The sequence below is a fragment of the Gossypium hirsutum genome, chromosome D09 (assembly GCF_007990345.1).
Source record: "Gossypium hirsutum isolate 1008001.06 chromosome D09, Gossypium_hirsutum_v2.1, whole genome shotgun sequence".
NCBI lineage: Eukaryota > Viridiplantae > Streptophyta > Magnoliopsida > Malvales > Malvaceae > Gossypium > Gossypium hirsutum.
This window is the reverse complement of record NC_053445.1, coordinates 45531142-45589770: the sequence shown is the minus strand read 5'-3', so window position 1 is coordinate 45589770 and position 58629 is coordinate 45531142. Positions and strand designations below refer to the sequence as shown.

The 58629-nt window shown below is 33.3% G+C and overlaps 8 protein-coding genes and 1 pseudogene across 10 annotated transcripts; 6 read left to right on the top strand and 3 right to left on the bottom strand.

The window, feature by feature from the left end:
- Positions 1 to 7659: 7659 nt before the first annotated feature.
- Positions 7660 to 10577, top strand: LOC107891076 (wall-associated receptor kinase-like 20). The gene is made up of 3 exons (XM_041100921.1): positions 7660 to 8788; positions 8932 to 8994; positions 9077 to 10577. The coding sequence occupies exons 1-3, from the start codon at positions 8014 to 8016 to the stop codon at positions 10150 to 10152; spliced, it is 1914 nt and encodes a 637-aa protein (XP_040956855.1). The 5' UTR covers positions 7660 to 8013; the 3' UTR covers positions 10153 to 10577.
- A 167-nt stretch (positions 10578 to 10744) lies between these two features.
- On the bottom strand, positions 10745 to 14528 carry LOC107891075 (CASP-like protein 5B2). The gene is made up of 3 exons (XM_016815729.2): positions 13128 to 14528; positions 11718 to 11850; positions 10745 to 11136 (listed from the first exon to the last, which is right to left on the bottom strand). The coding sequence occupies exons 1-3, from the start codon at positions 13256 to 13258 to the stop codon at positions 10936 to 10938; spliced, it is 465 nt and encodes a 154-aa protein (XP_016671218.2). The 5' UTR covers positions 13259 to 14528; the 3' UTR covers positions 10745 to 10935.
- Positions 14529 to 16262: 1734 nt separating this feature from the next.
- LOC107891074 (aldo-keto reductase family 4 member C8) lies at positions 16263 to 18336 on the top strand. Of its 2 annotated transcripts, none has more exons than XM_016815728.2 (7): positions 16263 to 16587; positions 16682 to 16732; positions 16833 to 16909; positions 17044 to 17131; positions 17324 to 17599; positions 17701 to 17949; positions 18145 to 18336. In XM_016815728.2, the coding sequence occupies exons 1-7, from the start codon at positions 16480 to 16482 to the stop codon at positions 18229 to 18231; spliced, it is 936 nt and encodes a 311-aa protein (XP_016671217.1). In that variant the 5' UTR covers positions 16263 to 16479; the 3' UTR covers positions 18232 to 18336. The 2 variants fall into 2 exon arrangements, with proteins under 2 accessions (XP_016671217.1, XP_040956856.1); XM_041100922.1 differs by having other exon boundaries at positions 16303 to 16587; positions 17701 to 18045.
- Positions 18337 to 21076: 2740 nt separating this feature from the next.
- On the top strand, positions 21077 to 23215 carry LOC107892865 (NADPH-dependent aldo-keto reductase, chloroplastic). Its single transcript, XM_016817900.2, has 7 exons — positions 21077 to 21332; positions 21417 to 21467; positions 21553 to 21629; positions 21708 to 21795; positions 21925 to 22200; positions 22294 to 22539; positions 22662 to 23215. The coding sequence occupies exons 1-7, from the start codon at positions 21201 to 21203 to the stop codon at positions 22746 to 22748; spliced, it is 957 nt and encodes a 318-aa protein (XP_016673389.2). The 5' UTR covers positions 21077 to 21200; the 3' UTR covers positions 22749 to 23215.
- A 1179-nt stretch (positions 23216 to 24394) lies between these two features.
- On the top strand, positions 24395 to 27419 carry LOC107891077 (uracil phosphoribosyltransferase). Its single transcript, XM_016815730.2, has 12 exons — positions 24395 to 24741; positions 24845 to 24952; positions 25050 to 25128; positions 25217 to 25275; positions 25398 to 25475; positions 25583 to 25664; positions 25804 to 25852; positions 26063 to 26124; positions 26320 to 26387; positions 26741 to 26796; positions 26892 to 26939; positions 27025 to 27419. Exons 1-12 carry the CDS (start codon positions 24607 to 24609, stop codon positions 27074 to 27076), a joined length of 876 nt encoding a protein of 291 aa, XP_016671219.2. The 5' UTR covers positions 24395 to 24606; the 3' UTR covers positions 27077 to 27419.
- Positions 27420 to 32055: 4636 nt separating this feature from the next.
- Positions 32056 to 35562, bottom strand: LOC107891079 (PRA1 family protein A1). 2 transcript variants are annotated; one of them, XM_041100920.1, is made up of 9 exons: positions 35262 to 35559; positions 34841 to 35166; positions 34599 to 34639; positions 34447 to 34525; positions 34186 to 34272; positions 34024 to 34112; positions 33858 to 33929; positions 33646 to 33768; positions 32056 to 32591 (listed from the first exon to the last, which is right to left on the bottom strand). In XM_041100920.1, exons 2-8 carry the CDS (start codon positions 34996 to 34998, stop codon positions 33665 to 33667), a joined length of 630 nt encoding a protein of 209 aa, XP_040956854.1. In that variant the 5' UTR covers positions 34999 to 35166; positions 35262 to 35559; the 3' UTR covers positions 32056 to 32591; positions 33646 to 33664. The 2 variants fall into 2 exon arrangements, with proteins under 2 accessions (XP_040956854.1, XP_016671220.1); XM_016815731.2 differs by having other exon boundaries at positions 34841 to 35562.
- Positions 35563 to 37255: 1693 nt separating this feature from the next.
- Positions 37256 to 37786, bottom strand: LOC107892499 (uncharacterized). The gene has a single exon (XM_016817575.1). It carries the CDS (start codon positions 37784 to 37786, stop codon positions 37256 to 37258), a length of 531 nt encoding a protein of 176 aa, XP_016673064.1.
- Positions 37787 to 48226: 10440 nt separating this feature from the next.
- On the top strand, positions 48227 to 50952 carry LOC107891080 (putative receptor protein kinase ZmPK1; annotated as a pseudogene).
- A 3358-nt stretch (positions 50953 to 54310) lies between these two features.
- Positions 54311 to 55174, top strand: LOC121220944 (putative receptor protein kinase ZmPK1). The gene has a single exon (XM_041100919.1). The coding sequence runs from the start codon at positions 54600 to 54602 to the stop codon at positions 55131 to 55133; it is 534 nt and encodes a 177-aa protein (XP_040956853.1). The 5' UTR covers positions 54311 to 54599; the 3' UTR covers positions 55134 to 55174.
- Positions 55175 to 58629: the final 3455 nt, after the last annotated feature.

Below are 58629 nucleotides of genomic sequence, written 5' to 3'. Positions count from 1 at the left end.
TCGACAATAAAACCAATCAATCAAAGACCGATGACAATGCATATCAATAGAAATCTTGTCATTCTTGGTGTTCGTTGATGCTTCCTTGTTAGCCTCATCATCACTTTTTATTTTGCTACTTTGGGTAGATAAAGTCACTGCAAATTGCAGAATCCAATCCCTTTCTTACACCAAAGTTAAATTAGGAATGATAAAAATATACATGAATTCAATTTGATTTTTTAGGATTGATGGGTTTTGTTTGTGATGTTAATTTTCTGGATTTTTTTTAATGGATTTATGGGTGTTTGAATGGGTTTGTGAAGATAATGTTTTGAGTTTTGTTGAAGAAGACATTTTCGATTGTTTTTTTCGTTGAATATATGTGTTATGAACAAATAACACAAAGAGATAGAAAATGAAACAACTGGTGAAAGTAAAAAAAACGAAACAAATAGAAGAGAGGTAGAAGACAAAGAAGTCAAGTAGAGATGGTGAAAGGAAAAAATGGAAAAAAAAAAGAGTTGCAACAGCCAAAGAGGTAGAAAAGAGTATGGGGAAGGGAAATTTTAAAGGAAAAAATAAATGAAAAATAATTAAAAGGGGACAACTTTTCAAGCCAAATAGAGTGATACGTGCACGAGTGACTAACACTGTAATGTCAGCAAAAATTTAACATCCTTAGGCTTAGGTATTAAATTAGTTGAGGGAAAAAAAGTTCGAGTACTAATTTAGAATAAAAAAAATTGTAAGTACTAATTTGAGAGAAGTAGACAAATTCAGATATTAATTTTATATTTAACCTAAAAATTAAAGATATATATATTTTAAATACTTACTAAACATATATTTTATATTTTCTAATTATATTTATTCAATGAAATTTATTTGTCAATGGAGAATAAGTCTAGTTTTTTTTTTTAAATGACTTTCCTTTTTTAACAACACAAGTCATATTCGATCACGACTGATTTGGTTTGTATATAAAAATTAATTTAATAAAATTTTAATTTTAATTTTTAAAATAATTAAAAATACTAAAATATTAATTTCAAATATTATAAACATACATGTTTATATTTAGTTATATAATAAATTATTAATGTAATTAATATAATCTATTGTTTTAAAAAAATTAATATATTACAATAAGTAAAATTCTTAATATTCTATTGAAAAGTGTTACATCAATATTTAATAAAAATATATATGATAATTTATAAATACGTAGTAATGATTTTTTTGTCGGAACCAGAGGGTATTTACCGTCAACCGTAGTGACTGATTTTCTCACCATTAATTTTTATAGTATAAAATAAATGAATATTTTAATAATATAAATATGAGTATTTGTTTAAATACTACTTAATTTAATTTGTCCCTTTTAATTTCAATGTGTTATTATCCACTTTCATATCATATATGTAACTTCAATTTAAGTTTTAATTATATATTGATTGTTATTATGTATATATAATATATTATTTTATTATAAAATAAATTTCTATAGTTAAAGGAAAATAATTAATGATATTTTGTAACAAATATAAGTTATGATGGGTTTGTTTTATTGCGAAATAAATTTTAAAAAATGATTTTTTTTAAATTAAATAATGGAAAGTAATTTCGAGAATAATCCAAACATAGAAAAGATTTTTTATTATTATAAAATTTAACATTTTTAGAAATATTTTTTAAAAACTGTATTATACGTAAAAAAAACACGACAATTAAAAAAATTACTGTTAAATTAATTCAAAAGTACTTGCAATTCAAAAGATAAGCATAGCCTCATCAGTATGATTCATCATGCTTTGCTAAATCAAGGAAAGTAGAGAAAATGATGGGAATATTGAATTGGACCGACAAAGTTGACTATCTAAGCTAATCCAATATTATTTGTTCAAATCTATTCTATTAACTTCTAATTAAATTGGTATCATGAGTTGAACAAGTATCGTTTTAATTGGATAATAATTAAAATACTATTATTTTACAAAGTAAATTATATTATTTTGAGAATGTTTTTATCTTTTTTTATCATAAGCACTAAAAATTGAATTGCATTTTGCTCCTTGTACTAAAAATAAAATTAATTAGTCCCTCTATGTTAAATCAAAAGAACAAACTGATTTTTTTTTGTTAAAAATTCCATTAATTTCTAATGCTAAAAGTTGATTCTTCCATTAACGGTGTGATTGAAGATTAAAAACTTTTACCTGATTTCGGTCTAAGAAAAGTAAACTTAACATATACTTAGTTTCCGAATTTTTCATAATTTTGATGATTTGGTTATTAACTATTTTTAAAGGCTTGTCTTAAACCATGCTTCTATCATGTTGGCTGTTAATTATGTTGAATGGTTATCAACTATCTTAAAAGGTTCGTCTTAAACTGTTTTTCTAATATTAAAATAATATTTAATATATTATTAATTTACAAATAGTTTTAGAATTATGTTATTGGAAAAAAAAACTTTATAGAAATAAAATAAAATGTTTACTAAAAGTGATTATGTAAAATAGAAAACGTTTTTAAAAACAATTTTGATTTATAAAAAATAATTAAAAATATTTATTAAAAGTGGTGATCTAAAATAAATAATCTTTTTATAAAAAGTGCTTTTTAAACTGATTTTGTAAAATAATTAATGGTGGATTCCATTTATTTTTTAATATTAAAAGCAATGATGTGTGAAGTATTGAAAAGAGTAAAATAAAAAATCTTTTAATATTAAAAGTATGGAAAGGTCAATGGTCAAAATTTAGTTAAAAAATAAAAATAAAAATAAAAATGATAAAATATGTAAATATTAATGACTAAATCTATCATTATGCTTTTACAATAATATAAGATTCAAAATTACATTCTTAGGCCGGTTGAGTCATAGTTTGAATGGTATGGATATTATTGTCAATACAGGAGAATATGGGTTCGAGTGTGTTGAAGCTCGTTATCCTCTTATTTACATCGATATTAATTTGTAGAAGAATTAAATTTTAAATATTTTTTGAGTGGGACATGCTATTTTACTAATTTTATTGTAAAATTTAAAATCGAAAGAAATAATGGTTAGCAATCTTAGTTTTACAACCAAATGCTGACCCAAATATTTTTTAATGAGAGGCATATTTAAATTAATTTTTGGGTTATATGAGCAAGATAAGGAAATATAATTGTAGGTTTAGTTGACTTTCTAAAAAATAATAAAGTAACGCCGACATACAAATTAAATTATAAAACTTAAAAAAAAAGTAAAACGTGATAGTGACGTTAATAATAATCAATAAGAAGTCATTATAATAATTTTAGTTGAAAGAAAAGTAACAACCGCTTCAATTTATGCTTTTCTTTTCTTTTTCTTAATATCGAAACAGTTTATAAAAACATATTTTAATAGTCTAAAAATCATGTTTCTATATATTCCAACTTTTTCGGAAATGTTGACAACAAATAATTAAACGAATGCACCACCAAACTCCAACCCAACTCTCTATGTTTGGCTATACATATACTAAACCCAAGCAGTCCACTATTCTAATGCTTCTTCTCAATAAAGGTTTGATCGCTGAAGACTAGGTAGCCTAACAACAGTGATTTACATGTGCAAACCATGTGGCTAGGGGGCAACACCCTTTTAAGGCCCTCTTTCTTGTGAAAGACCATGAACCACACCGATAAGCTTATGAAGCTGGCCATGGGTAATATTGTTCTTAGTCATAGTAATATTGCTTTTCATCATATTGCTCGAGCTGGTTATAGTGCTGATCCAACTCATTGACTCGTGCTTTTGGGATGTTCTCAACTAGTTCAACCCTAACTTTCTGCTTAATTATCATAGATAATATCAGTTTGATACAAAAAAGAAAAAAGTGACTTGTAATGGTAGTTCACGTTATTAAGATTACGAAGAGCTATTAATATTAATAGACGACCACTCTTCAAAGATTATGTAAATAGAGTTTTTACATAAAGTAGAGGGTTTTTACAAATAAATCCAAGCTTAAAGTAGGCCCCACCTTCGTGATGATCTTTGTGTTGGGTTTAATTGTAAATTTGGTTTAGGATGTGGGTTAAATTTGATCTTAGAACTGATTAGTGAAATATAATTTTAAATATCAACTTGTGAAAAAACTAGTAAACTAAAAAGTATATAATTCAATCCTCGAATTGTGCGTTTAAGACAATAGAAAAAGATAACAGTCGGGCCGACAAAATAAAGGGCAGCGAATGGTGTTGGGATGGCGGCAGGCAACAGATCAGTGCCAAGTAACACGTGTTTGGTTTTAATTGAATAACTAGTTTACGAGGTTGAAGTTAAAAAGAAAAAGAATTCCTACTTAAATTGCTCCTGTATTCTATGTTCTTTTCGGGTTCCGGTCCTGTATTCTATTTTAATTATATTTATATATGGAGTGATAAATAAATTTTAATTTGGTGTAATTATATATGTGAAGTTTAAATTATGATTTTGAAATTTTAATTTTGATTTAATTGTAACATTTAAATAAATAAGTATAAATATTTATGTTTCACATCAGACTAATATAATTATTTGTATATGTAATATATCGATGTAAAAAATAATGCTAATTTGATAATGTTGTTAGTAATTTATGAAAATTAAATCAAATTAAAATTTTAGGTATAAAATCGCACAAAATTAATATTCATGTGAACCAAAGTTCATATATAATTTTGATATTTATTCCTTATATTTAGATTCATTATCTTAAATTTTATTATTTCCAAAATTTTATCGAGTGAATATATTATCAAACTTGTTAGGTTAGCTTGCTACTTTTATATGACACTCATAAAAAAATCATATATTTACAATCCGATTCGAGCTCCGATCCTATATAATAAAAGGCGACAGACATTCTAGAGGGGGACTTTTTTCTTCTCTACTTACTAGAATTATCTCCCCTTTATCTCTACATTCATTGATCTAATGTATCAACAATTTTATTTAATGAGTTTAATTATTACTATTCGATTCAGAAAAAAATCCTAAAAATGGAAAAGGATTCTGTCTATCACTGTGCCTTGGCATTTAAGAAACCTGCAATACTTATTGAAGTGAGGAGCATTGGTAGAGAATGAACAAGAGAAGAACAAAATAGATGTTTATGTCCGAGCGTCGGCAATGATTATAAAGAAAACCGAAGTTAGTGCAAATTTTAGCACAAGGTTTTTGTTTTGTTTTGTTTTGTTTTGTACTTGTAACCAATTATTAACAATGATGACTTGAAGCAAAAGATCTAGGCATCACACTCATTGCTGGCAGCAACCCATCATTTCGATATGCATGAAACTTAATCGAAGCCCCCTTTTGTAAAACCAAGCCGATCATTGCCGGGAAGAATTGAATCCTCCAAAGAGGGGAAAATAAAAGCAAAAAAGTGAAGAATCAAGGTCTCTGTTTGGGAAAAACCAGGGACCAGTTGTGATAAGGAGGGGCCCTAAAAGTAAGATTAGGAAAAAGGATGTTGTGGAGTGAAAATTAAGGCAAATAGAGCAAAGAAAAAAAAAGGCATTGAACTGGGACTAAAAGCAAATTCACTATGCTTCCTCATGGATTTTTGAGGCCCACTTTCACTTTCCCGAGTGGACACGACGAGCTTTGGCCATACACGGCTCCCTCGAAACCTGCAATGGAAAATGAAGTTCTCTGCTGAAATGCTGATTTCATATTGGTTCAAGTAGCACTCAGAGACTGCCCATTGGAAACCGTGCTCTCTGTTGAGAGAACATTATATCAGCTTCAAATTAAATCTTGATCAAACATATTATAAAATCCATATATTGTAGCCATTGGTAAGCAAATGAGGGGTAGCTACCAGCCAGCCCTAGCCCTTGGCTTGGGGCTTTATGTTAAGTAGTAGTACTGCCAACATAATAATTCACAACTGTTATAACTTGCATCTTGTCACTTTTTTACCATATTTCTCCACCGTTGAGCTTTTGCAGCAAAACATCTTTATTCTTTACATAAAGGTACCCTGTATGCTGCATATTCCTTTTGGGACCATGCGGGCAACACCACCCCTGCTTTGGCATTGAAATCCATGAAATCCTTCACTTTAAGTTAAACAGAAGATTGCTCTGCATCATCTATGCAATTTCCATTAATACAGGACACTTTGAGCACGCGTGCTTAATATTTCCAGGGAAAAGGAAAAAGGGTCGCCATCTCTATTACCAGATTGTTGGATGAACGAAAATGAGCCATTAATTCATAGAAGTTTGGTGTCTACTTCATTTGGGTCTTTCTTTTTCCATGGAAACCATCTGAATTTTTCATCAGAGTAGAGTTTTCTTTCATCAGCCTTATGGGAGTTCACCTCACCAGTTTTCCAGTCAAGATGCTGTCTGCCTAGTTCATTGAAGCTGGCAAACACGGCTTTGAAAAGATTAGTTTTCATGTATAGTAAAACGAACATGAATGATACCTTGATCATAGAAAACAACAATTTAGAATCAAACTAAGTTAAAAACAAAACTATCCCTTCTCTAATCAAATTATACTAGTAACATAACATCCTTTAGTAACTGTAGAAAAAAAATTGCATTTGAATGTCATGTTCCGAGATGGAAGAACGTTATCGCTCTTAAAAATTGCAATCATTAGACCTAAAAGGAATTTTGATAATATACTTGAAAGACAAGGAAAGGAAGGGAAGTCCTTTACCCAACGTCAATGTCAATAATGAACAAGTATCTTTTTCCTGTTGTTCTGAATGTTGGTTTCTACTGTTGATGCAAGATTGTTATAGGCCACGTTTGCCATGAAATAATTGTCCGTATTCGGGACCCAAAGCTCTGTTTGTCACGAGTTGTCATTTGAAAAATAGTTGATTCTTACAAAATCGCAGTCTCTATTGTGGTATTAATCTAAATATGGATTTTGATACTGGAAGCCCCTCTCAAATAATATAAAAAAGATGCATCTACCGGTTGTTTTATCAACCATTCAATTTTGTGCCATGGGGGGTTATGGCAAAAAAGTTATTAATGGCTTGTTTCCAATGGAAACGAAAATCGGAGGGATCTTCGCGCTTTTCGATGTGATAGGAAGCTTATTCGTATTGTAAACACATTAGCTTCCAATACAAAGGAGACAAATGTAAGTTGAAACAACGAAAATTGTCTGGGAAAACACACTTGCAATGGTGGATTAGGGAACACTGTGTTATGGGATACTAAATGGAAATTCTGCTTCTCTTGGATCTTGAGATTCCCACAGGTCATTGGAACAAATTCATGCGTGGTACAAATGATGCATATCAGCATGCCATATTCTTTTTGTTTCACCCGAGGGAATGGGGAACTCAATATCATGGACAATGAATGATATAATTTCTAGCTATCTAATATTTGTTTCTTCGGTATAGGATTAGTTAAAATCTCGTAAAAAATGAAATAAGATTCATATTTGGCCTGCCAATAGATGTGCCATCGGTTCTGAACCTATTCGTGTTATGCTGATTAGGAAATGGTTGAGAAAAACCAAATTTGGGATTTAGCCCAGTTGGTTCATATAATGAAGCTTAGGATTCGAATGCACTTCTTCATTATCCTCGAGAGAAACTATGTTCACCTTGAGCAGTGTGGAATTTGTATATTTTAGTTACTTGTAAACTGCCTTAAATTACCATTTCGAAGGTAAGTAATTTCATAGAGATATGGGGAGCCCGAGATCTAAGGAAAGTATAATCATCACCACGGGGTGGAACTTGGAAGCATTAACATATGATTTCTATACAGTGAACCCACATATCTTCCCAAGAAAATCTGATCTGTATTTAAGAAACCTAACCTAGTTTTCTACATCAAACTACACTAAGCCTAGGTAAATTGCCAACATATCCTTTGAACCACGTTAACTAGAATTTCTTCATTTACTATCACACAGTTTCGCATTGGTATGTACAAGTAATCTGGCCAATATTGTCCTCCTAGAATCCTGAGTAACCAAATACTTGAAATAGATCCTTTCCTCAGCTGCAAGTTCCACCAACCTTTCCTACAATGGAGAAATATGTATTCTCAATGTTGATCTTTATGATAGTACTGCTTTCAGTTGCAGGGTGTACAACTGCCTTAGTGCGTTGTGGTAATTGTGGCCGCATTCCAGTACCTTACCCTCTCAGCACGGGACCTAATTGTGGAGATCAAGCCTACAAGATTCGGTGCACTGCAGGGGCACTATGGTTTGATGCTCTAAAGGGATCCTACACGATCATATCCATCAACCCCATGACTCAGCGGATGGTTCTCCAGCCCCCAAGTCTTTTGGGTAATAGTTGCATTTCGAGTGATATCAGCACACAAGGAATCCAGCTTGATGATAATCTCCCTTTCAACATCACTAGCAGTAACACCATTTTGTTGCTGAACTGTACCGACGCAATGTTTCACTTGCAAGCACCCATAAATTGTACATCAACAAGCATATGTCATTACTATATAAAGGATAATGCAGCGGCATGCATGAGGAGTCCTATCTGTTGTGTGTTCAAGACTGGCGGTTCACAAACCGCATATGTGGTGAGAATTCATGATAGAGGTTGTCTAGCCTATCAGAGCTTCGTGAATTTTGACACTGCAAATCCTCCAAAGAAATGGCCTCAACCTGGTTTAGAGATCGAGTGGGCATTGCCACTAGAACCGGCTTGCAAGGCACCTATGGATTGCAAGAACTTGTTTCATTCCAAGTGCTTAGCCGATCGAGCAAATGTTGGAACAACCAGGTGCTTGTGCAACAAAGGATTTACCTGGGATCCTGTCAACGGATTATGTCGAAGTAAGTAACCGTTTTCCTTTGATTGTGAAAAAACCATGTTGATTATAGAAAATTATAGCAAAACAGCAAAAGTTTCACCTCTTGAAACCGGCAAAAATTCCATGCGGCCATAAGCATTAAGATACTGTCTTCTATTCATTTAGGTACGAAATGCCGACCAGGGAAACGCTGCAAAAAACAAAAGAAGCAGATAGTGCTCACTGGTGGTATGTGCCGACCTCTTATTTGATGTATGCCTGCCAAGTAGTGATTGTGATGGTGACTGTATGTTTTTTTATTTCTTTTCAGGTATAACGGCTGTACTGGGAGGACTTTCGCTTGGTATAATGATCGGAATTATAGTTTACAAGCAACACCGGCGCATAAAGAAAGAAACGCAGAAGAATATGATCAAGGAAAGGGAAGAGATGTTAAATGCCAGAAACAATGGCAAATCAGCCAGGGTTTTCACTGGCAAAGAAATAAAGAAAGCCACCAATAACTTCTCTGTGTCGAACCTTGTAGGATCTGGAGGTTTTGGTGAGGTCTTCAGGGGCATTCTTGATGACGGAACTGTAACAGCAATCAAACGTGCAAAGGTTGGGAACACCAAAGGAACTGATCAAGTCCTCAATGAGGTCCGAATACTTTGCCAGGTGAACCATAGGTGCCTGGTAAGACTCCTAGGCTGTTGTGTTGAGCTTGAACTGCCTCTCATGGTTTACGAGTTCATCCCCAATGGGACCTTGTTTGATCACCTCCATTGTCATATTTCCGGCAAATATGCTCCCCTCACATGGCGACATCGGCTTCGCATTGCTCACCAGACTGCAGAAGGCCTTGCTTATCTCCACTCAGCAGCAGTTCCACCCATTTACCATCGTGATGTGAAATCAAGCAACATTTTACTTGATGAAAAGCTTGATGCTAAAATTTCCGATTTCGGTTTGTCCCGGCTGGTTGAAAGAACAGAAGGCGGTGATAGTCACATTTATACCTCGGCTCAAGGAACTGTCGGATATCTTGACCCAGAATATTACCGTAGTTTTCAGCTTACTGATAAAAGTGATGTTTATAGCTTCGGGGTTGTTCTTCTTGAGCTCTTGACTTCAAAGAAGGCCATAGATTTTAACAGGGAAGATGAGAACGTGAGTTTGGTGGTTTACATGAAAAATATAATGAATGAAGAGAAACTGATGGATGTTGTAGATCCAGTGATCAAAGAAGGAGCTAAAAAGTTAGAACTTGAAACCATTAAAGCATTGGGGCTATTAGCAGCATCATGTTTGGATGACAAGAGACAACACCGACCTTCCATGAAGGAAGTCGCCGATGAGATTGAATACATTATCAGCCTTGTTGCTGGTGAGGTTTCAGAGAAGTAAATGCCATAATAGCTAGCACCCGCAATCAATTGTTAAAGTAACCCAGAGTTGATTTTCTAACTTATCCTTAAAAGTAAAACATGCAGTTTCAATCATATTTTGCACAACATGAAGATTCTGGTTGAATCCCCACACTTACACTGCATTAAGGACTACAGCAGCAAGACACCATACATTTTTAAGCAGTAAACCACATGCAGTCATTAAACCGAAAGATTTCAAAGAGCATGTTAAAGATTTCAAATCCATAGGTATTCAAGAAATCAAGCTTGATCCAGGATTTCTTTAGGATGATCAACGGGCCCTGGAAGATAGTAAGATTTCTTAGATGAAATCTGAATTTTATACAGACCACCAACTTCATATTTTTCAAGCATACATAGACGAATCTCACTGCATATATCTTGATCAGACATGACAGTATAAAACACCAGGCAAAATGTGATGTCTGTTGGAAGATGTAAGAAAGAGCAAGTTCACATGCCTTTCAATTCAAGACCTTATTTAATATCGCAAAAGACGCAACCGACAATGACAGGGGATCCATCCACAGGAGTTTGACAAGATTGTTTGTTAATGATTGGAAGTTAAGTTGAGAACAAATTTAATTGAAATTGAATACTAAAACAAAAATCCTTAATTTGCAGAGGCAAAACTACTCCAATGCTCCAAAATTGTCAAAAACCAAGGAATGGGAAGCAAAAGAAAAAGAAGCATTTACATGTCAAATACGAGATGCTATTATGTGGGCATATGTTACGAGCATGGGAACCCTCGAATCCTTTAGAAAGAGGCTAAGATCCAGAACATGACATGAGATGACATTGCGACCAAAACCCATGTGATGAACGCCAAAATTATCGATATTTCAAATTGATTGCATGGGAGACGAGTTTGAACCCTGCAGAAGTCCAAGTCTCTAGCATACAGGACTATAACCCCTGCCGACGAACATGCAGCTGCCAGTGATAACATAGCTGTAACCTGCATATTCAAGAAGGGTTAGACAAGTGATATACAATTTTGGCCGAAAGAGTATCAAGAAAAAAAAATGATCGCAAAAATTAAGGTGCATGTAGGAAATACCAATAGAAAACTGAGAAGATTGAATTTTGAAGACTGAAATAACAATTGCTAGCACCATTCTTAAAAAATTAAAGCAAAATGCATTAGAGTTCATAAACAGATTAGGAAGACGCTGGTCCTCCATCCATGTAAGATGTCACTTTATTGTCAATCACAAATGGAGACAGGTCGCCATAGAAACAAGCAATACAGGAAACAGAAAGGCTGTATTTGATAGAATAAGAAGAGGTCTAAAGAGTTATGTAAACCATTTATGGAATCATAAACAGCCTGAACATGAAATAATAATAATAACAATAATAATAATAATAATAATAATAATATGGGGAAAATAAGGGATAACTAATTTGAAAAATGGCAAATACCAAATAGCACTATAGCAGGCAATTTTTGTAAAAAACCTAATTCACATCAATGTTCATACATCCATTTATGGACTAAAGGAGCTTAGAGGGGGTTCTTAGAGAAAAGCTGCATACCCAATCACCTACAACAAATAGGCTCACTAGAACTGGATTCTGAAGATCTCTCTTTCTCCTCAAAGCATAAACATCGAGACATGCAAGACCAAAGCTCCATAGTAGTTGAAGCCCCATAGATGCAATCAAATAGCTGAAACAGAGAACATAAAGAATATCAAAGCTGCACAAAATAACAATTATTGCAGTGCATTTCTTCTCTACTTTAACCATCCTTTCCACCCCATCAAACCTAAACATTTCTCCCTTTCCCAGGAATATATAGAACTATAAGATTCCACACAAGATACGCTTAAATGCTATTTTACATGTCAAAACAGCTGTTTTCAACATTTTCACAACAGAAACCCACACTTCGTGAGACTTCAAAAATGAACAAGAACAAGTTCCAACAGAGTTGCATATTTGAAGGATCAGACATGAAAAACAGAAGACTCATAAAGAGATTATATACTTTTAGTCAACTATTCACTCAAGTTCATTCAAACCTATATTATATTTCTGTCTCAAATGTCATTAACACAAATGAAGGCTGTGTTAAAGGCTGTCACAATATTGTAAACCATCATCACTGCATTATGTATAGTAGAAGAAAAGTTCCATAGAGATCAGTTCATTTTTCCTGCTGTACTGTTAACCCCAACATAATCACTCAGTTTGAAACAAAATTTGCTATTAAGAACAAAAGTACACTTGAAACAACCAACTTTCTATTATTTCCCCAGACACCATTGTTACATCTTCTTATTCAGCTTAAAATAAAATTTCAGAAGAATAGGTAGGCTAAACATTCATGCAAGCAAACTGTAAAATTGAAGGTAGCAAATTCTCATTCATCTCCATTTTTAAGAAAATCACAAAACTGGAATTTGGAATGATACCCTCCAAGGTCAATACTCAAAGCTTCTCAGCCGACATAAGAAACAGAAAGCATAAATACTAGGGTCCAAAATTGATCTAAACTTAAAAACTGAACATACCCAGATTTCAAATCTAGAAACTAAACAACATCCAATAAATTGAAACCAGAACACCCAGAGTAGCAAAAACAGCTGCAGGATTCTTTTAAATATTAGCACTAGAAACAAATTTGCACCAACATTCAAAGAGGTAATAATCCACAAGTCTACAAATCAGCTAAGGTAATTATCTTTCGCCCATAGTTTTTGCCTAATAAAATTATGCTCCCAAGCTGATAAGTAATCCGATTCAAACACATAATTTCACCTAAAATTATGTTGATCATCAAACCTCGGAATACTGATATAACGGCAAAAAATAAAAAGAAGATTAAATTTTCCACATAAACCGAAACAAGGAAAAACAAAAGGAAAAAAGCCCCGTCGAACCTAAAAACGTAAAATTTGAGAGCAGAATCGAAAGTAAGAAAAAGGTAAAAACAGAAAGTACCAGAAAGCGGTGTAGGAAGAGAAATCAGAGGCAGAGACCATGACTGCAATGGAAGCAGCAGCAAATGCACATTGATATATCCTTAGCATTAACCCACTCACCGTTCCTGGACTTCCTATAAACACCTTCATCTTGTTCCTTCAAGCTAAGAGCAGGGCACCCACTATCCCCGAAAATCAAAGGGCCCTCCTTTCACAGGAAAAAGAAGAGAAGAGAAACCCTAGAATCTTAAACCGTTTCTTCCATTAATGACAACCCCAAATCCAGTTCCAAATCAGCTTCTTTTTGGTTCCATATTTTAAGGCAAAAAAATAATAATAACAAATATGGAAATGGGGATTTGAAGACTTGGAGTTTGGACCTTCCCAACTAAAAACTAAAAGCATAGGATTTAAGAAATAGCCAGAAAATTAAGATGAGCTTAGCAGATCATAATTGATGGTTTTGGAAGGAAAAGAAAGAGAGAGAATGCTTTAATTTTTCAGTTGGGTTGAGTTGATGAGAGTGAGTCCAAGTATATATACTCCGTGGATGCCTCCTTTTTTTTTTTCATTTATTTTATAGACAAATGGTTAAGAGACTCTGTTCTAATGCAAAGAAAAATTGGTAAATTTCTTGTTCGATTTAAACACCATTTTATTCCTACAACCTCGACTCGACCACCATGCAAAAGAAAATATTAATTACCAAATCTCAAATTGCTTGCCAGAAAGTTGAAGAAACCAAAAACTAATTAATGCCTTGAGCAGTTTGTGAAATAAATCGTCTGCGCTTTTATGTTTAAAAAACCGATGCAGAGATTTTAATCAACTGTAAGATGCTTTTGGATCAAAACTATTATGATGTCAAAAGCTTCTTCTACAAATCTAAAAGAAGCCACCATAAACTTATAATTGATCGGATGCTCTGTGAGAAACAAACGATGAGAATCAATACCGAGGATCTTATCAGATTGAATAAGATCCGCAAAAATCATAGTTGAAATCCAGAGAATGAAATCTGTAGTTTAGACTTAAGTTCTATTTGATTAAAGAATACAAAAACACAAATTGTAAAGCTAAGATATTACAAGAATATATGTATAAAACATCTAGAACATAATAATTTATCATTTCTTAAAAATAATTGAAATTGAGCTAATAATGATTTTGATCAAGGTGCATACATCCATAATCAATGTTAAATTTTGAAATTTCTGACAAACAAGTAAAGAAAATCATCTGAAGCTTGACATAAATGGTCCTAATAACCCAATACTAAATGGGATGCAATTAAGAAAAGAAGAAAAGTTCAACCCCATAACTTATATTTTCCCGCCCATCAGACACTATTCTTGAGAAAATGGAGGTTGATGAATCAAATTATTGTCTACGCCTTCTTTACTCATTTTTATTACATTTCTTTTACTCTGCAACAAGAATTGAACTACTGAAGGGATGTTACTAGTGTCAACTCAACATGAAACTATGTTAAGTGTCACCTTCATTTTGGAGGGGCACAAAGATGAGGCAGAGGACCACATTGGATTATTTGATAAAGTGCAAGACCCAAATATATCGTTATCCCTTTATAAAATTAAAATCAAAACTGAAATCTAAGCTTGTTTCATACCTATTTCAAAAATTAAATCCCACATTTTATAATTTATAAAAGAAACAAATAATGAACTTTTTTCGAAAAATAGATAATCAACTATTTATGGAAAATGATAATTTTTCTCGGAATTTAATTCAAATTCTTGGTATGTCAAATTTTTTTTTTTGGAATCGAGGTTATTTTGGGAATTACTTTCCCATAAATATGGCAATATGATTCTCATGATAAGATATGAGGTTAGAAAGTTAAAAATATAATAAAAGATAAAATTAATATTATTTTATTTTAGTCCAAATAATTAATCTATTAAATGTAAAAAAATAAAAGTTATTACCTCATTTCCACCCTTATTATTTCAATTGATTCTTACAAAGTAGATTTTTATTTATTTAATAATAAAATTATTTGATATATAAATAAATTTAGTAGATTCTAAATTTCGAATCTCTTTTAATAATTGGAGGAAGAGGAATAAAAGTTTATTGGAATCAAATATAAATTTTTATGTCTATAATACAATGTTTTTTTCACTCGATTAAGAGATTGTTGACTTCAAATTCCAAATCTACATTTCTGTTCGGAATGAACACTTCAAGTGCAAACCATATAGATTACGAGTTAGGACCTATTCAGGTGGGCGGTCGATAATGACGAGTACCATAACAACTTGTCCCCACCTAGTTCAAAAAATAGTTACAAAATGACTCTTTTAGAACTCGACCTCTCGAGGTGAGAGATCACCAAGAGAGAAGCTTATCACGTACGATTTTTACTTTAGATTGTCACATACACTTCACCATGTGTTAAGGAGTGGTACAGTTGTATACAACTGATTGTACCTTCATTCTCGAATACACGAAGCGAACTCACCTCCAAGAAACATGTGTTAACCCTAAAATAGGGTATGTGTTGACATGCATGGGAACCTACTTACGACATCCCATCCATAAACAGTAACCGTGTCATATAAATATAGAATTTAATCTATTTGAAGGACACACTCAAAAACACTCAACAATGTCATAACCAAAATATTTAAATGAAGAACAAAATTAATTATGGTAAATTGATTTTTTACTTTTACATTCAATTCTTAACAATAATATTTATAAATATTAAATTTACAAACATACTTTCGAAGTATATCTGTTTATGTGTTGTTGATCATGCTTTGTAAAAGAATTAATAGTTAAAAATTAACTACTAAATTCCCTAATTCAACTTCTTATTTAGCATAATTGTACTGAATTATGTGTAAAAAATTATAATAATTAATATTAAGCTAATTATAATAACTATAAAATTCCCAAACTCAACTTCTTATTTTGCATAATTGTATTGGATTTAATAATTAATAGTTAAAAATTTATATTGATATTGTTTATTCAATTTTAACTGTTATATTTTAACTCAACAGTTTATCCTTATATAAAAAAAATAAAATGTTTTATATATATATTTACATTTACTTTAAACTAAATTTTATAAAATATCCCATTTTTGAAACCTACATTCTTCCTCATCGGACGGGTGAGAAAACTCCAATATTTGATACCAAAACAGGAATAATACGTGGAGCAAGTGCAACCATTAATAACCTTCCTCGATAATTGATTCTGAGGACAGGCGACTAATCCAGAAATAAATTCGCCAGCTTCCAGTTCCAAGTTCAAACTGTTGAAACGTACATATCTTGTATTAAGTGCTGGTTTTTTTATGTTCTCTTCTTTGTGTTCTCTGCAATAGTTGCAAGAAAATGGCGGATGAAATCAGATTCTTTGAACTAAACACGGGAGCTAAGATCCCCTCTGTTGGGCTCGGCACTTATGCTGTTACTAGAAATACTGTCGCTACTGCCGTCAAAGTATCTTCTTCTTCTTGTTTTCTTTTTTGGGTGGTTTTTGTTTGTGATTTTCAGTTGAATATCTGGGTTTTACTAATATATTTGTTGGATTCAGGTTGGGTATAGACACCTAGATTGCGCTTCTATCTATGGGAATGAGAAGGAGGTGATTATTTTCCACTTCTGCCTTTAAGTTCTCAGTCTTGATTTAATAGATTCACGAACCAGTTAATATAATTGTTTGTTTTTCTGGTACATGCGTGCAGATTGGTTTTGCTTTAAAGGAGTTATTTGATGATGGTGTAGTAAAGCGTGAGGACTTATTTATCACCTCCAAGCTCTGGTTTTTGGCTTTTCCCCCCTTTATTTAGTCTCAGTTAATAATCTGAAGGGTTTAGTAATTAAGCCGTACTTAAAAATTGATATTTTCAAGTAGTTGGACCCTATTATCTAAGCTACATATAAAATGATGATCAGGTGCACCCATCACTTGCCTGAGGATGTACCGGAGGCTTTAAATAAAACTTTGGAAGACTTGCAGCTCGACTATGTTGATCTCTACCTGGTGTGTAGTACACAAGTTCTGTTTCCTTTTGAAAATTGAGATATGGACCAGAAATTTCTTTTGTTGATTTGTTAAAGTTGATGATGTTATTTGTTCCTCTTTGTAGCTAAATGTCAAATAGCTGAAGCTTTGCATATTATGGCACATTGAAAATAAAGCTAAATTTGTTGATATTTGTGATGACTTGTGAAGATACACTGGCCAGCCAGTTTGAAAAAGGGTTCGGTTGAAGTTCTGCCCGAAAACTTAACTCAACCTGACATATCCGGTACATGGAGAGCAATGGAAGCACTGTATGATTCTGGTAAGGCTCGGGCTGTTGGTGTGAGTAATTTCTCTGCGAAGAAGCTCGGAGATCTGTTGGAAGTAGCACACGTAGTTCCTGCCGTCAATCAAGTGGAACTTCACCCTGTATGGCAGCAGCCTAAGCTGCATGAATATTGTCATTCCAAGGGAATTCACTTGTCTGTGAGTTTGCAGATTTAAAGCAGCATATTTTTTTTAACCATCTTGAATCAGCTAAGAAGGCTGATTGTATTGGTAATGGATGTTAATTTCTTTGATCACAGGGATATTCACCATTGGGTAGCCAAGCTGGAGAAAATATCAGGAGAAGAGTTCAGGAAAACCCGGTTCTTAAAATGGTCGCAGAGCGATTGGGGAAATCTCCGGCACAAGTGGCTCTCCGTTGGGGACTTCAAAGGGGCCACAGTGTACTGCCTAAGAGCAATAGTGAGGCAAGGCTGAAGGAAAACCTTGATGTTTTTAACTGGTCTATCCCAGACGATCTGTTTGCCAAGTTTTCTGAAATCGAGCAGGCAAGTGTTAACTTCATTTCGTCGTTATCACTGCTTCCTTCCCTTCAGTTGTCTCTCTTACCTATGCATGCATGTTTGCTCCAGACTAGCTTACTGGTTTGCTTTTGTGCACCCTGTATAACTTTATTTCTGAGACTTAACATAAGGTCTTCAATTTATGAGATAAGTATTGAATATGTGAACATTCCATTGCAGGAGAAGCTAATTAGAGGCAGTAATTTTGTACACCCGACTTGTGGTGCATACAGGACCACTGAAGAACTCTGGGATGGTGAAATCTGAGTCGACATGCTACTAACTTTAAGTGATTATGTCTACCTGCATGTAACTGAATCTAAGACATTAGTATCATTAATGCATATATTGTATGGGGGTGTTTAGAGTTCATCACTTCATGGTGAGTTTGCTTTGCTAATTGCAACTTTGGGTCATTGAAAGTGAGATTCAGCTAAAAATTGGCTTAGAAAATACAGGTTCAAGAGTCAAAGATGAGGTCGGGAAGGGAGCCTACATTTGCCCGGCTCTGAATTCCTGCCAATTTTTCCACGGGCATAAATTAACCACGAAAGCTATCATCCATCAAAAGTATCAATTAAAAATTGTGACCGACATTTACAGAATCTTATTATACATTTCTTTTAGAGTATTAGAAAATAGTCAACGGTGATTAAAGTTTTTATCAAGACATGATTGACATAAATTTAAATTTTGTTACTTGATCCAAAATAGGAGATTGGAAAATAATATGCGAACTCAAAATCATGTTTTTATCGTTGTTATCACTTATCATAGTAATACGGGGCTAACTTAGCTAAAGTTCTACTGGCATCTTTTTGTACATTTGATATTATAAATTTATGAGACTAATTTTAAAATTACACATTAATTTTGATTTAATGTGCAATTATATATATGGGTTTTAATTTCATACAATTGTATACATTAGGATGGAAAATGCTTATTCTATCTCATTTTCTTTCCTTTCAATTTTCTTTTTAATAAAGTACACTCAAAATTTATTTTCTTTCCACTTTTTTATTCTATCTTTCCATCCCTTCACTTTTTTTCACCTTTAAATACACCCTTAATGAATTTAATAGCTGGACTAAAATTAAAATTTTAAAATTTTAAAAAGTACATAGACTAAAAGTGACTATATTAAGAATACAAGAATTAAATCTACAATTTACACATGCCACTTGTGAAATGAACGAAGAAAGAGATTTTAGTTGTCACTCTAAGCTGTGTATGTCCATGTCTAATGATCAATCAAAGACTACTACTAAAATAAGAAAGCTCTAGCATTAGCAAAGCAGATGCAGATTCCATGCCACAAGGGCTGCTGCATAAATAAGTGAAGGACCTACCCAAACCATACATATATTTATCAATTTAACCCCATATTTATTATACAAGCAATATGTATGGTCTTTTAACTCGTAACTGTTTATCACAAGAGAAGTGTGTTGACATATATGTAAGTTAAAACTAGGTAGTATATTGAAAAATGATAAAGTTAATTATTTGGTGCAAGCTATCGTTGATGAACCTTAGAAAGACGTGTGTCAAACAAGGTCTTCTGATTGTAGTTGTGGGAGTTTCCAACTTTGTTACGTGTAATAGGCTAATTTAGCCCGAGCTCACAAAAAATAATAATAAACCCAAAATAATAAAGTAGAGTCCAAATCCAGTCTAAAATTATATCATTTGGCCCTATCGGAATGACCCATTACTTGAAAATGTTGAAGGTCTATCTACAAGCTTGACACATATTGAAACATAATTTTCAATGATATGCAATCTTAGATATGATATGCAATCTTAGAAGATATGATTTTATAATTCTAGAGATTTAATTTGTAGATATCCTTTAATCTTAGCCGTTTACGTAATTAATCGATACCGTTGGATTTGAGGAGGCTCAACTATAAATAGATGCCTCTTCCTTCATTGTAAAACACTTTTTGGGACTAATAAGGCTGTTTTACCAAACTAACCCAAAAATAAATTATATTTGCAAAAATAATCCAAGTTAAAAAACAATCACCAAAATAACCTAAAATGAACAGTACACACTCTTTTTTTGCACCAATGATTGGCTAATCATTGTGTCAAACTTAAAAAAATTATTTTTTTGGGTTCCGGCCAGAACCCATGTATTTTTTTTAATTGTATAATAGTAATATACGAAAAAGAAAAAAAAAAGAAAAAAAATTTTTTTGGGTGCTGGCCTGTCAATGGCCGGCACCCAATAGTAAAAAAAAATTTCTTTTTTTTTGTGTCAGAGTCAGATATAAATGTACGAAAAAAATTAAAAAAATTTAAAAAATAAAGGCAATACTCGGTATTTGGAATCTTCGAGAGTATTGAGGTCTAACGTATTGGGTTCCAACTCTTTCGTTGAATCTGAATAATCGAGAATGCTCTTTAATCAAAACATAAATAAAAAGCTCATTATCGAGAATTCAATATGTTGTGTCCTAACGCATTGGATATGACATGTTGTTTTCTCAAGATGAGGATTTTTTTTCTAAATATAATAAATGTAATATTCAATGTTTAGAATTTTGAGAAATTGTGCCCTAACGTATTGAGCTGCGGTTTCTTAATCTGACTTAAACAATTGAATATCCTTTTAAATTTTATTGCACGAATTTTTTTGGACAAGCTTATTTTTGAGAAAGTGAAATATCATGCCCTAACTCATTGGGTGTGACATTTTCTCTTTTCAAAATGAGAGGGTCTTATCGAGTAACTTGTTTTATATAAGTTTTTAAAAAAATAAAAATAAAAGATCGTATTTTAAATCTCTTCAAAGTTTTTAATTTTCGACATTAAGACATTAATTAATTAACTAGGTACCAATTTTTGGGCGTTACGAGGGTGCTAATCATTCCTCGTATGAAACCGACTTTCGAACCCGTTTTTTTGAATTTCGTGGACCAAAATTGTTGTTTTAATAAGGTCAAATTGCTTATTAAAAATAATCACTTTATGAGGTGACCCGATCAGACCTAAATAAAAAGGATCGGTGGAGACCCCATTTTCTTTTTTTTTTAAAATCCAAGTAGAACCCGTTTTTCAAAATAAGAATGAACATGATAGGTTACATACGGAACTAAACCACCGGATTCCAGGACCAAAGCTGAAGAATCGTTATTCTCTCTTTTCTGCCAGCAAAATCATTGATATCATCGTCTCACATTTGCAATACCAATATCATAGTACCAGTTAATCAGTGTAGGGGAAAAATGGACAAGGGAACTGGACATGGACCTTTTTATTTTGAGCTCAACACTGGAGCTAAAATGCCATCTGTTGGTTTGGGAACCTGGAAAGCTTCTCCAGGTGTTGTTGGTGAAGCTGTCGTGACTGCAGTCAAGGTGCCTTTTGATTTCTACTTTCTCTTTCTGCTTTCCCTACAAACGATATGCATTATAAAAGAAATGGAGACATTTTTTTTGTAGGCTGGTTATCGACACATCGACTGTGCCCATGTTTATGATAATGAAAAAGAGGTAAAATTTTCCACTTTCTTTTTTGGATTTTTTTTTATATAATTTGATTTACCAATTTGTTCACAACTGTGACTTGAAAATGTAGATTGGGCTTGCATTGAAGGGACTGTTTTCTTCAGGAGTGGTGAAGCGCAAAGAATTGTTCATCACATCAAAACTATGGTAAAGTAAAACCCCAGATTTTATATTCAGGTTAAAGATGAATTCAATTCCATTTTTATTTTCCTTTTTTTTTGAAAGGTGTTGTGATCATGCACCTGAAGACGTCCCAAAGGCAATGATCAGAACTCTAGAAGACCTTCAACTTGACTATGTTGATCTCTATCTTGTATGTTTACCACTGAAACCATCAATGACAATATGCTATTTTAATATTTAAAAAAAAGAAGAAGAAGAAGAAGAAAATATGCTATTTTAGTTCATTTTTTCCCCATTACCTTGACTTTCACAAATGTAGATACATTGGCCATTTCGTACAAAGCCTGGCATGAGAGGATGGGACCCTGAAATGATGGCTCCCCTTTGTCTTCCAGAGACATGGGCTGCAATGGAGAGCTTGTATAAATCTGGTAAGGCTCGAGCCATTGGAGTCAGCAACTTCTCGACTAAGAAGTTGCAGGATCTGCTCAAGTATGCCAAAGTTCCTCCTGCTGTCAATCAGGTTGAATGCCATCCTGTTTGGCAGCAGCCAGGGTTACACAACTTGTGCATGTCTACTGGTGTTCATCTATCGGTATAACAACGCATAATCAATTTCGTTTCAATCATGTTATATAGTACAGAGACTCTTTACATTTGAAGCATATGAATTTGAATATTGTTGCAGGCATATTCCCCTCTAGGATCTCCAGGGTCTTGGATTAAAGGAGAAGTACTGAAGGAACCAATTTTGGTTGAAATTGCTGAAAAACTTAACAAGTCTCCAGCACAAGTTGCTCTGCGGTGGGGTATTCAGAGTGGTCACAGTGTCCTTCCGAAAAGTGTGAACGAGTCTAGGATCGAGCAAAACTTGAGCCTTTATGATTGGTCCATACCTCCGGAGATCTTCACCAAATTCTCAAGCATCCATCAGGTAAAACATGTCTTTGTCTCATATTTGTGTTTTGCTGGAAAAAGAAAAAAAATGACTCATCATGTAAGGACGTACATGAATGCATACTATTATACTAAAGAATTCTCGATTCTCTGTCGCAGCAAAGACTCCTCCGCGGGGAATTCGCATTACATCCAACTTGTAGTCCTTACAAGAGCCTTGAAGAACTGTGGGATGGTGAAATATGAGATGATGCTGATTCTATTATGTTTTCGTTTTACTTTCTCTACACAAAAGACAAGGCAGGGGCAAAGTTTTGTCTTAGGAACAATGAATTGTTGGCCTTTTGATTGCTTATCGTCTAAAGAAATGAATTATTCCTTCAGATTTTAACTTTAAATGTCCAATTCCATGTTGGAATTATACACTCCAGGAATTTTACATTGTTCTTAACAGCTTTAAATTACAATGTTTGGAGAGAGAAAATTAGATAAAAGGGAAGCAGCTGAAAATTGACCACTATTATCATGCTGATAATGGAAGTTATTCTGGAACGAGCTAGATGGGATTCCATGGCCATTAGCCTAAGGACTGAAATAGGGCGGTGCAAGAGGGACTCCGTAAGCATAAGTAAAATTTTGTCTTAGGAACAATGAATTGTTGGCCTTTTGATTGCTTATCGTCTAAAGAAATGAATTATTCCTTCAGATTTTAACTTTAAATGTCCAATTCCATGTTGGAATTATACACTCCAGGAATTTTACATTGTTCTTAACAGCTTTAAATTACAATGTTTGGAGAGAGAAAATTAGATAAAAGGGAAGCAGCTGAAAATTGACCACTATTATCATGCTGATAATGGAAGTTATTCTGGAACGAGCTAGATGGGATTCCATGGCCATTAGCCTAAGGACTGAAATAGGGCGGTGCAAGAGGGACTCCGTAAGCATAAGTAAAATTTGGAGGTGGTGGAAATGCCCCATAGCGATAACCATAACCATACCAAGCACCAAAAGCAGGCGGGGCTGATGATGGTGGTTGAGTTGATGTTTTCAAAGATTGAGCTGTGGGTGTCGTTGATGCTTCCTCACAAGATGCTAAAACACACTTGAGGTGAAGATCGAAGCAGCAAAGGGCGCATCTATAATGCCAAGACGTGCATGTATCATTGCAGACCATGCACTTGCCAGGCACCGATGGCTGCAGCCTCAAAGGATGATCCTTATGCATCACATGCCGCACTAAAAGAAATTATAGGGTGAGGTCCACTAAAGAAACAATAGGAAAAACTTTTACTAAAATATCTAAGAATTTACTAACATTTTTAAAAATTTATCAATATTTTAAGACTTTATCTAAATATATAAAGATTTTAAAAAATTAATAAATTCTTAAATAAAACATATTTGTAAGTTGAAGCTGATAGTACAAGTGCCCGGCAAAATGGGCCCCGACTTTAAGCTACTATTTGGTTATGAAAGCCATATCTAATTGTTCTGCTTAAAGGTTATTACACTTTGCCTATGTTGGGGTTGTTTTATTTGTATGTTTGTTTGATCTCCTTTGGGTTGTTTCTTTGTCTTCTTTTTTGTTGTTTGTGTGCTCATAAGTCAATTATTAGGTTGTGGTCTTATAGACCTGATTTAATTTTTTTTGGTTTGAATGAAATAATATTTCATGTTTATCAAATAAATTAGATTAAAAAAATCAATATTTGCTACTCCCTGTGTCCCATTAAATCATGTTTTAATTTTTAGCTATCAAAATCTTACCACTTGAATTTTTTATTCTTTAAATTTTATTATAAATAAGAATTTAAAAAAGATTTAATCATAAAAATATTACCTAAAAAATATTGAATTAAGAAACCCAAAGTGAAGTCTGCCTTAAAATTAAAGAAGAAAGTGTAGGAACGGCCCAAAGTGGCCTAAAATCTGATCCAAAGGAGGGAAGAGAACAAAATCCCCTCTATTTGGGACCCAAAAAAAGGAAAGAGAGGGTCTTATCTTGCAAAAGGCAAAACGAAAAAGGCAGTTCCAACTACTACACTTAAACGTAAATTTGGGCGATTTGGGTTTGGCCAGAGATTTCGAAATCATCGGATGCATGGCTTGCCGTATTAATTTTAATCTCCGGTGTCCTTCCTCCCATACGCCGCGTTTCGTGCCCCTCAAAAACCCTACGCTCCTTATTCCTCCTTTTAAACCCCACTCCCATACCCACCCCAGCCATCCCTTTAAGGTGAAACTTCAATCCCCACCCTTATTTTATTGTATTCTTATTCTCTTAGCGCCATTTCATTCACCAAAATCTCCACTAATCTTCTCTTTTTCTTCTTTAAAAGCTTTCTATATCCACTTCTCGGTGGCTGCGGAGGCGACGGATGGGCTTTGTGACAGTCAATTCTCATATGGCCACCGAGGAAAAGCCTATTTCCGATGATAGAATGCTGGTCGGTTTTCTTCTTTACCTTTGGTTTCTGTTTTCCTAAATACGACGTAGTTTCTTGTTTTTGAGTTTGGATTTTTTTTAATAATGTTTCTTTTAAGGTGTTTGTGCCTCCACATCCGTTAATTAAGCACTGGATTTCGGTTTTGAGAAATGAGCAAACTCCTTGCCCCATTTTCAGTGAGTTCTCTTGGAATTTAGATTATAATAAGCTTGTCTTGGATAGGATAAGATCTCAATATCAATTTTTGTTCTTTCTTTTTATCAGAAAATGCCATGGCTGAGTTGGGGAGGCTACTTATGTATGAAGCTTCAAGGGATTGGCTGGTAAGTTATTATGTTGTGAATGCCTTTCCTTTTTATGCTTTGGGAAAAATCATCTATGTTCATTCTAAATTGTAGTGGCATTTCTTGGAACTTATATGTATCTTTGGGTTTACTGCTGCCAGCCTACTGTAACAGGAGAGATTCAATCGCCAATGGCTATTGCTTCAGTTGAATTTGTCGATCCAAGGGAACCTTTGGCGGTTAGTTTTTGCTCCAGCTTTTTTATTCCTGATGTCTCTCTGAGTTGGTTGAGCAGAAAATTTTATGTTAAGTCAGTATCTAATACCTTTTTGTTTTAGTTTATCAGATTGTTCCAATCCTAAGAGCTGGTCTTGCTTTGGCTGAACACGCATCATCCATATTGCCAGCTACAAAAACATACCATTTAGGTAAGCTTGGTGTAAAAGCTACCAAGTTCTCCCCGTCCACCTCCCAGCCCAGCTTTTGATTCCTACTTGTTAGTTAAGACTGTAGCTTTTATCCCCTCACCTTCTTTATGGTTGATTGCTTGTGGGTTCATGTATGAAGGGTTAAGCAGAGATGAAGAGACACTCTTGCCAAGTGTTTATCTTAATAAGTAAGAATTCACTTCACTTTTCTTGGTATTGTGATCAATTGGAACTTTACCTTCTAGTTGAAGTAAACTGTAGCATTTTAGTTTGATTAGCTTGATTTCATCTTTTTGCCTTGCTTCAGTGCCGACTTAATTTCTTGTTAAGTCTCATTAGTGGCTGTTTACCGTTACTTATGTTATAGTGTGTGTAACTTATATTAATTTCCTCTGTAGGTTGCCTGACAAATTTCCTGAAGGATCTCGAATATTTGTGGTAGATCCTATGCTAGCAACAGGTTCTAATCTTCATCCAACATATTGATATCTTATATTATATCCATCCTGTATAACTATTAAACTTTCTGGCATTTTCCCTCAATGTCAATAAATATACCTATTTTCCTTGTACTTGTGTATCTCAAATTATTACAGATGTGTGCTTTGCGTTTTAATTGTTCTACTTTAGCTAATTTTTGTGTTAAAAATTTTAGGTGGCACAATTGTGGCTGCACTCAACCTCATAAAGGAACGTGGAGTTGACAACAAGCAAATTAAAGTGGTAAATAATTTGGAAGAATCCTTTTTAGTTTCAGTTGTATTTACATTTCGGAAGTTCTTAGGTATACATGTTCGTTGTTAAATATTTCAGTTAATCACTAATGCATTTAGTTTATGATATCAAATTCTCATTGCCTCGTGCTAAAATGCATATAAATAGTATCTTATATTGCTCGCTTGTTCAACTAATACATAGTTATATTAGAAGACCATGACCTCTTTTAGAAGTTTCTAGACAAAACTCTTAGATTGAGCCCCTATTAGCGTCAAGCTTCAGCCATTAAATCTCCCACATACCAAGTATATGCAGACTACGGAAACACTTTACTAATGAAGTGTGCTGCTCTATAACAGATATCTGCTCTGGCGGCTCCTCCAGCCCTTCAAAAGCTGAGCGAGAAATTCCCTGGGTAATTAAATTCCGAATGTAGTTTCCATGTAGAGAAAACTTGGACAGTTTTATAGCATTTAAATGTTTTTTTTCTACTGGTTTTCTGATTTTCAGGCTTCATGTATATACTGGAATTATCGATCCTACTGTTAATGAGAAAGGGTAAGGTTGCTCTTTCCACCGGACTTGGCTTATGGTTGTTGTGAGAAGATTTTATATTTGACAACTGTGGTTTCGTTGGTGTCAGGTTTATAATTCCTGGACTTGGAGATGCAGGAGACCGGAGCTACGGTACATGATTGAAAAGCAAAGTCAAGGAAAAAATTATCTATATGCAATTTTGATTTGTTGAGCCTATCACCAAGTTGAAAGGGGTTGCTGAGCATTTTTTTAGCTTAGTTTATTAGTGAATATGCTTTGCAGATTTGTTTACATTATGGTCAATGACTTTAGATTGTCTATTCTTAATTGTGTTAAATAAACTGTGTTCCACCGGTAAACAAGAACAAGCATTGGCATAGACATTTATATAAGCTTAAAGCCTTGAATCTACTCCTATTAAGTGGATTTAAGCAGTTGGAAATTTATTCTGCATAGAAACATATGGATGTATATAATGAAGATATATAGTTTGCATTTGTATTCGTATATGACTTATATGATTGATAAGTTGAAGATGGATTATAAAGATAATATGTAAAGCACAATTAACTTTAAAATGGATTATGTATTTAATGTTTGAAAAAATAATGATGATCATGTTAGGCATGTCAATTGGGCAAGTTGGATTGTTTGTGCGACTTATGTACTTGGATCGGGTTGATTCGGATTTTGGATTACTTTGGTTCGAAATATTTTTGGGTGTCGGTTTTCAGTTTTGGACTGTTTAGCTTTGATGATTGGTTTTTCAAAATGTGTTAGTTTTGGGTTTTGGGTAATTCGACTTGGGTTTGGAATAATTTTGTGATAGATTTAAACAATTAATCTGCTAGAAAGGTCAAGTTTTCTACTTGGACATATCTTAATAAAATTCCAGAAAACGACTTCAGATAGTTAAGTTAAAGAAAAAAAAAACGGCATTAGTTAATGTTACGGATCATCCTGCCATGACAGGCCATCACCACACTAACCTTTGAGCTATTATTAGCTTTTTTTCTCATCTGATTGCTAAGCATCCAACATACAGCTACCCCAAAACCCAGGCTGAAACCCCATCACCATTTTTGTGAAGAAACATACAACTTGTTTTAACAGTTGAAATGAAAAAGGAATTTAACAGCTTAGCAAAGCGAACAAAAGAAATAAAATTCTAAAGCAGAAGACAGTTCTGTACAAAAAATTCATGACAGTACAAAAGAGGAAACCGTAAATTCTAGGCAAACTATATAACATGCCATTAAAACAATCACCCAAAATCAAGTCATGTTCTATGCCTAAACTAATGAAGGTATAAATAGAGAGGGAAAAAAAAAACAGAAAAAGAAAATCAAACACCAGTATATCCGCCGTCACAAGAGCAGCTGGCGTTGGTGCTGTTAGCGTCACCGTGTTGGGTTGGGTGTGTGCTGAGGCAACAGCAAACGAGGCCTACCAATAACATGAAAGCCCAAGCGGATGCAAAAGCTTGAACCCAATTCAAATAATGCTCCATACGTCTTGTTTCTTCTGCTGCTGCTGCTCATCATCTCACAACTTGAGGGTGCCAAGTTTTATGTCTCATTTAGGATTCGTTGGCTGTTTTTGTGTCCAAACTTGAAAATAAAGGATCTGTTGGGTGCTTAGACAGGTAAGAGTGAATCACATGGGTTAAGAATTGAAAGAAGGGGAATATAACATGGGGCCAGCCTGTGATTTAACCCCCCACTCTTCTTTCTTTTTAAACCCACACGCAGGTTGATGGTTTTATTGGTTGTCAAATTGGAAACGCCATGTTCATACTGCATTCCATATATAAATGAGATCCTAATTCGACATTTAAAGATGTCTTTCTTTTTTATACTAAAGAAAATGTTTTCTTTTTTATTAAAATGATTGATTTAAGCATTAGATTCCACTTTTGTTGCTGTATTTGATCATTCTCTCCAAAGGAGAATATATAGTTTATTATAATGGGTAAAAGAGTCAGTCACGTCATACTGATTAATTGACAGTATCATCATGGTTATAGGCAAAGGGCAAAAGAAAGATTAAAAAAAAAAATCATTGGTTGCCTCAGGGGAACTCATTGTTGACAGATGCCAAAACAGGATGATGAGTAGCACAAATTACAAAATCATTAGGCAAAGCTTCCAGGCAATGAATTAAAGCAAGTGGTGTATCCCATTCTCACCATCACATTTTCATTGATTGATATTGGTTTTTTAGCTGAGAATATGAGATAATTAATAGTATAAATACCAATGTAGACAAAAAAATTTTAAAAACCAATAGGCATTTAATAAAACCTTATAAATAAATTATAGAAACGGTCACTCAACTATGTTTGTATTTTTATTTTGGTCATCTAATTTTAAAAATTTTCAATTTAGGTACTAAAATTTGTATCATTCTTGTTTTGATTACACGCCGTTAAATTAATAATGAAAAGTCTTTTTCTAATTGGTATAATAATACAGTTAGTCATTAGCACTTACATATTCTATCAATTTTATCTTAATTTTAAACAATTTAATAAATTTAACCCTTCGTATTTAAAAATTCTATCAAATTGATCTTCTAACTTCTTAATTATAGCTTTCAACTTTTAAATCATAAATATCCCACTTCTATAAATTTGTGAAACTAAAAAAAACCAATTGGCTAATCCATCGCTCTTTGTTTCTTGAATCAAAAGCATGTCACATCTATAAAATAATTGTTTCTGACTAGCTTTTTGAGCATCGCAGACATTCCAAGAAATAACCTTGCTCCCAATTTTCTTCAAGCCCCAGACTTCAGCACTCAAATTGTAGCACCACAAATTTTCATAATTTTCGACACAATCAACAATGTAGAATTCATGAAAGTTCAAGGTATCACCACCTCCAATCCCCCATAGCTCTGATATCTTCTTCTTAAGTGTTGGTGTAATTCCACACATGCAAAGGAAATCCATACATTTCCACCCAAGTTGCTTTGTATTTCGACGAGAGTGATAGAGTACAATCTTCAATTTCCATGAAACACTCCTTCACCCATAGCTACATTAACTCTTTGCTACATTTTGAGACTATAAATTTTACCACCAGTACCACTCTTTATTTATATTACAACTATGTTATATTTGCACAATTAGAAATTTTTTTTCTTTTTTGAGTTTTACAAATTTATAAATGTGAAATGTCTCTTAAAAGTTAAAAACTTTAATTAGAAATTTTGAAGATCAAATTAATAAAATTTATAAATGTGAAGAGTTCAATTTATTAAATTATTTAAAATTAGAATCAAATTAATAGAATATATAAGTATTAAAGACTAAATATGTTACTGTACCAATTAAGAAAACTCAGTTATCAATTTAACTGTGAAGCGAATACAAATTTTAATAACTAAATTAAATTTTTTTTAATTTAAATAACTAAAACAATAATATGAATATAATTGAATATAGGTTACTAAAAAAACGGTGTTTGTCTGTCTATCTGTAACTTTTAGCTGTACCCTTCAAAAATGACTAAAAGTTCAGACACGTGGCAAATATTCCCATACGGAAGTCAAAGAAACGGAGTTCCAAACAGGAGGTCTTAAAAGGCCCAGAATTGATAGCAATTTTGGCCCTTTTTTTTAGAAGTTTTGGGATATCCAGAGACTTCTTACCGCAGAAGTTACATTAGGCTTATTGAATTCAGGTCAACTCTCATAAGAAATGAAAATTACAATTATCGCCCTTATTTCTAAGAGAGATTTTCCGATTAAAGTTTCTAATTTTCGTTCGATTAGTCTTTTTAATGTGATATATAAAATCAGCTCAAAAGTACTTATCAGTCAGTAAAAAGAGATCATGAACAAAATCTTCTAAAACGCTTTCATTCAATGAAGGTTTATTTCATTCAATCAAGGGTCTTTGCACGTTTATTTTTCATTCAAATAAGTATGGAGAATATTAACAAATACAAACCGACAAAATTGTTGAAAACGAAATATTCTAAACACATTGATTTTCATTCAATTGTAAAGAAATCATATTAATCATGGCTATGAAAAGGAATTCTTATTGGCCAAGATGTCTGTAACTAGAGAGAATATTTAGATTTGGTGACGCCGGAATTTTGACCTTGTCAACCTTTAATGCACCGTGAAATCTAATCAAATTCCTGATGAAATTTGATGGTAGGTCTTGGAATGATAGGCTTACATGAGAATCTCTGAGAGAACTCAGTTGGCATGCTCATTTTCTTCCTTCAGTAAGGATGATAAAGTGGTGCGGAAATTTGACTATTATGGGGAGTTCTCAATCAAATCAGCTTACAACACTCTATGGAGCCAAAGATTCAACAAGAGTGATTGGTTAAATATTGGGGACAAGAAACCAAAAAACCTTTGGAGCCTGAAATTGCCTCTCAAACTTGTCATATTCTTATGGAAAACCTGAGAGAGAACTCGGGAGGAGGTCCATTAATGTGGAGACGCTTTGTCCTTTATGCAAGGAGAGGAGACTCTGAACACCTGTTTGTGCAATGTGACTTTCCTAACTCAGACGACCTGATCAGATTTTTCGATAACTACAACTCAGATGACCTGAAGAATATAAAGTCATAGCACTTCACCTCGATTTTATGAGGCATCTGAAAAGCTCATAATAAAGTGATTTTTAATAAAAGCATCCCCGAACCTCTCTCCACTCTTCACCGGATCAGGCAATTATGGTTCTAAATATTCCACACCCTTGGATCAGATGACCCCTCCCTCGTTAAGAGAACACACTTTTTGTGCCACGAAGATCCCCAAAGAAGAAGATGCAATTGATAGGTGGAATCTGGTACTTAAAATGGTGAATGAAAGGGAGAATGGCTACTTTAGAGCCGCAATCGATTTCAACAACAATACCATTTTGGTTTGTAGAAACAATGGAGAAACGTTATAGAAAGTAGATCAAAAGTCAATTGGAAACTCTACCCAGCATTCACTGACATCCAAAGTCTTTTACAGAGAATGGATTTAGTAATATACAAAAGGAAGCCAGGATTGAGATTCAATAGCGTCTACGGTTGATCTATCGTTTAGCTGCCCGTGATATCTACTGGTTGCATTTTTGTACCCAAAAGAAAAAAAAAGTTAATGTTGCAAAGCAAAATCTCCCTTCACTCTAACCAAGAAACTACTTCAATTAGCTGGAAATTAACGAGCATGTTTAACATCATTCACAACAAACATTCTTTCTAAAGGCACGATGTTTAAGACACTGCCTTAGCTTTGAACTCACACTATCAAGTACAGCTAAAAGAAACACTAACAGCCAGCTTTAGCCCACGAACCATGAGAACGTATTTGACCTAACTCCTTGTATAAATTCTAGACTTCTTTTCTCTTCTTTTCTGTTTTTTTTTTTTTTTTTTGGGGGGAGGGGGTGGGGGGTTTCCTTCCTTATGAGAGGGGTGTCAATAAAGATGTCCTCCATCGTCTCCAATATGGACTAAAAACAGAAATGATCTACTTTAGAGAAACAAAGAGGTTCTGAGAGTTTAGACCTTGTCCGTTACTGGTAAAGATTAGCAGCCTTCACTTCAATGCAGCCCCTCAGATTATTTTGTAGAAACATCAACTGATCAACAGCAGCTAGATGCAACCTTACAGTAATAGGGTGCAAGAGTTTCAGATCATCAGAACCATCCCTACCTGAAATCAATGACAGCAGTAACAATCAGAATAGCAAAAATGGAACACCATGTACTCTTCCTTATGTTTAAGCCACACAACCCATATGCAAGAAACAGACTACAAATCAAATGTTAGAAGGATTTATTTATACTATGAAGATAAAGGATTTATTTACTACATCGATATTTCAAGGAGAGTTGCTCTTTGACCCCTTTACATCAAAACTCAAGTATTTTGACAAGAGCTGGCACAAACTAGAGCAATAAATTAAAATCTAATCCATAAGAAATTTTTTTACCACATCCAAAGCCACTGTAGTGATTTTAGAGAATTAAACCCTTTCTGGTTGTATAACACATACAGTAAATTTCCTTTTGACCACTATGCTAAGTATCATCATGTAGAACCCCAATGGCTGTGACCCAAAGCATTTACTGACAGCTAAAGAGGACTCAGTTGCAGATCTCTACTCAATTTAATGCTGTTAAGCCTTTTAGCTAATAGCAATGAGATTTTTCAAGAGAATTTCTCTCCAAGGAAGTGACTCAAAGCCTTCAGCAACAGCTAAAGGGAACTCGTTTGAATCTCCCTATATTATTCCATTTGACAGCAGAAGAAATTGTTTTAACAAACTAGACTTTAACTCTTAGAGTAAAAAAGCATCATTTCAATTGCAAAGTTGCCCTACTTGGATAGAATTAAAGCACTAAAAGATACTTATAGTTATAGACACTTAGCAACCAGTAACCTATACAGAGAAGGTTTTGTAACATCATGGACAAGTTAAACAGATGAAAGAATTTAGAATAGAGACCAATGCACTACTGTGCATATCATGATTGTAACTAAAAGGTCTACAATCTTGGAATATATAAGAGTAACATGTGAACATATAAAATATTTGATAATCAAATAAATTAAGAAGGTGAACTTAATCAGCAGACTAACAGCCGAAAACTAGAGAAGTAAAACAAGAACAATGGTACTAAACTTTTAATCAAGTAAAAAACACTAATAGAAATAGGATAAAGAAACCAAAATCCAAAATAACATTTGATGTAGATATACTCACACACTATAGACTATGTAAGCTACAGCTCACTGTAATTACGCCAAACTGCACGAAATTCCTCTCGGAAAGTGTTAAGACGAGCCTTCAGGTTAGGTGTTCTAAAACTTGCATGGAGGACAGTAGCTGTAAAAGAGAGAGTGTGTGTTATATAAATAGGATAACATGCTTCAAGGAAGAGAGGATGAGAAAAAAGACAAAAGGAGGCAACTTACCAAGAAGTGCAATAGCCAGTGCCCATAATACAGTCAAGAGACCACATGATACATACCAAAGGGTGAAGCTCACTGTAAATAGATGTGTAAAATTAGTTTCTCACAATGGAAAATGGATAAGTTCTGCTTTACATAGAAAGAAACCATTTCTGAAGCAAATTGATACCAGAAGAAAATATGAAGACAAACATCCAACGAGGTCGACCACATATGTAAATCGCTCTTTTTGCTGAAGGACGCCCACGAATAACAGGTCTGGCAGTAAAGAAATATTTAATAACCAAATCAAGAACATACATTCTAAAGACACAAATATATATAAACTTACGTAAAGGGAGGCCTCATCTTAGCTGCTAAATGTGGAGAGAACTGCCTCACAGTTCTTGTCACCTTCTCACTAAAAGTACTAGCAAAGCTGCACTAAAAAAAACAATTGTTAGCAGCCACGGATGAGAAAACTAAATCTAACCATACAGCAACAACATTCAATACTAGGGTTCATCCTTCCATTTCAAAGATAACACTCAAACAACAACCTCAGGGACTTAACATCAGAACACTAGCAAAGAGGAGGTCTAACACAGCTTACCTATCATTCAGAAAAGCAATGCTAAGTGCTGTCAAAATAGCAGCTAAAATAGCAAGCGGTCTCCTCAAGAATCCCAAACCTACAAAATCACAATTTTTTTTTAAAATATAGTGCAAATAAAATTGAGCTCACTGCTGGTTTCTTCTACTTACCGAGAATGAGAACAATCAGAATGAAATAATTAGTGCGATAGCTGCCAGGGAAAAAAAGCATAAAATTCAAGTGAGAAACTAAAAGAAATGCTACAATTTGCAAAAAGCACATGCACGGCCAATATTCAAGATTTCCCTCTATTTCGAACATTTTCTTTTCGTTTCTTTTTCTTTTTCTCGGAAACCAAACAGTACCAGTCAAGATTCAAACTAATCCGAAGAAGAAGAAGAAGATAATTTACTAGTAGAGATTGCATTTAATGCGGCTGTTCCATTTGACGTATGACCGAGGGATGGTGAAGCGGGAGAAGAATTCGGAGAGAGGTCGCGGCGGTGATGACCAGTCAACTTCACGAAGAGCGTCGATCAGATCCTCGGCGGTAACGTTTCCCCAATCCATTACTCAACGTAACCCTAGAAATTAACAATATTAGAGGCGACAAAAAGAGAGGAATTTCTTAAGAGGAAGTGAAGCTGAGGGAAACAAAATCGAGAAACGAGTGAAGGAGGGAAGAGGAGGGCCGCTGGCTGAAGCGTGTTTTGTTTGACAAGAGTGTTTTGGAGACACCTGGGAAAAAATTGAAAAAAGGTTCAGCGTCAAAGAATTAAGTCAGGCTTGAATGAAATAAGAAAAATGTCTGAGCCCGGGTTCGGACCGGGTACCTCTACCGTGCGAGACTAGCGCGATAACCAACTGCACCTCTAGAGGCGGGAATTAATTTTTTATAATTCTTTTTTGCGAATTAAATATTTAAATATATATACAAATAAAAATACGGTCAATGAGTCAAAATACGGGTAAAAACGGGTCAAGCCTGTCAGTCGCGTCTGTCAAATAGGCACGACTAATCGAGCCTATCAAATAGGCGCGACTAATCGAGCCTGATAGGTAGGCACGAATGGTGCTATTGCAGCCCCCTCCCCCCTCCATCTGCTAGCAGCTATTGCTGTTGCTGTTGTCCCTTCAATGGGAAAAAGTTGCAAATGGGGGACCTTATAAGCATGGTCCCCCAAACCACATTCGGAAGAGAGAAAGGAGAAGAAAAAAAAAAGAAGAAAGAAAAAAAAAGGTAAGGTATCATTTTAGTAAATAATTTTATTTATAATTTAAAGTTTATAATTTTGTATGAATGTAATTTTTTTTGCTTTTTATAATTATTTTAAAATTAATTTGTTAGTAATTTAGGATTATGTTATAAATTTTTGTGTTTGTAATTATTTTAAAATTTATTTATTAGTAATTTAGGGTTAAGTTATAAATTGTTGTGTTAATTTAGTATTTGGTGAGTTTAACATATAAGTTTATAAAAAAATTAAAAATTATTTCATTTTGAAAATGAATTTGGACAAATTATGTTTAAGCTCATTTAATTTTTTTTAAGTTACTGTTAAGTATTGGTATGTTAATAGTTGCTGTTAACTCATTTAATTTTTTTTATATCAACTTGGATATCAATTTGTCCATGTTTAATCATAACACCCACAAATATCAATGTTCAAAGTTAAATGCATGTACATGAATTTATTTTATACATGAACATATTGTTGGCATAAGTATTTTAAGGGAGAAAATTAACCTTGATAGATTATGTAAACATTTTTTCAATCTATATTAGTTATGTGTTTTGTGATTTTTTAGTAATGTATTTTTTTTAAAATAATTTTATAGTTATTTTACTAATAATTTATGATTAGGTTATATAAATTGTTAGTGTTTAGTTTACTATTTTGTGATTTTTTAATGTAATTTTTATATAATGTAATTTTATTTAATTTTATTTATTTATTTAACAATTTTTATTGATTTATTAAAATGTTGATTAAATTTGTTGTTATATAATTTTATAGGTTGCTTGAAATAAACTACTCGGGTATGTATCTGTTTCTATTTTTATTTTTTTAATTCGTATGTTTTTATGTTTAGATAGTTTATATTAATTTTAATTATATTATTATTGTAATCTAACATAAGTTTTTTTATTGTAGGTAAATTATGGGAAATTATTAGATATTTATCGTGTTTTGTTTTTGAAATTTGAAATAATTTATTGTATTTTTGAAAACAAATTAAATGAATTCATTTTTTTAATTGCAAATTTGCAGCAAATGAGTTCTTTGATTAATAATAATCACATATCAAGTACTATTACTAAGATGGTAATAAAATTTTTATTTGATACTCATGTTATTTGCTGAATTAAATTATATTGTATTAATTATTTTGCTAATTTAATAATGTCAGGGTCCGTACTGCGTATTGAGGGGTCGTGTTAATAGTGTAGGGTTTCTGCCAGATGAACGCCTAATACCATACTTAGAGTTAGCCGGGTTCAGATCAGCAGCATTGATCTGGACTTTTGATCTGCGATACAACTTGATTTTTGCTTTAGTCGAGCGATGGTGTCCGGAGACCCACACATTTCATTTTTTTGGCATTTTATTTATCAATTTAATTTTTTTTGCAATTTAAATAGTCAACTTTGTATTTATATAATGACTTTTTTGCCATCTTATTTATCAATTTTATGGTTTTTTTTATTATTTTGCAATTTCAATAAATAAACTTTATACTAACTATGTAAGTCAAATTAGATTAACTGCAACAAATTGTAGACAAATTTGTGATTCAATCCTCTCAACATGTAATGAACTACATCTCAATTTCCACCCGAATGAGATGATTGTCCAACATGGTAGTTTCGGAGCGGGCATTTACTCCGATTATGACCGGCTAATCTACATACGTCACACAGCTTCCCGTCGGATTTCTCCCTAATGTCCATTTCATTATGGATTCTGGATGATTGCGGACGACCTTTTGGGTTCCTATGCAACCCTTTGTCTAGGACAAGCTCGAAGGTCGTCGAAGGTACCTCCCAAGATAAGTTAGGAAGCACGGGGAACTCGTTCTCCCATACACGCAACGTGTGTTTGACGGTGTACACTTCATCGATAAACTGTTCTACATTGAGCAAAACTTTAGCACAAACTGCCACGACATGTGCACATGGATAATGAAGTGTTTGAAGCCTCCTACAGTCGCACTGTCTGTTTCGGAGATCAACTCTGTAGGACCTAGGTGGTATATAGGGTCGACGACTGATGGTCTCTAGAACTCGAAACGTTTCATTACGTTGTGAATATACTTCTATTGCCATCGACCTCGCCATCCGACAGTTTGCAACCATTGCATCCCTAACATCTTCGACAAACACGTGTCCCACCTCTATCTGGTTGACTTGTTGCTGACCCATTCTTGGTATCAAGGTAGCCAACCTGTAAAACGTAGCTGAGAAGACAGATGAAATCGAAAGATGTCGTGTTTTTAACAACACAGCGTTGATCCCCTCCACCAAGTTTGTAGTCATTTGACCATAACAAAAGCCCTCATCAAAACTTTGAACCCATTCTACGGCTCCATGGTACCCAACCACTGCCGGAACGATGTGTTCATTTGACCCTCCATGTCACTCTCAAGTCGGGCCATTCTTTGACGAAAAATGTGTGGCTCTAGCTCGTGCGCTGCATATGTATTAAGAAAATATAAGTTACAGTATTGCTCTAAAACATTAAAACTTATATTGAAAAGATAAGGTAATTCTTTACTCATTCTCACAACTTGTCTCTTCCAGTCTGCATTCTTATAATCTCGCTGGAAGTTAGCCGCGATGTGTCAGATGCAGTAAACGGATATCCATGGTACATTGGAACGCCTAATGGCTGCAATTAATAATTTCCCTCTATCGAAGATGATACAAATATTATCGTTGCTAATAACATACATCCGCAGGTTTGTAAGGAAGAATTCCCACGATTCCATGTTCTCCTTATTGACGATGGCAAATACTATCGGGAGCACGTTCTTGTTGCCGTCTTGAGCAACCGCAAGAAGTAGGATCTGTATGTATTTTCCATATAGCCAAGTTCCATCTACTTGCACAAATGGTTTGCAGTGGGGAAATGTGAGCACACATAGATCAAACGTCTAGAACATCCGATGGAAAATTCTTTTTCTCAATTGTAGTTGGTCATCCGGCCCGTAATAAGGTCGTGTCTACAACTCAATGACAATCTCTGGCACGTGTTCCTTCATAGCGACTATCCATCCCTGTAACTCATTGTACGATGCATCGAAATCTCCGTACAATTGCTCCATTGCCATCTGTTTAGCTATCTATGCCTTCCGGTATGATACTCGATACTGGAATCATGCTTGCATTTCGGTAATTAGTACCGAAATTTTAATGGTCGGCATGTCTTTCACCATTGGCATGATGCATGTACAGATAGTTTTGGAGTCAAGTTTTCGATGATCTTCTGTCATACATGTTGAAGTGCATATGTGAGGCCCAATAAATTTTCATATCTCCCACATCTACGACTTCTTAATAAATGCAGCTTGTATCCGCCAATTGCAGCCTTCTGCCGACCTCAAACACTCTCTAATATATAATGTTGGTTTAAACACGGTGACTTTGTAGTCTACTGATATATTCATCCTATACCGCTTAATGGCAAATACGCATTCTTCCTTACTTTCGAATCTTTGGCCCACGAGCAACTCCTCAAGATCAAAATATACGGCCATCCGGTAAGCAGGTAGTATTTCAGGGTACTCCGAAAACTCGGCTACCCGCGCCGCATCGGGGTCTATCCGAGACATGTGTACCTCAGGATTATTGTGTATCACACTACGACAAATCTAATTTCTGACTGAAGATACGTTAACGTTTCCATCCTCATTCATGCCTTCGTCGTCAATATCATCCGGGGCCTCGTCCACATCGGGATCACTCTCACTATCGACTTCGTGATCAACAAGATCACTACTATAGTATACATCATCACCAACCACATCAGTCTCGGGTGCAGCATTAAGATCAATATCGATCCCGTGTATAGTTGATTGACTATCAATATACGATATCGGAACCACCATACACAGCTCTTGAACTCTATCTTCTTCACCTCATGGTGTGGGATCTTTAGTTGCCTCCACACCAGCTAACTCAGCAAATAACTGAATCGGTGCATTTTGGTTGCTCCGAGTCCCACAATAAAGAACAACCATTGTCTCCACGTCTTCATTATCTACAAGTTTCATTTCGGTAAATTTTATTGGATCCATCGAAACTGGAAACTTGTAGAAAAGTTTTGATATCCTTCTCCCACAACGTTTATAAATTTTTTCACTAATTTTTTTCCTTCATATCATCAAACGAGATACTTCTATTAAATCTCATTGCTACTTGTTTACGACATTCAAATATACATCCCACGGTTGTCAAAAATTTTCCATCGAAATAAACACATACAAAAAACTGATTCTCCATATTCAATACTAGATCTATTAAAAAAATTTTAAAATTCTTAAAACAGTTTTGAAATGTAAAAAAATATATATAAAATTTTTAATGCAAAATTTTTAATGCAAAATTTTTCATTCAGAAGCTAAAAAAATTAATAACCTAACAAAATAACTTTCAAATAATAAAATTACTAACAAGACTCTACATTTTATTTAAAAAGAAATAAACCAAAATACCTTATCCTTCTTCTTGTTTTCCTTTCTTTTTTTCTTCTCCCTATCTTCTTATTTCCGTTCTGCTAAATTTTGTGTTTGTTCCTCTGCTAAATTTTTTGTCTGTGCTCATTTGATTTTCGGGGTATATATAGGGGAAAAATAAGCAACAGTAGGCCCCACCATTCGCGCCTCTGAGTTAGGCACAACTAGTCACTCCTGTTAGATAGGCTCAACTAGTCACGCCTGCCAGATAAGCTCAACTAGTCACGCCTCTGAGATAGGCTTAACTAGTCGCGCCTATCAAATACCCGCAACCTGTATTTTGCATCTATACCCGGGTTATTACTGATCCGGGAAAAAAATTAATAATATTTTATTAAATAAAAAAATAATTTTAATATAAAAAATTAATTTGCGCCTGTCAGATAGGCGCTATTAAAAAAATATAATTTCGGTAATTAATCTAACTGACAACCTATTTAGGTATTTAATTTTTTTTAAAAATATATTTGGGTAAAAAACCCACACCACGCATAAACCACACTCTAGTGATCCAATTATAATTATTATTAAACTTATAGATATAGCTCCAAGTACCAATTCGCACCCCCTCTCATGGTTGGAAAAGCTTTATATTTCCAAGCGTTAGAGATTTCATGTTAATGTAATCATCATAGATGAGTAGTTGAGTCTTTATTTCACTCATAAATTTCCTGGTATTTAAAATTGGTAGGAAGGTTGGCTCTTATAACCTCATGTGTTACGAGATTATTAGAGCAAAAGATCTAATCTATATCTTTAATATCAAGTCTCAATGATTGATTATTGCGCCTCAAAGCTTCCATTCCTCTTGCCATGCCTGATGTTGCTAGTGATGAACTTGTCTCGATTTATATTTCAAGCGTGGGTTACGCCCTTAAACTTTGGCATGTAGGGAAGAAGAAGCTTCATCTTATTGGCTTTAAAATTGAGGTGGGGGACATCGGCTTGTTATTAGTTGTGACACATTATGCTTGATTGAGTTGTTGGATTCGAATATAAAATGATATATTCCATTGTCGAATTAACTTATTTTTTTGTATATTATTTTTTCTTTTGAAAAGGAAACGTAGTGATAAAATTATTTTATAAAACTTTCGATAGCATTTTTGCCTATTTTACGTAAAAATCCTCTACAAAAATTTAGATTTCACAATATATTCACATTCATATAATCTCACAAGTCAATTCCCAACACTTCGATTTCTCAAAACATACCAATAAACTAGATTTCTACGCTTTACTATTTCCTCAAAACGTTAGTTATAAAGTACTAGTAAAGAAAACATAATGAAAATATTTAATTCAGTTTACGACACAATATTATATATATACAAGCCTAGGTACATGAAATTTATATCAACTATAAAGTAAATTTTCACCAACATTATTTGAGCTGATATTCGATTCTTCGGATGCTACTAGAATGACCTACCGAACCTAATCACCTGGGCACGGAAAAATAGACAAACTGCATATTGAGAAATTTTTATGATCAGTAGTGCTGATATCATATAAATCATTACATAAGTATTGGACATAAATTCATTGATAGAAATAAATTAAAACATGATGATAAATATCATTAATAATATCACAATAAAAGAAAAATCTAATACTAATAAACTTTAATATTACGATATTGACAAACCGAGTAAAAAAAGTTTTTTTATCAAATTCAAAATCATGTTATTAATTTAATTTGCACAATATGAAAATTTAAATAAATTCAACTTTTTTTTTGCTTTTCTTTTAATTTAGACCCCGTACTAAAATTTAGACTCATAACCAGATACATGAATCCACCACCAGGAGTTGTTCGGCAATGATGGCTATCAGAGTAGTCCACGACCCTCTGGGAATTGGGGCTGCCCACAACCCTTTGAGAATTGGAGCTAACAATAATAAAAATTGACCAATTTGATCTTTCCTCCCTCGACCCTCTGGGAATTAGGGAGATCTAAATACTCTTATATAAAGACTCTGTGGCATGCCAACATATCTGATTTAGACTAACTTAATATAGCGGAGTAAAAATCAAGTTTCATGATCTGTTTCAGTTCAATTCTATTTTCATATTATTCTCATTTTAATTTCATTTCATTTTCAAATCATATGTCACAATACAAAATATACTACACATTTGTTTGTCCAACCATTTTAAATCTTAATATTCAAATTCAACTCGAAATCATGAATTTACTAATTTTATCATTGAAATCATAGTTTTCAATTCAAAACATAATTTTTTTAAATACTAATCAAATTATTTAGAATTCATGAAAATAAAATTTATATAGCTAATCATAGTAAAATAAATATTAAAACAAATATTATGTAATGAAAATAAAATATTAACACAAACCGAAGTTTTAATGGCTTTACTCATTCTCTTAGCCTTTCTCCTTTAAGATGCTCACTTCGTTTTTAGCTACAATAGAAGCAATTGAATACAAAACAATGTCATATCTATTCTAATACTAAAACTAATTAAAACAAACTTAAATATGCATGGTTAATCAAGTTGACAAGTTTCCTAGTCCAAAATTCGCATTCCTTTCGACTCGATTATCTGTTTTTAATTTTGTCTTCACCAGAATACTCACTGCTTCACAAGCTATCATTTAGCACCAATATTACACAAAGTGGCTAAGGTTCTCTACTTTCCCTGTGCCATGGTCAAATGTATCAAGCAAACTTTCCATCTGTTTTTATTTCTTCTTCACACTTCTAACAAACTAGAATTCATCTTCTAATCGTTTCCTATCCAAAAATGTATATATTTCACTTAAGTTTTCTAAGTTTTCATCCATGTCATTTAATGACAACTTTCAATGTACTTGATAAAATAAAAAATTATTGGTATATATATATATATATAAAACATGGTTCAAAGGTTCAAACTCTATGAAAATTTTGAAGAAAAACCATACTTCATACTTGAACTTGAAGGAAAATGATGACAGAAATTTTTTTTTCTTCCCCCCTTTGTTTTTGTAAAAAGAAAGAAAGATGAGAAAGATGAACATCTTTCACTCTTTTTATGTATTATAATATTAATTAATAAAATATTATTTAAAAGACATCATGAAACAATTGATTTTTTTTAGTAATGGCAAAATTGTCATTAAGTCTTTTCCATCGAAATAAAATTAGGATAATTGCACTTTAATCTTTATACTTTCTCAACTTATTCAATTTAGTCCCCGAACTCAATATTAAATTTTTAACTTAACCACATGGTGCTACAAATAATTTTCTATGTTTTCATGTCTGACAGTTTCTTTTAAAAGTGATCATAATTTCTTATACTACTATTTATTTATAAATAACTTATTTATGGACTTTTACCATAATAATTATTATTTTTTAAGTGGGGATGTTACATTAGTTCTTTTATTGTACCATTATTTTGATGAAGTTGATCATAATAATATCAGTATTGCTATTCATGTATTAGATTTTGCTGGAGAATTTAATCTTTCATATCTCTTATTTATTAATGTAGGGAAGAAGAAGCTTCATATTATTGGTTTTAAAATTGAGTTGTGGGACATTAACTTGCCATTAGTATCATTATTTTGATGAAGATTGTTGTTCATGTCTTAGATTTTGCAAGAGAATTTGATCTTTCATATATCTTTTTTATAAATATAATTTTAAAGTTGCAAAGAATAAGGTTTAGCATTCGGTCGGTTTGATTTTTTATACCTAAAATCGAATAAACTAAATTATCCATATAAACTGAATTGATTTAGGGAGTAAAATCGAATAAATCGAACCAAAAATTCTAATTGAGGTATTTATAATTTTATTTTTTAAATTTTTTTCACATAATTATCTTCTTTCTTCAATTTAGTATATCATGGTACTTTTAATTTTATTTTTATTTCAAGTTCATTATAAAAAATATTAAAAATTTAAACCAAACAATTTGGATGAACTCAAAAACTATTTGTTTTCTTATATGGTGAATATACAATTTCCATATCTTCTATTGTTATTAATAAGTGTATATCAATTTGGGTCTTTTTTATATATTAAATAAAAAAATTAAACTATTAATTTGGGTTTTAAATATTAATGGGTTTAGGCTTTTAAGAGTATTAAGTTTTAATAGGTATTTGGGTTTAAGGTTTAAATTTGGGTTTGGATATATAAATGGGTTATGAGCTTTTGGTCTTATAGGTTATGGCTTATTTAGCTTAAAATGTCAAAACCGAAAATCAACCAAATAAACTAATTAAATCGAACATAAAAATTGATTAAACCGAAAAATCGAATAAATTCGATCTTTTCAATATTGAATTTTTTTGCACACCCCTAGTAAAGAATAGTTGGGAGTGGAGTGAAAATTTCGGGTTAATTTGTTCTTCTAATGCGGGTATCAACTAGACCGGAATAGACTCCGAACTTACATTGATTTGCCTAGAAACAGGCAAGGCTATTGAAGATCTCGGAGGATGGCTAGTCTCAAATGCAAGGGTCAGCCATAGAGTTCAACCATTTTCATTTTTCAACCCAATGTGTAAATGTATTTATTTGTTGGGGTTTTAACATGGGTCAAGTGTACCCTGTTCGGAATGTTGTAATGTTCTCATTTCTGTCATTAAAGAATGAGAGATGGTGGTGTGAATTTTGTTATAGTTGTACCAAGAGCATTGACTATAAAATCAAATCGTTGTGCTCATGGGTTGGAACACAGATTAAGAAAATTAATGGGCTCGCTGACACTGAATAACATCCATTTAGTTCGCGATGAAAAATGCATATAATATTATTCAAGTTCAACTGATTCGCCCGCATGTTACATTTTCATTTTATTTAATGGTTAAAATATTTCAAGATCACTTCATTGAACTTTTCGCATATTTAAATTTAAATTTTTTATTTTTCATTTTAATTTTTTTTCGAAATTTAAAATTAAGATTTAATGTTAATATTGTTAAAACCATTTTATTAAATTTAAGTTTATTATGTCATTTGAATATATCTTCTTTTTAAAAACACACCAATAAATTTAACAAAATAATAAAATTAATTGTGTTAACAATCAAGCCTTAATTTAAAATTTTAAAAAATAAATTAAATTCTTAAAAATAAAAATAAAAATAAAAATATAAAGTTAAAATTTAAATTTGTGAATACTACAAGTGGGGGCTATGGTTTTCAAATGTGGTTGTAGTTTAATAACAACTATAACATGTGTAGGGTGTTATTTTCTAAGGACCACTATATATTTTAATTGATTTAGCTTTTAGTTTTATTTTTATATATTTTTATTTTTTAAAATAAAATCTATTGATGAAGAAATTTTTTTTTCAATAAGTTTTCACTTTTAAAAGTTTTTATTTAATCTTGTGGCATTTTTCTAGTCTTGCTTTTACAAGTGATTTTAGGATAATTTTGTCACCGTCCTCTCTAGTTTGATGGATGCTCGGTTTTTTTATCGATTTTTTCTTGTCGCTTTGGACCATCCAAGGCTGATTTCCTTTTCGCATTAAGTGTTTGCAATCACTTCAAATAAGTCGTGCTTGAGTTGTGACAGAGCCAATTGCCAATGTGCCATAATGTTATACTAATGTTGAGGTTGAAGCATTTGTAGTGTTGATGGAGCTTGATTTTCATAGTATATGACAAGTGTGTTATTTTCTTTTTGATTTGTATGATCCCATTCATAAAATAAACTAATAAATTTCCCTTTAAAAAATAAAATAAAATATATTAATTATATAAAATATTTTAAAATTTAAAACAAATCAAAATAATTAAATAAAATACCTGTGGCATTATTGTAGATTGTATGTTGAAAGATAGTCCACATAATTTTTTTTTTGTAAAATAAATAAATAAATAAAAGACCTATGGCATTATTTTATATTGCACGTTGAAAGATAGATATTTCACATAATATATTTTATTGTAAAAATTAATTAAATAAAAGACATTGCATTATTTTAGATTTTAGATAGATAGTCCACATAATAATATTTTTTGTAAAGACTTTGGTTATATATTAATTTGTTTCTTTTACTTGTGGGATGCACAAAATTATTGTAATTAAAATAAAATTTTAAAATATTTTTAATATGTTTTTAAATAACATTTTGACTTTAAAATTTAAGGTTTAATTTTAAAATTCTGTGAATGAAAAAAAATATTGAAACAATTTGTCCCTTATTTAAGAGTTTAATCTAATTCGATTCCAAATTTAATTAAGGCTTAATACAATTATTAGATATCATGGGATTTAATAATTTAAAAAAAATCTATTTTCTGTCACATTGCAAGGGGTGGATAAAAGCTTTTCCATATTTTTACAAAATTTTTAGGTTATAAGAGATTAACAAAAATGTGAAAAGGAAGAACAATATTTAATTAACCCCGAGAATTAGTTGCAGAATCCCACAAAGCACAAATAGACAGGAACGGGCATTTGATTTTGCACGTCGATGATGACAGCACAAAGATCAGCATTGCTTTTAGTGCAATGTGAAAGCAATCAAATTAGTGCTCGGAAGTCTTTCCGTGGATTCTTAGTTGCCGGCGGTCTGGAAACGGGATAATAATGAAGTACCTCTGGACTAGCCGGCAGTCATGAATGATGCTGTTTAGTAGTCGGGTAGACACGCGTAATGATGGCAAATGGGTAGGTAAGTTGGACTTTTTGCAAGTCTCGTTTATAGTTATCTCTCAATTTTGATATTAAAAAAAAAATTACTCGCCTCGAATCCAAACCTTAAAATTAATTGTTTGCTTAATTTTAATTTAACTCCACTCGATTTTATTATAAAATTATGATTAATTAAATTAAAAAATTAACAACACTTTCTGTTTAAATTTGTTGTGTTTTTTTTTATTTTAAATTTGTTGTGTTCATAGTTTACGTTGTATTGTTTAGTTATTAATGTAATAATACAGGAAAAAAATTCATCTCTTACCTATGTGTTAAAATAGTTAAACATAAACTAAATAATAGTTAATATAAATATAAACTTTAAATTAAAAAAAATAAAAGCTCTTGTAAAAATAAGAATTCTAAAAAATAAGCAAAAAATTTTCCTCTCCTTTATTAGAAATAAGTTATGGAACTGGCTAAAGATTGCCAACTAAATTAATTTATTGTTAACCTATATACTAAAACATTGTAAAAAATCTTATTTTTTATGTTTCCTTGTATAAGGGTTTTTTACAATAATAATATGAAAAAAATAATTACGAAAATGGGATGAAAAGAAAATTATTTACCAGAATAAGTTACTTTGAACAGTAAAAAATTGGTGTCGCCAACTTTCATCACCTATAAAAACAATATTTTATTTAAAAAGGGGTGACGCCAAAATATCGGGCGACACCTTGTTTTAATCATGACTTTTAACTTTCTTTCTTTCTTTTTTTATTTAATTTTTTATACTTTAGTTTTATAATTTTATAGCTACAAGTGGGTGGTTGTGGTATAATTTTAAATTTTATACCTTTATAATTTAATTTTTGTATGTTTTTGAATTTAAGGAGTTAACTAAATTATTTAATATTAAACTCGATAATCAAATTACTTGCTTCAAGATCAATCATTTATCAAATTCTAGTGCAAAAAAATTAATAAAATCATCAATTCGATAATTTATATGTGGAACATATAATACTACAGTAATTCGAAATAAAATAAAAAATAGTTCATACAAATTTAAATTTTAAATTAGAAATATAAGTAAAAAAAAGCAAAAAAATTTCTTTTCTTTACTAAAAATAAATTATAAAAATGATTAAATATTACTAACTGAATTAATTTATAATTAATCCATGTACTAAAACATGCTAAAAATTAATACTAATTTTTTCTTTTTATGTTTACGCGTTGCTATTAACACTAATTTTAATTTCATTAAAACCAATCTCACGGATCAACGAAATAATGTACCCTTAACAAGTTTAAAACGTGCTAGCTTTTGGTAGGCACGAGGATATTGTATAAAACAAAGGGAAGCTTAGGTAATGGTTGCTGATGATGATATATGGCCGTCGTCTCGTAAAGAAGACCAAGATTGACTTTCCAGACTCAGACTCATGACAGCCAATCACGCTGGATAAGAGTCCAACCTAACTTTCCATTCCCTTTCGGGCAATGTAATATGAAGAAATTTCTATCTTTGGCGGTCACATTATAAAAAATCCATGCTTCATAACAATCTTAATGCAGCAACCTCATTAGTTCTGCTCTGAAACCAAATCCGACGGCCATGAGATCCCAAACCTTAACATCCTCGAGTTCAACCATTTTTCTTGTTTTTGTCATCTATTTATGCTTCTGTCCCTCAAGTTCAGGAAATCCCAAGAATTTTCTGCAGACAGGGTCTTCTCTGTCAGTGGAAGATGACACGGACATGTGAACATCTTCAGACAACACCTTCACCTGTGGCTTTTATGGTGTTGGTGAAAATGCTTACTACTTCTCAATCTGGTTCACCAACTCCAAGGACAAAACGGTTGCTTGGATGGCTAACCGAGACAAACCCGTCAATGGAAAGGGCTCTAAACTTTCTCTTCATCGAGATGGTGCCTTCGTACTCACTGATGTGGATGGCTCCATTACGTGGGAGGCCAACACCAGAACCACATACCTTGAAAGGGCAGAGCTTTTGGATAATGGGAATCTCGTTCTTAAGAATTCATCTGGTAAAGTTGTTTGGCAAAGCTTTGATTTCCCCACAGATACGCTTCTTCCTCACCAACGCTTTACCAAAAGTAAGAAGTTGATTTCCATACTGGGGAGAGGAAATTATGGCACTGGATATTTCAACTTTTTTTTGATACTGATAATGTCTTGAGATTGGTATATGATGGGCCTGATATATCAAGCGTGTATTGGCCTAATGTTGATTTTGATGCGTTTGGAAATGGGAGAACCAACTTTAACAGTACTAGGATTGCTATGTTAGATGACATGGGATGGTTTTTATCAAGTGATTGGTTGAATTTCAATGGTTCTGACTCGGGTTTTGGGATCAGAAGGAGGCTGACCATGGATTACGATGGTAACCTCAGGCTTTATAGCTTGAATATCGCGTCAGGATTATGGACCATCAGATGGGAAGCAGTTAGGCAACTTTGTTCGGTGCATGGACTTTGTGGGAGGAATGGGATCTGTGTTTACACACCAGAACCTAAATGTTCATGCCCTCCTGGATATGAGATGGCCGATCCAAGTAATTGGAACAAAGGTTGGAAGCCTAGGTTCAGTCGAATCTGTTCTTCAAAGTCCCCTCAGCAGGTGAAATTCGTGAAGATGCGATATGTGGACTTTTATGGATTCGATTCCTCTTACAGTCCAGGCATAACATTAGAATCTTGCAAGATGAAATGCTTGGAAGATTGCCAGTGTAATGCATTTAGCTACAGGCTAACAGGGGACGGAAAATGTTTCACTAAAGTTGAACTTTTCAATGGCTACGAGTCTCCAAATTTCCCAGGTGCCTTGTATTTAAAGCTCCCTTTGAGTATAGAAACATCAGAAGTCATCGTTCTCAATGGCACTAATCATACATGCAAGTTAGGTGAAACCACAGTAACGATAGGCTTAGGCTCTTCTTCTACGTTAGAAACCAGAGCAAGAAGGGTGACATGGGTTTATCTATACTCATTTGCCTCTGTTATTGGTGCAATTGAAATGCTTTTCTTCGTATCAGGTTGGTGGTTTCTTTTTAGAAAAAGTGGCATTCCAGCTATGGTGGAAGAAGGATATCGTGTATTATCTAATCATTTCAGGAAGTTCAGCTATATGGAGCTCAAGAAGGCAACTAAGAACTTCCAGAAAGAGCTGGGAAGAGGAGCTTCCGGGGTTGTATTTAAGGGTGTGTTGGCGGATGAAAGGGTGGTGGCGGTCAAGAAATTGGGAGATGCTCATCTAACAGAGGAAGTTTTCTGGGTAGAAGTGAGCATAATTGGAAAGATCAACCACATGAACCTTGTGAGAATGTGGGGATTTTGTTTAGAACCCAAACATAGACTTTTGGTCTATGAGTACGTAGAAAATCGGTCTTTGGACAAACATCTCTTTTCGGGTAACGTTCTTGGATGGAATGAGAGGTTTAAAGTTGCCTTAGGGACAGCTAAAGGTTTGGCCTACCTTCACCATGAGTGCTTAGAATGGGTTATTCATTGTGACGTGAAACCTGAAAACATACTCTTGGATGGTGAATTTGAACCCAAGATTTCGGATTTTGGACTAGCAAAGCTGTCTGAAAGGGATCGTAATAATTCGGAAATGTCTCGAATCCGAGGAACAAAAGGGTACATGGCTCCTGATTGGGCATTAAACCTTCCGATCACTGCAAAAGTTGACGTCTATAGCTACGGGGTCGTGATTTTGGAGTTGGTGAAGGGCATTCGACTCTCTCACTGGGTGGTGGAGGATGGCGATGAGCAGGAAACTGAATTAACAAGATTCATTAAGGTAGTGAAAAGAAAAATGCAAGTTGAGGAGAGGGCCTGGGTTGAGGATACTGTGGACAAAAGATTAAATGGACATTTCAGCAGAATTCAAGCTGAGAAAATGGTTGAAATTGGAATATCTTGTGTGGATGAAAATAGAAGTAAGAGACCAACAATGGATTCCATAGTTCAAACTCTACTAGAATGTGAAGATGCAGTTAAGATCCACAATCAAATCAGAGAATGGTAGGCGTACTTAAGCTGTAACAATAAATCAATAAAAAGAACAACTTGTTTTATGCGATATGAGTCCCCAATTAATTATTGAAAATTTAAGTCACTAATTAATTTATTCAAATACATATGTGTGGGTGTAGGTTATAATGAATTATAAACATTCTCTTACCATTAATGAATACTTGTATGTGTAGATGAAGAAAATTTCCAAATTAATTATACAGTGAAACATGTGAAGCCAAATTTATCATGGGTCAATATTGGGTTAAAATGATAACATGGCATATTGCACTAAATTTATTTTTCTTTAAATAGTTTAAATTAATTAAGAGATAAATAATAAAAATTTATATTAAACTTAAATAATTAAATGATAGTATTAAATGATTATTTTATTTTAATTAATTAAATTAATAAGTGAATAATTATGCACGTATACTCATGTGCTATGATGGTAGTGGATCGACATTTAGCATGTTGAGGTACATGACATATAAATGGAGAAGTTAAAAGTGAAGAAAACTTCTTTTATTTCATACTATAACAACGAGTTTAATTGGGACGTAACTTCAACAGTTTAGGGCAATCATACTAGGTCAGTTCAAAAGTCTTAAAAGGCTTGACTCTTGTTTTTAGTGTGTGAACAAAGAGCTCAATTCTATTCATTGTGAGCAACATTTATAAGTTTTTTTTTTAAAACAAACTGTTTCACTAGTTTGGTTTAAGCTTTCATAAGAGAAATGTCAAGTGGGATAGTTGAATCTAGATAATAATTGTATAAGGTCGAGTCTATAACGAGTTTAGTGAGTTTAGTTTAATTCATCTCTCGTGTTGTTGAACTATAATGGATTAATCTCTTAGCAGTACTCCATAAATATAAGTAGAGATTTTGAAGTGCATAACCAATTAGTTTTTTTTTTTTTTTTTGAAGTGGCATAATCAATTAGTTGTTGACTCTTTTATTTTTTTCCAGTTAATTGGAACTTAACATACAACTAAATTAACAACCCAGCACTAACATGGTAAATACTATAAGCATTCATTAGTTCTATTCATGGCCGAGCTACCTGCCTAAGATCTCGAAATGTGAAAGTGATTGGACAAAAAAAAAAGGCTTGTTTAAAATATGGTTAGAGCTCGAGCTTTAACATTCAAGACTTAAACCCGACTAGGCCCATTTTCAATGTTTAAAATATATTATATTATGCTATTTTTGTATATTATATAATTTATAACACACAAATTTAACTCTATAGTAATATTTAATACTATACTATAAATATTAAAAAAGATTAATATGTCCATTATAAAATTACAATAAATGAAAAATGTACAAAATTATTAATTATTAAATAAGACAATATACATATTTTTTTAAAAAAATTAAAAAATAATATGGATGGACTTAAAATAAGCTTGGGTTGACCATTTACAAATATGTACGGACTTGGAAAAAAATTTAGACCCACATTTCGGGTCGAGTTGGGCTTGGATAAATATAAAGTGTATTAATATCATACTTAAACCTAGCCCGATCCTAGCCCTACACAACCCATAAGCACCACTAACATCCACCTAAAAAATTAAATTGAACTCGGAACTATACATTTTTCCTTTCTATCACCAATACTTTTTTTTGGACCTAATTGGTACGTGAATTTCTATTCTGCCACCCAAGTTGTTACCTTCACACTAACATTGTTATTTTATGTCGATGTGGCACTAAAAACTAAAACAGTAATGACATGTGGCATCCTCTCAATATGCAACGTGACAAAAATAAACTTCAAAAATTTTAAAATCTTTTAAAATATATAAATTAATAAATAAAAATATAATTTTTTCACATCTAGAATGAATCTAGACAAATGATGGGTTTCAAGATTCTAGATGTATTTTTTAGTAAGTATATATATTTACATTTCTTTTATAAAATATAAGTTTTTAGGCTATTATTATTTTTTAAAATATATAAAATTTAAATTTATAAAATTTAAAGTCATATATAATTAAAATATACAAAAAGATTATAATATTTTGAAATATATATAAATTTATAATATATAAATTAATAAAAATTAAAATTTTATAAATATGTATGAAAGAATAAAAAATTATAAAATATATATTATATAAATATATAAAAAAAACTAAAAGTGCATCTACAATGAATCTAGATAAATAATTGTCACGATACATTTGAATATAGACAACTACTTGCCTAGGTTCATTCTTAATATAAATTATTATTTAAATATTTAATTTTTTTAAAAAAATTTAATTTCAAAATAATAATAATAACCTGATTTTTTTTATAAAAAAGTTAATAACATACATCTGGAATGATTTAGACAAATGGGTTTCTAGATTTAAATGTATTTGGACAATTGTTTATCCAGATTTGTTCTTAATGTGAAAAATTATACTTTTATTTATTAATTTATATATTTTTAAGATTTTTTTTATTTTTAAATTTGTATTTATCATGTTGCATATTGTGAAATTGTCACGTGTCATCATATTGGCTATCAGTGCCACACCAACATAATCGGTGCAGAGATACCAACCTAAGTGATAGAATCAATGCCGGAGCCAAGGGGGGCTGGCAAGGCCCCCGACTCCCTTAAAATGAAAAATTTCTATTTAGGCTCTTTATAAATTATAAAATTTTAAATTAATAATGGTAAAATTGAACTTTAGCCTCCTAAAAATAATAAAAAATTAATTTAATATTTTAAAAATGATAAAGATACAAACTATTAAAATGGTGAAATTTTATTTTTATTATTGTAAAAATATATAATTTAATTTTGTCAAAAATTTGTTTTTGACTCCCCCATTAGATAGAATATAAGTTAACCAAGTAAGTAAAAAAGAATTAAATATCAACTAAATTCTTATGGACAAATGCAGGTAACTACATGCTAAAGTTTTTTTTTTTTTTTACAACCTTGACTTTTTGCATAACAGTCCACAACGGAAAATGTACATATCATTCGAGTTCAATTGATTGAACTCTGACTTTTTATTTGAAGTATATAATTCATTTGTAGTTTGGGACGCGAGGGATGATAAGCGATGAGCGTAGACGATATGAACTATTTGGTTTAAGTTCTGCGTTCAGATTGATTTTCTTTTGGTCAGGAAGTTTTGAAGATTCATTTCTAATATCTGAACGGGAAATACATATATTACCATTAAGTTGATTATTACAGAAGCGCCGTGTGAACAAGTGAACCTTCAATCTCGCAAGGTTCAGCACTGGTTGGTGAATGGTGGTCATGATACGGCAGAGACCAAGATTTTCCACACCGAGACTAAAGAGTGCAATTCAACCTTCATTCTCGCAGAAGTAGGGACCAAGGGCAGAATTTTCCATTTCGTTTCAGGCAATGTAATATTAATAATTCTTTCCTTGCATTTAATGCAATATGGCGGTCACACTATAAAACCCATGCTTCATAGGAATCTTAACGCAGCAACCTCAGAAGTTGGGAAACTAAAATCCGAGAGCCACGAGATCCCAAAACTTAACATCCTCGAGTTCAACTATTTTTCTTGTTTTTGTCATCTATTTATGCTTCTGTCCCTCAAGTTCAGGAAATCCCAAGAATTTTCTGCAGACAGGGTCTTCTTTGTCAGTGGAAGATGACACGGACCTGTTAACATCTTCAGACAACACCTTCACCTGTGGCTTTTATGGTGTCAGTGAAAATGCTTACTACTTCTCAATCTGGTTCACCAGCTCCAAGGACAAAACGATAGCTTGGATGGCTAACCGATACAAACCCGTCAATGGAAAGGGTTCTAAACTTCCTCTTCATCGAGATGGTGCCTTCGTACTCACTGATGTGGATGGCTCCATTACGTGGGAGGCCAACACCAGAACCACATACGTTGAAAGGGCAGAGCTTTTGGATAATGGGAATCTCGTTCTTAAGAATTCATCTGGTAAAGTTGTTTGGCAAAGCTTTGATTTCCCCACAGATACGCTTCTTCCTCACCAACGCTTTACCAAAAGTAAGAAGTTGATTTCCATACTGGGGAGAGGAAATTATGGCACTGGATATTTCAACTTTTTTTTTGATACTGATAATGTCTTGAGATTGGTATATGATGGGCCTGATATATCAAGCGTGTATTGGCCTAATGTTGATTTTGATGCGTTTGGAAATGGGAGAACCAACTTTAACAGTACTAGGATTGCTATGTTAGATGACATGGGATGGTTTTTATCAAGTGATTGGTTGAATTTCAATGGTTCTGTTGACTCTTTTAGCATAAACAAAAGCAGAATCGAATGAAAGCAAAAAGGAAGAAAAACTGAAATGTGAAAACTCAGCAAAAATTGTAACTGAAAGTCATCATGATTTTTCTTTCAAATTTGAATATATGAAGGTTACAAAAAATGTTTGACAGTTACCTACTAACTTAACTGCTCTTACTTAACACATACTAAAATAATGCAAGTTGATTACAAAAGAAAGCTGGCATACCAGCTATTACATCAGTCAATCTTTCCTACTAACTTAGCTAACTCATTACAAAGATTTAGACTAAATTCCATAGGAACAAAATATTCAAAAACTAATTCTATAACTGAACCAACTCCATTTCTTTGCTACAAAACAGTATAGCAGCTAAACTTGTACAATTTGCTGCTGGTCTTTTGACCAATTTGATGTTGGTCCTCTGTTGCATTGCAGGCCACGGGTTCAACACTCCTCCTTGGACTGTATGTAACAAACACCAATCTTTTCTTTCAATACATTAAATCGGTTGGCTCCCAATGGCTTGGTTAAAATGTCAGCCAACTGAATTTCTGAACTGCAATGGACTAAGCTAATCTCCCTCGATTGCTCAGCTTCTCTAACAAAATGAAATTTAATTTTGAAGTGTTTAGTCTTGCCATGGAAGACAGGATTTTTGGCTATGGCCACAGCTGATTGATTATCCACCCTGATCTCAGTAGGTTGAATTTGACTTTCATTCAAATCATCCAAAATCTTCCTAAGCCAAATGGCCTGATTCACTGCTGCTACAGCTGAGATATACTCTGCCTCTGCTGTGGATTGTGCAACAGTTTGTTGCTTCTTTGAACTCCAGCTAAAAACACTCGAGCCTAGAGTAAAGAAGTAACCTGAAGTACTTCTCATGTCATCAACTGACCCTGCCCAATCACTATCAGAGTAGCCAACAAGTTTCAGCTCCTTTGTCCTCCACAACTTCACACCAGCATCGATGGTTCCTTTGACATACCTTAACACCCTTTTTGCTGCCTTTAAATGAGCCATGTTACTGCAATGCATAAATCTTGAAAGAAGACTAACAGCATAGACAATGTCTGGTCTAGTTGCTGTCAAATAAAGTAAGCAGCCAATTAAGCTTCTATATGCTTTCTCATCTACTCGATCATGCTCACTGGTACTTGACAACTTCTCCCCCAATGCAACAGGTGTAGTAACTGGTTTGCATTTCAGCATGCAAAATTTCTCCAGGACCTTGGAAGCAAATGTCTGCTGACTTATAAAAATACCATCACTTCCTTGTTTTATCTCCATGCCAAGAAAGTAGGTCATCAGACCAAGATCAGTCATTTCAAAGACTTCTTGCATTTGTTTCTTGAAGTCTTCTATAAGTTCATCTTTGCAACCAATGACCAGCAGATCATCAACATATAAGGAAACAATTAACAAGGTTTCCTTCTGATCCTTTTTAACATAGAGTGTAGGCTCATTGACACTCTTAGTAAACCCGAGCCTTGCTAGGTAGCCATCAATCCTCTCATACCAGGCCCTTGGAGCCTGTTTTAGGCCATATAAGGCCTTTTTCAACTTGTAGACCTTCTGTTCTTCACCAGAGACCTTAAAACCCTCAGGTTGCTCTATGGAAATTTCTTCATTAAGAAAGCCATTTAGAAAGGCTGACTTAACATCTAAATGATACACCTTCCAGTGCTTTTGAGCTGCCAAAGTAAGCAGCAATCTGATAGTATCCATCCTTGCAACAGGTGCAAAGGTTTCAGAGAAATCAACCCCTTGCTGCTGACTATACCCTTTAACAACCAGCCTGGCTTTATGTCTGTTCAGAGAGCCATCTGCATTGTTCTTAAGTCTATAGACCCATTTCACACCTATGATTTTTCTGTTTTCAGATCTATTGACAAGTTCCCAAGTGTCATTCTTCTGAATCATTCTAAACTCAGCTTCCATAGCATCTTGCCAACACTTTTCTCTTGCAGCTTCATCAAAGCATGAAGGCTCTACCAGAGTTACTGCACATCTTTCATAGATGTTTGCTAGTGTCCTGGTGCCTCGAACAGGTTCATCATCATAGCCATCTTCAGTTATTGCTTCATTTTTAGCTTGCTGCAAATCAACATCAATCTGATCTGCCTCAGGCAAATTTGTTTCAATTCTATCCCATTTCCAACTACTACCTTCACTGAATTTTACATCCCTGCTCACTACAACCTTCTTGGTCAGTGGATCAAGAACTCTATATCCTTTCTTCACATTGCTGTAGCCAACAAACACCCCTGGCATGGACCTCCTGTCCAACTTGGTTCTTTTCTCCTCAGGTACTAACACATAACATAAGCAACCAAATACCTTCAAATGTGAGACAAAAGGTTTCTGTCCAAACCAGGCTTCAAATGGTGTTTTACCTTTCACTGCATTAGTTGGCAGCCTATTCAACAGGTAAACAGTTGTATTCACAGCTTCAGCCCAAAAATGTTAGGCATTTTAGCCTCGAACAACAAACACCTAGCCATATCAAATACTGTTCTGTTTTTTCTTTCACAGACACCATTTTGCTGTGGTGTATACACAGTAGTCAATTGGTGTTGAATTCCAGCATCATCACAAAGTTTTTGAAACTTTTGAGATACATACTCAGATCCATTGTCAGACCTCAAGCATTTCAGTTTGCAATTTGCTTGGTTTTCAACCAAGGCTTTAAATTTGCAGAAAGAATCATAAACATCTGACTTATGCTTTAAAAAATTCACCCAACAGAACCTTGAATAATCATCAATGAAGAGTACAAAGTACTTGCTGCCATTTAAGGAGGTAGTCCTCATTGGTCCACAGATGTCTGTATGAACAAGCTGAAGCTTTCCCTATGCTCTCCATGCTTTGTTGACTGGAAAAGGTAATCTGGTCTGTTTGCCTAGCTGACAGACCTCACACACAGCATCTCTTGGCTCGATTTTGGACATGTCACTGACCAAGTCCATTTTATGCATCATACTCAGTGAATTATAATTCGCATGACCCATTCTCCTGTGCCACAGGTCTGTTTCATCAGACTGAGATGCATATGCCTTAGCCTGAAGCTGATTCACATAAACAATGAAGGTTCTGTCTTGCATAGCCACCATGGCTAATACTTCACCAGCAGTATTTTTGATCAAACAATTTTTGCCTTCGAAAATCAGAGAATAACCTTTCTCCAATAGCTGGCCAACACTCAGCAAGTTTTGGTCAATGTCAGGTACATAGAGAACCTCTAAAATGGTTTTAATACCTGACTTAGTGTTTATCAAAGCCTTGCCTTTTCCTTTTGCCTCCAGTAGCTCTCCATTGCCAATTCTGACTTTGGACTTGAAAGTGGTGTCAAGCTCCTTGAACATACTCTTCTCAGAAGCCATATGGTGGGTACATCCACTGTCAATCAACCATATTTTGCTGACTTTGCTCGAGCTTGGAAAGCATGAAGCTGAAAAAACATGCTCTTCTTGTGTTTCAACTTCTTCTGCAGCTTGAGCTTGGTTTTGATACTGTGGTTGTGCTTTTG

What these genes read in the sequence shown, in the direction of transcription:
- LOC107891076 (XM_041100921.1), top strand. Translation starts at nt 8,014, where the DNA reads ATGGAGAAATATGTATTCTCAATGTTGATCTTTATGATAGTACTGCTT. An exon ending in TGTCAACGGATTATGTCGAA is followed by an intron (nt 8,789 to 8,931) that starts GTAAGTAACCGT and finishes CTATTCATTTAG; the next exon opens with GTACGAAATGCCGACCAGGG. An exon ending in GCAGATAGTGCTCACTGGTG is followed by an intron (nt 8,995 to 9,076) that starts GTATGTGCCGAC and finishes ATTTCTTTTCAG; the next exon opens with GTATAACGGCTGTACTGGGA.
- LOC107891075 (XM_016815729.2), bottom strand. Translation starts at nt 13,258, where the DNA reads ATGAAGGTGTTTATAGGAAGTCCAGGAACGGTGAGTGGGTTAATGCTA. An exon ending in TCTTCCTACACCGCTTTCTG is followed by an intron (nt 11,851 to 13,127) that starts GTACTTTCTGTT and finishes TCTCTGTTTCAG; the next exon opens with CTATTTGATTGCATCTATGG. An exon ending in TATTTGTTGTAGGTGATTGG is followed by an intron (nt 11,137 to 11,717) that starts GTATGCAGCTTT and finishes TTGAATATGCAG; the next exon opens with GTTACAGCTATGTTATCACT.
- LOC107891074 (XM_041100922.1), top strand. Translation starts at nt 16,480, where the DNA reads ATGGCGGATGAAATCAGATTCTTTGAACTAAACACGGGAGCTAAGATC. An exon ending in CTGTCGCTACTGCCGTCAAA is followed by an intron (nt 16,588 to 16,681) that starts GTATCTTCTTCT and finishes TGTTGGATTCAG; the next exon opens with GTTGGGTATAGACACCTAGA. An exon ending in CCAAGGGAATTCACTTGTCT is followed by an intron (nt 17,600 to 17,700) that starts GTGAGTTTGCAG and finishes CTTTGATCACAG; the next exon opens with GGATATTCACCATTGGGTAG.
- LOC107892865 (XM_016817900.2), top strand. Translation starts at nt 21,201, where the DNA reads ATGGACAAGGGAACTGGACATGGACCTTTTTATTTTGAGCTCAACACT. An exon ending in CTACTGGTGTTCATCTATCG is followed by an intron (nt 22,201 to 22,293) that starts GTATAACAACGC and finishes ATATTGTTGCAG; the next exon opens with GCATATTCCCCTCTAGGATC. An exon ending in AATTCTCAAGCATCCATCAG is followed by an intron (nt 22,540 to 22,661) that starts GTAAAACATGTC and finishes TCTCTGTCGCAG; the next exon opens with CAAAGACTCCTCCGCGGGGA.
- LOC107891077 (XM_016815730.2), top strand. Translation starts at nt 24,607, where the DNA reads ATGGCTTGCCGTATTAATTTTAATCTCCGGTGTCCTTCCTCCCATACG. An exon ending in CCAAGTGTTTATCTTAATAA is followed by an intron (nt 25,853 to 26,062) that starts GTAAGAATTCAC and finishes TTTCCTCTGTAG; the next exon opens with GTTGCCTGACAAATTTCCTG. An exon ending in AGATCCTATGCTAGCAACAG is followed by an intron (nt 26,125 to 26,319) that starts GTTCTAATCTTC and finishes TAAAAATTTTAG; the next exon opens with GTGGCACAATTGTGGCTGCA.
- LOC107891079 (XM_016815731.2), bottom strand. Translation starts at nt 34,998, where the DNA reads ATGGATTGGGGAAACGTTACCGCCGAGGATCTGATCGACGCTCTTCGT. An exon ending in TCTGATTGTTCTCATTCTCG is followed by an intron (nt 34,526 to 34,598) that starts GTAAGTAGAAGA and finishes GTGATTTTGTAG; the next exon opens with GTTTGGGATTCTTGAGGAGA. An exon ending in ACTGGCTATTGCACTTCTTG is followed by an intron (nt 33,769 to 33,857) that starts GTAAGTTGCCTC and finishes TCTCTTTTACAG; the next exon opens with CTACTGTCCTCCATGCAAGT.
- LOC107892499 (XM_016817575.1), bottom strand. Translation starts at nt 37,786, where the DNA reads ATGGTTGCAAACTGTCGGATGGCGAGGTCGATGGCAATAGAAGTATAT.
- LOC121220944 (XM_041100919.1), top strand. Translation starts at nt 54,600, where the DNA reads ATGGCTAACCGATACAAACCCGTCAATGGAAAGGGTTCTAAACTTCCT.